Source organism: Patiria miniata, unplaced genomic scaffold (assembly GCF_015706575.1).
Source record: "Patiria miniata isolate m_02_andy unplaced genomic scaffold, ASM1570657v1 HiC_scaffold_20, whole genome shotgun sequence".
NCBI lineage: Eukaryota > Metazoa > Echinodermata > Asteroidea > Valvatida > Asterinidae > Patiria > Patiria miniata.
This window is the reverse complement of record NW_024037059.1, coordinates 5216369-5277316: the sequence shown is the minus strand read 5'-3', so window position 1 is coordinate 5277316 and position 60948 is coordinate 5216369. Positions and strand designations below refer to the sequence as shown.

General features: G+C 39.6%; 3 protein-coding genes across 5 annotated transcripts; 2 read left to right on the top strand and 1 right to left on the bottom strand.

Annotated features, from left to right (window-relative positions):
- The first annotated feature begins 261 nt into the window (after positions 1–261).
- Positions 262–36076, top strand: LOC119728672 (GRB2-associated-binding protein 1-like). Of its 2 annotated transcripts, XM_038200990.1 has the most exons (9): positions 262–427; positions 1779–1851; positions 2810–2859; positions 23605–23893; positions 25836–26930; positions 28053–28502; positions 29436–29577; positions 29997–30192; positions 31598–36076. In XM_038200990.1, exons 1-9 carry the CDS (start codon positions 347–349, stop codon positions 31874–31876), a joined length of 2655 nt encoding a protein of 884 aa, XP_038056918.1. In that variant the 5' UTR covers positions 262–346; the 3' UTR covers positions 31877–36076. The 2 variants fall into 2 exon arrangements, with proteins under 2 accessions (XP_038056918.1, XP_038056919.1); XM_038200991.1 differs by lacking the exons at positions 262–427; positions 1779–1851; positions 2810–2859 and adding an exon at positions 8112–8378.
- Positions 34739–38739, bottom strand: LOC119728673 (glutaredoxin-like). Its single transcript, XM_038200992.1, has 3 exons — positions 38494–38739; positions 37486–37642; positions 34739–36736 (listed from the first exon to the last, which is right to left on the bottom strand). Exons 1-3 carry the CDS (start codon positions 38511–38513, stop codon positions 36575–36577), a joined length of 339 nt encoding a protein of 112 aa, XP_038056920.1. The 5' UTR covers positions 38514–38739; the 3' UTR covers positions 34739–36574.
- A 98-nt stretch (positions 38740–38837) lies between these two features.
- LOC119728335 (4-hydroxybenzoate polyprenyltransferase, mitochondrial-like) lies at positions 38838–54027 on the top strand. 2 transcript variants are annotated; one of them, XM_038200533.1, is made up of 8 exons: positions 38838–38923; positions 40993–41548; positions 50429–50595; positions 50798–50919; positions 51641–51726; positions 52204–52337; positions 52643–52831; positions 53479–54027. In XM_038200533.1, the coding sequence occupies exons 2-8, from the start codon at positions 41032–41034 to the stop codon at positions 53662–53664; spliced, it is 1401 nt and encodes a 466-aa protein (XP_038056461.1). In that variant the 5' UTR covers positions 38838–38923; positions 40993–41031; the 3' UTR covers positions 53665–54027. The 2 variants fall into 2 exon arrangements, with proteins under 2 accessions (XP_038056461.1, XP_038056462.1); XM_038200534.1 differs by lacking the exon at positions 38838–38923 and adding an exon at positions 38930–39026.
- Positions 54028–60948: the final 6921 nt, after the last annotated feature.

Here is a 60948-nt window from a genome sequence, read left to right as displayed (position 1 = left end):
TGCAGTTTCGGATTCAGTTTCATCTATAGCAATCCAAGGATAAATACTTGTGTATAAACTTCATAAAATCCTGACTATTAGTTTACAACGTCCTCATGGCTCAACCACAGAGCTTGCCAGGGTCAGCTGGCCAGTTTGAAATACAGCCAGCAAGATCACATTTCATATTAGGGCAAAACAGTCTTGAATCTGCCTGCAGTAATATATTAACCTCCTGCCATGCACAAAATAAAAAAAGCCTGGTCTGGTGCCCTACCTCGTGTCGTTTGCCTTTCTGTACAGCTAGCATGATCAGTGCATCAGCGATGGCGTGCTCTGTGGGTTTGATCTGGGAGACGCTGACTGGATGGGAACTGTGCAGGGCCAAGGCGTAGGGAGGGTGAGGCGTGGTTCTGGTGGGACTCCTGATACCTTCGATCCCAAAATAGTAAGTATTACGCATTACAGATGCAACTTGGGAAAAGTTTGCCAGTACATCAAGTGACAATCTTTAAGTGACAATGCTCAAAGAATACTTCCCCAAATCAGGCATGCAAGTTTTAAGTAACAAAAAAGAGGAAATCCCAATCTTTTCAAGATTTTGTACAGTGTTTTTCAATTTTTAATGGCATAAGTGTGAAGAGAAAACAAGGAAATCAGCTAATCAGAGAAAACCTTGCATGCCTGCGAAACATTTGAGTCAACATCTCAACATTACTCCAGCAGTTAGACATTGCGCTGCTGAAAAAAAAGTATCAAATGTAAAAACAGTTTTTGATACATTTAAATCTGTAACTTTACACAAACATACAGTATTTATTTTCTATTCCAGTTTCAGAAATATGCGTATTCAAAATACAGGTTATTATTTTAATAAAAACTTTACTAGGAATTTCAAGATACGGCTCAGGTTTCTCTTTTATTACAGCGAACTTAGACTGATACCTTTTAATGGCTTCCAAAACGGGGCCCCTATTAATTCCAAAGAAAGTCTCTACATTTTATTGCGTAGAGTATTTTTTGTTTAATACAGCAGTTTAAATTGTGAAACATACCACTCATAGTGACTCCAGTGTTCCAGTGGTTGAAAGCCATGCACACGACCACATACAGGCCCGGCTCAAAGAACGCACTGCAGCCCACAAATGCCCTGAGCTGACGCTTGCAGTAGGTCATGACCTTTGACATGCCAGAGGTCGTCATGCCGCAGGCGCGCAGGACCACTATAGTCAGGTCCAGGGGATTCCGACAGGATTTCTCCAATCTCCTGAAGAAATCACAAACATATTAACCAAACTTTGATTATCGATGAGAACTTAGTGTAACTAAACACTGCAAAAAAAGAAAGAAAGTCCCTACTCATTGAAGGGGTCATAATTTTGAATCTGATCGTCTTATGATGACGTCATTTATAAAGACATTTGGGGAATTTTATTAGCTACATTTTGATACCCCGTTTGCTACCAAAGACTGTAAATCGTCCAAGATTGACAATCGTTTCGAAAAAATGATGCAGTTTGAAAAGTTGCAAATTTAAAAGATTACGCGAGGAGAAATTGCTAAGCGTAAACCACACATGTCCGTAATTGGCCCCAATCGATTGCACAGTGGCCGAACAAAGTGGGGGTCATTTGAATAGCCCGCGTGCACACCACAAATTTCTAGATGGCCATCACTTAAACCAGTTCTTTATCTCAAATCCTCATTATCAGCTTACAGTCATTTTGGCAGACACGAAAATGAACAAAATTGGAAAATGAAAGTTCTTTTTTTTCCCTTCTTACCTCCAAGTCTGATAGAGTGTGAAGTCGATCTCTGTTGGCTTGTCTACTGTCAACATTGTCACCTTCATGGGACCCCCAGCAAAGTTAGGTAAGACCCCTTGAACTCTGACCTCAGCCCAGTTGGAGTGCAGCTTGCAAATATCCACACAGTCAAAGAACCTAAAAGAAAGCGAACACAGTTAATATTCATTTGCGTTCTTATATACATAAATGTAGTCTAAAACTACCTGTATAGCCCTTCTTTCAATCAAAACATGCAAAAGGCCCATGCCGAGCATAATGTTCAAACAATGTTGCAGACTGAAATAGTTGTGGGAATTTTGAAACTATTACCTTAACCAGCAATCAATATGACTCAAATATCTGCTTTATGACACTGTAGATACACAGATGTTTTCCAGACTGCAACTATTCCCCCTGCTAACAGTCAATATATGAAACAACTGCCCTGTACCAGCAGTCAATATATTCCATGACTGGCATATCTGCTTAATTGGTGCTCCGCATACACAGATGACTTCCACACTGCAACTATTGCCCCAATGAGCAGTCAATATATTTAATATATCACCTCATCATGTCTTTAAGTGACATCCAGAACACGCCTTCCCCGGCACCGTGAGCCATGAGGGCTTCCCTCAAATCTGGGGTCCACTCTTGAGACTCGTCAGACCAATTGCCACGCCATGAATAGCGCCCCCAGGGGTTGCGAAGACGTATCAATCTGCAAAAAAATGAATGTGCACCTGTGAATTTATGTAATATAAACCATTGTATATAAGAATCTGCTGGAAATTTACACAAGATTCTTCCAAGGGGGTGCGATTAGACACAAAAAAGTGCTCAGACAAAATAATCCAGCACAATCAATTTAGAGTTTTCAGACGTGTTGTTAGGATGTACCACTTTGACCAGTCATAAAAATATTGCCACCGCACCTGTTGCCGCATATATCCTGTACGTCCAGCACAGAGTAGGAGTGTCTTGGTCTCAGACCAACCTTTTCATACAGTTCAGTGTCCACTTTCATATTACCTCCTCCACAGGATGCGCCCATCAAGAATCTGCATCACAAGGAGACAAGACATTTTCTAAGGTCAGTTTGATAAATATACTGTGTAAATTTGGTTATTTTTTTAGCTATTAGATAACATTTTGACTGTTTTTACCAGAAGTGACAATGGACATGAACTGGTGAGTATTAAAGTGGCACAAAACATTAATATTAATTCTTCCTAAAACTGTTCGTTCTGGAATTGCCAAAAAGAATGGAGTATTTTACTAGCGTGCTTTAAATTATGCGCGCTATAAATTATGCTAAAATACACTGTTAAAATTAACAATTGGTTGAGAAAGGAACACAATCATCAAAATATTTGTTTTGCTTTTCATTTTTTTGTTGAACACTGTAGCATCAAACTCCTTTTTATGAGACTTACCCAGCTTCCTTGGAGCTGAGGAGTTTAGCCCAGACCAGATCCTTGTCAATGACTTCCCCACGTGTGGCACTGCTTGCTGTTAAACAAGTTACAAAAAAGGTACTTTACACACAAAATCAGAGAGACGCAGAAACAACAAAAGTCAAATTAGAATTATAGATATAAAAAAACGGGGAAACATACTGGAACTCTCCTTAGTGCACACCGATAATTTGACATAAAGCCGGCCTCAATGCGACCTGGGATTTGCTTGTGCTGCAACGGACCCGTCAGCATCAAACACAAAAGTCATGCTTGGGTCAGAAAATTGAGAAATCGTGTGACTATCACTTTCGATATTAACTATTGCAACTACATTGCCCCTATGTCAGAGGTCAACAGGACAACAATGCACTGGTCGTTTTCAGACTCTATATTGAAGAGGGTGAGGCAGTGTTCAGGCCTATTAGCACAACACCGAGCGTGATTTCCTTACCATGCATTTGTAGGCTTTCGCAGGGTGCACCTGTCAGGGTAGCTAGGCCTTCCAAACACCTGCCAGCTATCAGGGCCTCGTAGCACCCACTCATCTTGCCCAGGGCTTTCTCAATCAATGGAACCCATAGCTGCTTCCTCTTGGCCTTTAGGTAAAAGAAAAATAAACAATATAGAAGAAATTGATCAAGTGTACATAATAATTAATTTGCTCCACTCGGGTTGTTGATAGAAACAACTCAAATACAAAGGCTTAGTCCCATTCCTCATTATATGTGTACCAAATTTATCTCTTCGTTAAAAGAGCAACAAAAGCAATACAATAATATGCAATTCGTGCACAGTGTTCTTGGCAGACTTTCAATTGTCATAGCTTGGTTTGTGGACAGCAGTTACATATGCTCTGTTATGTATCAGTGTTGAGCCGAAATTTTAATCCAAAAATTTTTGTTTACAAAAAAAGAGAAAAATTTGTGTACAAAAAAGAGAAAATGACATCAAAGGAAATGCTATGCCAACTCAACTTGATTGTAGGGAACATTTGTGCAGCAAGAGACTGAATTTACCTTTGAGAAGACAAGTCTTCCCCTCTCATCACACGGAAACAGGTCGTCAATGAGAACTGTCTCCCACTGGCCATCCCTGCACAGTCGGACCTGATAAGCACCCTCGTTGTTGACATTCTTGGTGATCATGATGTGCTCTAGGATTTCCGGACGTTCCACGATCACAGCTAGTGAACTCAGAAACCTACAGTGAGAAGATAAATATAATTTTTACAATACAACTTTGCTATAAGAACTTAGCAGAAATGTTGTCATATGGGGCTGAAACATGACATGAAAAGGCTTCGTCAATATTTCTGGCAAGGCAAGATCGGGAGACAGAATTGACTTGCTAGGTGACCTCAAGCCCAGCCTTACAATACAATGTCACAAATTTTGTACGCAGAGTCAGAGAGTACCGACAACTGCTTTGAATAAACGGTGAGAACAATAATCTTGTATTGTAGTCTTTGAACCCCAAACCCCAAGGCATTTTTTTGCCAGAAACCCTGCTCAAAGTCAATGCAGCAATTACAACAGTAGCAAATGAGAAGCCCGCTCAGTATAACAAGATCTAAAAGTTTGCGGCTGCCAGCCACCACTGGATCCAATGGTGACATTGGGAACTAGTTTCCATTGTTTCATAATTGGCAGTTTAAGCTGCTGTTGTTGGCTACCCAATGCAAGACTGTTACACCTGCTACACCTGTTGTGTCTGGCAGGTTTAGGGTTAACCTACCAGCAATTTCCCAAGACCCCCTGGGAGATGTCCGATGGCAGGGGGGTGCGGAAGACCTCCCACTTGACTGAGGTCAGGCCCTCTGAGCTGGAGAGGGCTATCTGCTCGGGTCGCAACCACTTTGCTACCTTGGTGTGGACTCCGGGGCCATCTGGCTTGAAGGAGAGCGATCTCGGAGCAGGAGGGAAGGAATCATCTACAAATTGCATTGAGTTCTGGATAGAAAAAGCGAAAGAAACCATGATACATATATGAATTTATTTGAGTCGCTGGCAAACAAGCAAAACAATTAAGTTTTCTTGGATACCACAAAATGGACACAGGACTGAACATAACCCAACCTACATGTATATCAAGCTGATTTATCATTATTAAAATGTAAAGAATTTTTTTTTCAAAGTTCCCAAGGCATCAGTAATGAAACCTCCTTTTACATGAAGAATGGAATTCTGAAGCTGTCTAGTCGCCTTCTGTACGACCACAAGGACTTGCATGAGGGAGGGTTACAACTACTTACATGTTTGCAGAACAAGCTGATTCTCTGGAACTGCTCCCTTGCATTTTCCTCATCCTCCTTCCGTCTAGTGTCAGACATCTGGCTCTTCTGCCGTTTCATTCTGCCAGTTGTTGCCTCCAGTTGTCCCTTCTCAACCTCTGTCCTCTCCAGTCCGCAGACGCTACAGTGGTCCAACTGCAGACTGTTCTCTAGGGTGCACTTGGGACAGAGCCAGTGTTCTACCTGCTTGGCAGCCACGGTGCCAGACTTTAGCCTCCAGGTCCCGCAAATGGAACACGACTTGAGGACCTTTGGGTTTGCAAAGGTGCACTGCGGACAGGACCACTCGTTCTCGGAGGGGACAAACTGACTCGGGGTTTTGTCGGCCCGGGCTGGAACCTCCTTGGGCTCCTTGCACGCTTTGCACTTGTCGTTGGATTCATCGTTCACAAGTGTGCACTTGGCGCAAGTCCAGCGTTTGCGTCTCAGTGCAACACGTTGCGATCGCTCCTTCGGTAAATTGGTTGGGGGCTGATCTGTGTCTGTTGCTTGTGATTGACCCAAGCTTAGGCGAATGACTTTGTCAGTAGTTTGGGGAAAAGACTTACCAGTACCTTGGTCACTGGGACTTCCCTGACATACAATACTGCATGTTTCACATATTAAATTTACTGATGTGCTCATGTTACCACAAATTTTACAAACTGTTTGATTCTCAGGGCTCTGCCTTCCAGCTTCAGCAGTTAAATCAACAACTTCCTCATCCATGGGTTGGGAGGAATCTGTTTCTCCTGTTTTGTTAACTTTAGAGTCTGTTTCATCAGACATGCTGTGTTGGGTTTCCTGACTACCTGGGATCCTCGATGTCCCTGACCCATCTACAGGTGGGTCTCTAGGAAATTGGAAATAGTCAGGATCAACATTCCAGTTTTTGCCTGTAGATCTAGCATCCTGTTTCCCTATGGGTGTAAACTCGCACATTTGGCAAGAGCTAGACTTGGCAGGATTCACAAAGGTACAACGCTGACAGGACCACCCACCCACTGGACTAGACTCTGGACCATTCTCTGCGGCTGATGAACTGCCTGGTTGCTTGGCAACTGCATCTGAGGTTGATGGCTCAGGCGACAACGGCTTGATGCCTGCCATCAGGGAGGATATGAACTGTCCAACACTTTGCTTTGCTGAATCGATAAACGAGTTCCTGTTCGTAACTCCCGGCGGTTTAGGAGGGTCGCAAACTTCGGCCTCTTCGGTCGCAACTGCCTCCGAGGAGGATGCTCCTTGGGAAGTCTCGTCTCGTTCCTTCAAAGGCTCCGGATATGTGAATGCACTGTCAACCTCCATTGCATCCACGGTTGGAGAAGAAGTAACGCGGCGGGTTCCGCACACGGCACAAACAGGTGCCTCTGGTGGGTTGAGGAGTGTACAGCGTTTGCATGGCCATGGGGGTGCTTTGCATTGGGTTTGCGGCAGTGCTGCTTCGGCTGCTTGTGGCGGAAGCAAGAAGGGTGAGTTCATTTCGATGATGTCTGGACTGGAGCCTAGTGAAGATGTTGAGTCGCTGTCAATGATGATCTCATTGGGCTGGGCTTGGGATGGTTTGTCGGTGGATGCCATCTTCACTCTTCAGAGATATTCGTCTATCAATAGCTATCATAGAGGAATAAAAAAATATGGATGTCCTTGTTAATGAAGATGTGATTTCAAGAATGAGGTTCCATATCACAAAATCCTACTAGTACAGTCCAGGTAAAGAAGTATAATTTTCACATCAAGAAATATTACAATTCAACCTTCAGGAAAGACAGATCAGATATATTATTTTTTAATTTGGATGATGTTTGAAAACAGGTTGAAAATTTGCCACTTTTTAAATTATAACAATGTTCTTTCAAATCAGGATACCACATATGAAAAGTGCTGATGCCGTTCTCACACGCTGTAGTAAGGCAGAATTTGACTAAAATAAAAAAAAATCATTTTAATCCTTTTTTTCCTTCGAATACCGGTACATCAAAACATACACAAAAAAGTGAGACAGTCACACTCACAGCCATGAGCATGACAGCAGCACGTTCTGTCATGGAAATAAAACAAACACTTTCCAATGAAAATCAACAATTATTAATCACACAGATCAAAGAACAGATCACGACAATATGATCGCTCAAAAATTACAATTATCATAAACTATGAATTGAGGTTACGAAAAAGTTCCAGGAAACCAATCCTACGTGCCTTTCGTGGAATAATGATGCGGGCATTATTATTTCCCGATATCAACAAACGCCACCAACGTTCAAAAAACGAAAGGCATTAAAGGGGCTAACTTGATGAATGAATTTTGGTTGCCCTTAATTTAAAGGCTAAGAATTATTTTCGGTGTTCATTCAATATTTTTCCGTAAATTTTCGGAAACATGACAGAGGAAGTTAAAATACATGTTTGTATAGCAAAATAAAAGACAGTGGATGATATTATTAAATCAGAAGGAATATCGGATAATGATTAGACCAGTTTCGTCATGGTTCATCGAAGCCATCGTAGAGAATTCCAACTACGCGTTTGTAATTCACCAATGTTTTGTAAATTGTCCGTGCATTTCGTGTATCTGATGTTGACACAATTTTGACGGTAACCAGTTAACATATATGCAGCGTCATTCTGAGTCATCGACCCGCCAAGTACCAGCATAATGGCATACATGCTTCAAGTCATGCAAGTCTAGTCAGTCAGTGAAAATAAACGATTTCCGTGTTGGGATGATACTAAAATTTCGCATGTTTCGCTTGTCTTGCCCGGTGTAAATCCTGAACAAACTGATTTCAGCCTACTTTCATCATGGTGCCCGTCAAGGAGGAGGTCATATATTCGGGCTTCCTTGTGAAATCACCGCCAGAACACAAGATTAACCGTGCGGTGAGTAGCCGGTTTTTCCCCCAATCGTACTCGATGTCACCAGGGTCACTCAACATCCTTATCCTATATTGACGTTGTCGTTGAAACTGTATGGCGTGATTTCACTAATCATATTATTATCCTACCTGTATTTTTTTCGGTCGTGGTGTCAGTCATGTCAGTGTCATTTACATGTCAGTGTCGATAAAATATTACGCTTACATTATATGTGCCATGTTTGTGTATTTTATCCTTGTTTGAAATGTTTGACATGATTTTATTTTTAGGCTGTCATCGTGCATATATGCAATAGATCTTATTGATGCCTAACATTGCCATAGAGGGCATTGCTCTATTCCAGCAAAACAAACATGACAAAGGCATTCTTTGTTTTGCTGGGATGTGCATGAGTGAACCTCTGTCTTAGATGACCACAACGCATATTAAAGGTTTATAGACCCGTAAACATGGCGATATACAGCGCTACTCCTCATAGACAGAGAACCCGCAAAATTGTTTGCTTCTACGAAACACGGAAACACCAACTAAGTACAAAAACGTCCATCAAAGCACACACATTTCCCACAGAACCGCTGCACAGTTTGCCCCTAAACTCCGTACTATACCTCTTGACATACTCACGTAAGTTGCGCCTAACAAACATTGCTGGATTCTGTCGGTTTTTAGGCCAAAATTATGAAAAATATGCCCTTTCTACCGTAATGGTACTTGCACTTGTACGCATGCACATACTTTAATTTTTGCTTGTACCGTACCCCCCGCGGCGTGTTCCGAGCGAACCAAAAATCATCGATCGATCACCCACCACTTCAAATCAGGTATCATATGTTGTGTACATTTTCCTCTTGTCTTCATTGCTCTGGACAATATAGTTTTTGAGGGTTTTATAGTGAGATATTCAGTAATTGAATTGATCAAACAAATTTGTATTTTAATCCAAATACTCATGTCTTGGGCAATATGACTACTGTAAATTCTTACCATACGGGGTGGTACACCCATCTCTAGGAAAAAAAGTTTTTTTTTTTTATTGTGTATTGCAGACCTTACTATTCTGCATATAGACCCCTATAGGTTCACTGACTCAATGATATGGAACTGTTCCAGTGGCATTAAACTGCCAATATCACAGCTCAGTCAAAATGCATACTAACTGTTAAATTTTTGCAAAGGAAAAAAATGCTTTCTGAAAAAAAATATCAATCTTGTTCCCCCCAGGGGAAAAAATGAAGAGAAAAAAACCTGGGTTAAAGTATAAAAATTTAAATGAATGAGAATTTAACATTATGGTATTCTCAATGTGATTATTATAAGTGAGGATTTTTTTTGAACTTCAGCAGTGGCAAGTGTTGCAAATGTACTTAAATGTGCACTATCTGCATTTTGCAAAATGTATACTGTTTTTACAATGGACAATGTAACATGCACTTTATGTATTGTGCACTGGAATCCAGATACGCACTTGTCAGTCAAGAATGTTCGTTTCCATTACATGCCATCCAGTCTGGTAAACCTTCTGTGTTTTGAATTTCAGTGTTTTGAATTTCAGTGTTTAGAACAAGTCTGTTGTTTTTGTTAAATTAAAAATTAACCAAATGCATAATATATATATATGTGAGTACCATTTTACTGCACAGCAGTTTGTAAATTAATGTGAAGCTAAGTTTTAAAGGAGAGAGAAAGTGACAAGAAAAAAATCAAATGGAATATGAAGCTCAATTTGAACAGCATGAAGAAATTGTTAAGATTCCCCAAATTATTTTTGTCTATTATGACTTGGAAAAAGTATACGAGCGAAAACCGATGACTCTGTGTTTTTTCTTTGATCATTAATCATGAACATGGACTTCATGTCCATCAGAAAGACTCCCAGTAAAAAGTCAAATTTGACTTTTAATTGCCATATACATGTATGATAATACACAGCTACATGAGCATTTTTTCTTGATTTTTTTTCTCCTAAAGCAACATCCGTTTTTCATCAAATGTTTCATTTTGCAAATGCTGGCATTCATGTGTGACATTAACATTGTGGTCATAACGTGACTTTGCAGTGTCCTTGTACTAGATATTTCAGTTTGCATCCCGTATCAAGCACAAATTTTAATGGATTATCAATATGTAGTACTGCACCTACATGTACATGTACATGCACGTGAACCCTTAATGTTATAAAGCTGCTGTTACTTGTCCTGCGAACAGTCCGGCTTCGTATTATAGTACATGCTCGGGAGGTCGAACATGCGGATGTGTGCACATGTACATGTACCTATGTACAGTATACGTGTATATCATGCCCAGGTACTCTACTTGCACATGAAGTACCTGTACATATGTGGAGGCTTGTGTGCGTCAGCAGTGAATAATCAATCTCCCTTATTTATTCCATGTGCAATTTTACTGGGAAAAACACGTCGGCTTGCCAGTGTGTCACCAGGATAAGCAAGGGGATGAAGCAAATTTGGCACTTTTCCCAAATCAATCATTAAAAATAAATTTCAAATTAATTCGTACACTGCACTATAAAATTATTTCAAGTTTTTTTTTATTAAACTAATGTTGTGTACACTGTACAAAGTATGCTCAAATGAAGTAGGTTGAAAAACAGGAAATAACTTGAACTCAATGTTTTCCATACATATGCACAGTATAGGAAGTTGCTCAATGTATGCTCAAATGAACAACTCTTTACATAAAGTAGGTTGAAAAACAGGAAATTTCATTGTTTTCAATACCCACATGCATTCATGTGGAAGTTTTCTTTGCAGCAGTACTACTTAAACTTTAGCAGACTTATTCAGAAGCTAGTTTTGTAATAAGACCTCTTTTGAAAAAGCCAAATTGTTCAAATGCTTGACTTATGTCAATGCCAATGGCAGAAGTGGAAGTTTTTCAACTTTCATATTTATTTACTGTGGACGGCCACAATTTTTTCCAAAGTAATGCCAATACACAGAAGACAAATAGAAGCGTTGAACTTTATCACCAAATACCAGTTTTGTGTAAACTAGACCAAGTTCAAACGGTCTTCAGATAATGCACTACCCGATATAACAAGCTTTCTAGTGGTTTTTGAAAATCTGTACCTAACAAACTAGCCCACAATGGTTTTTGTTGTCACAATATCAACCCCATTGTGTTGTAGTTTCATTGTCTTTTCAGCAAGGCAACCTTACTTCTAGACACATTTTGGGAAACACCCGGGTATTTTTCCGGAGATAAACGGGTCTGTGGAAAGAGCGCGGTGGTACAGCATTTCCTGGTCACTGAAGGTCACACAAAAACATGTTCAAACAGAGACAATTGGAAGGTTTTTTTTGAGGGGGGAGGGTATGTACAAAATGTACAAAGCCTTATAAATTAAAAACAACAACAACAGATAAACAGATTAAAAGATTTGTTAATTAACGTTAATCAATTCTGTTAGTAATGGGTAATTCCACAATTTATTTTCTTAAGTTCGTTTGATGTTAAGAAACTTAATGTTAACTTTTTTGTGTCTTCGTACTTGTCATTACTGGTACATAATCGATTTTTTTTGACAGTCCTATGTGGGAATAATGTGCAGCTTGCAAACGTTTACTTATGTTGTGTCTATGAAATTGGAAACCCCAAGTATCCTGTATGCATTTAGTTTGATTGGATATCATTTTATGTAGGGTAAATGACATTTTAGGACTCAATAGGGATATAAATTAATCATTCATGGAACAGGTGCGCAAAAAGGTAATTTGTGCATTACTGTACCAAAGTCCAAAAAGTGTACAAGGTATGGTAAACATGTACGTCGTCAAACCATGTGTAAAATCATTCATTTTCTATTAATTTTCATAGGTTTATCATGTGTGCATGCACAAGAACATGTACCGGTACATTTTCCGGTACTTATCCCCGTCCATTGATCACAACAGTATATCACAGACATTTATTGTCAAATGGAGGTGATTTTTTTCCCAAAAAGTGTAGTCACTGGGCCCAAACATTCCGAGTGAGTCTGTTCAGTTGGAGTACAATTGGCAGACAATTGTCATTGTTGCAGGAAGTTTGGAGAGGTAAGCCACACAAATTCCTGACCATTTTTGGAAGATTGGTGCAGACTACACAATGTACGGTACTACGCTTATTCATAAGACTAAAATAGATTTCCCTCAAATAGAATAATAGAAATTTGGTAGATGTATTTAATATATCATTTAAGAAAAACACACACTACATGTTTGAATGTGCGCAAGATCATTTTGGCCTTCATGATCATACACATGCATGCATTTACTGCACACTGTGACACAAGCGGCTAAAATGCTTAAAGATGTACCCCCATGCTATTTTTGAGTTTCACCTAAAAAAAAGAGACATGTTTTTTTTTCAATTGCTATCTTCCCAGAAATATAGGGCCTAAGCTATTCATTTTTGGATGAGACATCGAACAAAAAAAAATCCACCGACGATTAGTTACTGAATTATTTCTTCCCAAAAATAATTAATAATTGGCTGCCAGACAATAATTTTCCTCTCGTAGGGTGGGTTCATTTTTGCACAAAATGAAATTCCCTTTGCAGTTGGTTGCAAACGCCCAAAAATGGAGTCAAATACCAGTAGATACCGATATATCTTTAAAACAAATCATAGAAATTGAAAATTTGTTTTGGAAAATTTTATTTTTTGAAGAGCACTGGGTATACATCTCTAACTGAAAAAAAAAGTCTTGATCCTTTCAAGCTATGTACCACCCTACCCTACCCCAACCCACCCACTCCCACTGGTTGGTATTGCATTTTTGCCAGTCTACCCACACCACTGCTAGATCATGATGAGTCTCACTTTAATTTCCTGTCTGACTTTTGACAAGGATTTAAGCTGCTTGTTGTCTGGGTTTATGAAACCAAAAACCAGTCTGGAATGGCCTTCACTGATTCAATAGAGGGCGCTAGACATCAACTCAGTTGGAGTGCCTGTCTAGTTTTTTTTTAGCTGCAGATGTGTTTGGGAAATTCCAGCGTGACATGGCTTTTTAAGATCTCAGTGAATAAACCTAGAAATATATGTTATTATGTTTCAAATCTTACATCCATCATTTAGTAATCATGGTCGAGGAGATTACAGACTAGGACATTTGGATCATTTCTCTCTATCAATACATATTTTATATAGATAAATTTGAGAGATGAACAAAGCAGATGAATGCATTTATAAGTTGATGGGACTCGTGGTAACCTAATCCCCATTTTCCATTATTTTCCTGCATTAAAAATACATTACATGGGCTGTTTAATAGTGGAATTCCCAACCTGCACATCAATTCCAAGAAAATAAATGCCACTGCGAACATTTTATTTGTAAACAGTGTTAACAATATATTGCCCTAATCACCCAAAGTGGCTGTGTATGCATAGCATGCACATGCTGACAGGTGTCAATTGAGTGGGAAAAAAATGTTATGAATGCCAAACAACACATCAATCAATGTTTATGACTTGCCTCAGGCGAGTTGTCCTACCCGCACTATTGTTTGTGAAGCTAAAGGTCCATACTGGCAACTCAATAATACATACGTGTACATGTACTGGTATGACGTACTTGAACAACTTTAGTCTTCCTGGTCACAATTCAGCTGCAAAAATGTGTACCGGTACATTTATAGCTTACTCTAGACATGAAGGGAATTAAGATGCTACCGGTAGCTCTTCCATGGATGTGATTCATAATCTTGTTTCATTATTGACCGATTGAACGGTCCATGAGGTAAAAAAAATTTCTGAGGAACGTGTTTTGTGCAACTTTCTATACTAACTATTTGACATCCCTTTTTGGTTAATTTTATTGAAATGTGCACTTGTTTAAACATTTACAAATTTTCCATGTTTTTTTTTTTTTTTTACAACTGAGGGCGCTGTTGCTGTTAAATCATTCCAGGAAGACACTGTTAAGTTAAGGGGTTTTCTGTTCAAATTGTGAACCCACAAATTTGCTCATTTAAAACATGTGTGAGAAAAGTTTGCTCATTGTCTTTACCGCCAGGTACTGACACAACAAGGAATCACAATCCTGACAATAGAAAAGAAAAATTAATTTTCAAAAAAAAAAAAATGCCAACTTTTGGTGCTGAAATAGCTGTAACATTGAGGTTTCTGCCTGAAATGACATCACACTTTTGCTCATGAATATGGAAATTTGGATTAGCATAAAACCAAAAAGGCACCAAAATGCCCTTAAAAATGGCAAAACAGAAATTTAAATATTGGGTAAATGGGACACAAGGTGCATTTCCAAGGATTGTATTTAAAAAAAATACAGAAACGCGCCACTTCACATGTATCCCATCAAAAATCAATTGATATTCGCATACAAAATACATGCAATTCTAAATGGACCTCAGATTCATGAAACAAAATTGGATGGCTTATTGGTTCTCTGCATGAACTGTACATGTAGATAGTGCAATGTTTTCAATTGAATGTGCTCCACAACATGAGTCTTCTGAGACGTATGTTGTCACCACATTGTATTGAAGTGATGACGGAGAAGCCTGGTATGAATGAGTCATGCAAATTGGCTCATTGTGACATTTCTATTCGGAACTTTTAGTGATGTACAAATGTACGTGCTCTAATCCAGGAATGAGATTTTTCATACATTTGTCTGAATTCAGACTTTTTGAATCTGAGAGAAAGACATTATCACTAAGTTCATGTATAGAAAAAAAAATGCATCTGTCAGACCTTTCATCCATATTTCAACTGGCAATCTCATCCCTGTCTAATCATGCAGTAAAGAAAATCCCCATTGCTCTGACTCTGATATTGATGACCATGTAAAATAGACTACATGTACACGTACCGTAGTTGGCCTCTTGTCAGTAAAATACAAGAACTGGCCAAAATTAATTTGACAGATGTTGATGTCTGCATGTTTGAAGGGGGAAAAAATATATAAACAGGTTTACACAGAACGCACATGCACAGGATAGATAGTATCCACACGAGAGCCAGTCCTTGGCAGCGTATTAGTTTTGGTTTCCATCACTGTGGTTTTTTCCCAGGGTCTTTTGGGAAAACCCCTTGATTGCATTCGGTGTAATCATAACAGCAGAAACTGGGGGTGCATGTATTTATAGCCGCCCTGCTAATTGCAGATAAGCTGGTTCTATTTTGTTGCCCGCACACCCCACACGCGCATGTCATTCAGTGAGGTGAAGATCATCGTCTACACGTTTCTGGACTGGGGAAATCAAGAATGCAGTATAACTGTGTCACGTGAGTTGGTTTGAGGCTCATTTGTATAGAGTACATTCTCCGTCGTACACGGAACTTTCCTGGGCAAAATACAACCCATATCAGTGTGTTTCTGCAGGATTGTGGATAGAAGAGCAATCGCTTCCTTGGCGCTTACTTGGTATGTGGAAATCTTTTGAACAAAATCTTTTCCCCTGAATCTTTTTACTCAGTAATTTCTAGTTTTCCAATTTTGGTACGCTTACCAAGACAAAATGTTTTTTTTTTTCTTTCATCTTTTAGTATTTTTACATGTACCGGTACATTGTGCATGTAAGGCTAGATTTACAAACATTGTTTTGCAATGACCATTTTAGGTTTGTAGATTTTATTCAGTTCAGAACATGTAATGCTATTAATTATCTCAGTTCTTAGCACAGAATTTCACTCTTTGGGCATTAAAAATATTTTGCCGTCAAATTTCAAAATTAAGTTGCCGAACATGATGTAACCATGTTCATGTCTGTGTCACCCAGTGTACATTGTACTCTGGAGAGCACTTGCTGTACAGTAGCAGTACCTTTCACATGATTGTAAAGCTAAACTCCAAGTATTGTTCCTTAGACTTAGAGCTTGACCATGGATGAGATCAGTTCCTGTTGTGTAGTTTGCCCTGGCTACTGTACTATCCTGAACGGACTCAGTGCACGTCATGCAGTATCCGTGTCTACCATTTACATGTCCCAACCCAAATTGCATTTTCTGTTCATGTGATGTACAATGTACATAATACACGTAGTGTGTTTTGAAGATGTATCAATGTGTGCATGTTCCGTTTCGTACTTAATGTGGATGCAGGCTTGAGCTTTAGAAAGGACACAAATTTGTTCATGTCCTGTATAAATGTTTGAATCATCCAACACCAAAAACCTGACCCTGACCATAGCATGACCTTGCACTTGCCATCCCATATCCCTAGGGATTCCACACACACAAGGATCTCCAATGGTTATCCATTTAGGAAACATATCCAAAACCAGCAAGACACCCCTGTCAACCAGAGTGCACTTCCATAATTGGAAAGGAAACCAAATTTCAGACTTATTACACAATTTTATTGGCACATACTTGTGGTATATAAAGGAATGTGGAAACAATTACTCAAATCAGCCCTGTTGTGATACAGAAAGTATTTTTGTTTTCGAGTTCCTGCCTGCCATGGCAGTGAGTACTAGTACCGGTAAGTAGTTAAAATCATGTAAATAGCACAACATGTACAGTAAAGTTATGAATACAAGTGTGTATCGATCTCACATCAATTGAGTGAAACTTGCTTTTACCACACAAAAAAAACTACACGTACCGGTATTTTATGAGCTAAATTCTAAGCTTACACACAAACTATGTACATGTATGAATTTCAAGAATTTCTCAATTTTAGAATTTACTTCCTCAAAATGCGACTTATTTTTAGCACTACCAGGGTACCCGAGTTCTAATGTTATGATACAACTTCTTTATTTTGAAACTTCCCTTTTGCAATCATGAATTTGAATGCGCTTGAACATGTATCATTTTTCTAACCTTGGTACTCTTCTCTTTTTTTTACTTCAAAGCTTCAAGAATCATCCTCAAAATCCATCGTGCTGTCAATAAAAAAATGCGTTATCTGAAATCCTTCCAATACAAGCAAAAATTGGTGTCAAACAAAACAAAAACAATTATTCATAAATACCTCAGACAGTTTAGCCATTCCTATTGGTCGAGAGCCCGTCACGTGGCCGGTATTAAACGGATGATAAAGACATGGCTAGCTGGTCTTAAACACTTTTCCAGTGTCACAATAAAATGTGGACTCCTAAAAATCCAGTGCCTCTTATCGTTTAATTGGTTGAACGTTCACAATCCTCACGTAGGCATGCGCAACACTACCAGGGAGTTAGAATTTTATAGTTCTAAATTCAAAACGCAACGCGCCAGGTGCGTTCTGCGCGACATCGCATAGAACATGATACGCGCGCGTCAATCTCCATAAAAGGGTTGTTTTCATCTTACTCGCCAGCTGAACACTCCATTATTTTGCAGGAGGGATGATTCAAAAAGCATAAAGTGAATTTGTTGAACAAAATCGGGATGTTTTGCACGAATTATATGATTTTTTTTTACCGAAAAGGTATTTATGAATGGGAATAAATATGTACTCCGTCGGTATTTATCACTCTGTTTAATACCACTTAGAGTCTGGGTGCTGATAATTACCCTCGCCTCCGGCTCGGGTAATTATCAGCACCCAGACTCTAAGTGGTATTAAACAGAGTGATAAAAACCTCCGGAGCACACATTTATTCCCTTATTAAAACATGTGAACATACATGTAATTTTGGCAAAATGAAACATCTATGAAAAAAATTGAGGGAAAATAAACAACATGTACTTACCTACTTTGATGTCAGAGTATACCCAGCATTGTAAAGCTGCAATTAAAAGCAAAATTAATCAGAATATTATTAAATGCTGACCACTACAAATACAAATACGAAGTCATGTGAGGAAAAAAAATAACGTACTACTCCATCCCTTTCTCTCCCCTTAGAAATTGGACAAGGAACCAAATGAGGAAATGTTGCGCATGAATAATTGCAACAACATTTGTCAAGGAAATCACAACATTTGGCAAAGATCTGTTGTTTCTTTTCTTTTTCGTTTGGTTTTTCTTGTCTATTTATAAAAAAAAAAACACCACCAAGATTGAGCTAATTATGCAACGGGTCGAATCCCCAGGTGCGTCCCACGTTTCACATTTGCAAGGACCATTTGTCAGTCTGGGGGCAATCAAGAAGCTACCGTGGATCCCTTGAGACTGTCTCTAGTATCCCGGTGTTTTTTCTCTCGCTTCATCCAGCAGTGATTTGCACATCAGTCATTTGCAGCCAACGCCAATCCCGGTTCTTTAATTCACTCGCTTTGCGTCAGGCCTGGCGGCAGAGTGGGCAAACAGTTTATTTATAGGCCTGTACAGCTTCGGAACACTTTTGTAATTTCAAAAACGATAGCTGGTTGATCTTCATTTGCCACTGTGTCTGTCGCATGTAAACATGTTCCAGAAATGTGGTTTATTTCGAGCGATGAAAGTGCATGTTCTGGTACATGAAAGGTACATTAAAAGCATTTGTTATACAAGAGATTTTCAGAATTGTTTTTTCAGAAGTTGGCTGATTGAGAACTTCAAGGGAACCACTGCACATGGAGACCTCATCATGTCTTCAGAAATAGATTTTGTTTCTTGCCCAGATTAAAAACATGTTGCAGTGTGTGCATACATGTACATGTCCCTGTTGCATTCATTCAGGGTACATAAATATATACAACATTTACAAACATCAAAAAACAAAACTACCAAATTATTATGAAATGCCTTACTTGACTTTAAGTGAATAATAGTCTCAAGCATCCTGTGAAATCGTGGCATCTGTTGTGCTGTCATTTTCAAGAAAAGTGGAATGTTTGTATCAATTTCCAACAATGATCGGCCGACCATTGTAGGAAAAAACACCTTTTTTTCAAATACTGCCCACAATTTACCAAACTCAGTTGGTTCACATTTTGTTTGCAATTGGTTACACAGTGGTGAACAGGTGCAAGCCAGCTGGTCTGGTTCCCTGATCTGACAATTCCCCGACGTCTAAAAAATGCCCATTTTGTCTGAAGTAGGGTCAGGGAACCAGACTACAAGAACAGCATACCGGGGAGGGGGGGGGGGGGGTGTACCTGTCTTGGTTTTCAGCATCTATGAATATAAAACTTTAAACAGGTCAGGGTATAATAACAAAAAAGAAAATTAACAAAAGGAAAATTACAGTGATTTTAGCTTCGTTCTATCATGCAATGAATCCAGCACGTGAATGCCCTTACCGTGTACCAGCATTTTCAATGTTGCTCCTAAAACTGACACACATAAATGATCTATTTTGGGAAAGCCTGCTTTTAAAATATCACTTTTATTCCTTGAATGTAGTTTAAAGGTTTCGCAAATTTTACTCTGTAGACGTTTAGAGGAAATCCTTTAGTTAAACATGATCCTTTTTTTTTTTCTTCTTCCTCCCCCCTTCCCAAATTCATGAAAGCAAGTAGTTTATCCCAGGAGCATTTTCTTGAAATGTAAAAAATCTGATGTAAATAACATCCTTGTCTCCTGGAAAAGTTTTAGTATTTATTTCATTTATTTGATATATTTCCTGTACCCACAGATCATGGTCAAAGGAAACCCAGACCATATTTTATGACTTCAGAGTAAATAAACAGAAAAATATGCCTTGTAGCATTGTACGTAATGTACCTGGAAAGTTGCATGAGTTTTGCAAACTCTGCAAAGGTGTGTTTATAATCAAGTAGAAATTTGCAATGCAAGTAATTGCACATTTCTTTTAAGAAATAGACGAAATGAAAAGTGAAAGGAAACTCAGAGCAAATGTTTTGATAAGGAAAAGCTTGTGTATTCACTTGTAAACATGAAACCAGTGTTTTCTCCATGGACGGGCTGTTTGCTGGGAATGCTCGGCATTCCGAGCATCGGATAACATACATGTGTGCAGAAACTGCACATTGAACTTTGAGGTACGTGTACTATGTCTTGGAGTCACTTAAAATATGTTTTATCCAACAAACAAAAGTGGAATTTTAACCAACCCTTCTTCTTGTAGAGATGTAATGATTCATCAATGGTTACTGTTGATAGTCATGATACTCAAATGTGTGGCCCAGATCATGCGATAGATTTAGAAAATCTTTAATCTAACTCACTAGGGGATGTGCAAAATCTTATTAAAATTGGAGGATTCAGGACTGTTAGGGTTAAAGCAGTTCTCAGCTTAGGTAAAACTTGGACATAATGTTTCAGGCACAAGAAGTCCAAATGATGAGCAAAACATTTACCATATGAACTGAAGGTCCACGTAGGTTCCTGATTGTGATTAATGCAAATGGATCATGATGATATGATCACTAATCATGCATAAGCTAGGACTTCTTCAGAGGCAAATGACAAAGAAACATTTGTTATTTGCCTCTGAAGAAGGCCTTGCTATTAAGGCTGAAATATCAGGCCATTGATATTTTGATCGAAATATCTTGCTTTGTTTTACCTTTAGTGTCCCACTCTTAAACCCCAAATTTGCTGTCAATTGTACCCCATATTATATCATTGCTGCCAAATATTGTGATAGTAATTTCTGTACATGCCACATCATAGAAACAAGCGATGTCTTTTCAAAGGATAAGACCAACATTTTTTTTTCCTTGTCAAATTTGTTTTCTGGAGGGCAAAATCCTGCAGGTTGATTCTCTCCACAGTACACACGTATGTCAAGTTCATGCAGATCGCTAAGTTATTATACATACATACATCTACATGTACCATTTGTTATTGTCACCACTGTGGTGTTGTCAAGGTACGCACACGTGTGTATACATATACCGGTACGGACTTGTACCAGTCCATTCTGATTCAATGAAGGTTGACAGGTATCTCAGTTGTAACGTGATAAACTTGAATACGTACTGACCCCCTTCATAGGCAATTCAAATCTGGAAACCTGTTTAATAGTGTTTTCCCTCTCTAACAACTCAGGTTCTACATGTACATGTACATGTACGTACGTGTACGTAAGTTATGAAATCAGGCCCCGCAAAAGAAGATATTGTCAAAAGGGCCACTTTGCAGCATGTAGGGCCTACATGTATGTTACAAGTTAGTTGAAGCACAATATGGGAACTTTTTGTACAATGTTTAATCTCTGAGACTGAGAGAGTCTGTTGCCATTGCCAACGTTTGAGCATTATAATCAGCTGATGTGACCTAATGTTTAAAGTACAAGTCAAAATTTGACAAAGTGTATTTTTTTGTAACTCAGAGAATGTTAAATCATTTTTAGAAGAAGTCTTCTGCTTGGTTTGCAAGCTTTATCTTAGCCTAGTAACTCCCCAGATGGCCAACATTGATTCTGTAGCTAATCTTAACAGCGGGCCTTTCTATGAATTCACCCGTAAACATTCCACCCGTGCTGGGAATGTTGACAATGGCCCAAGTTCAGAGAACAGTTTTAATCAATATTTCAGCAGATGAATCTCTCCGTTATACCAGTAAATTTTATTTTGCAGATATGTTTGTTCAGCCTGGATGTGTACATGTACAACGTGTACGTGTATGTTCTGTCGTTTCAGCTGGTGTGTCGGGCAAAAGTCTGAAACGTGCGCGGCAGGATTTTGTGCATATTGATTCCCTATCATATTTTAGTTGACAAGAGGGCATTTGCCGTCCTGTCAACAACTAGATCGTTTCCTTGATGTCACACCATACTCGATTCCAGGTGCACATGAAGTCATGCACCTGTACGTGTACAGAAATTGCTACGTGACTCTCTTGACTTGTAGATTCAATTGCATTTTTTCCTTTACATTATATCAGGGGTGTGAAATCTCAGCTTTAAAGCTGATTTTGGCGTTTTTTGTTTTGGATTTGAGCCTTTTTCACTCACTTGCTGTGTACGAAAGTATAGGAGGTTTCCAAAGTTCAGCTTTTTTTACACCTTTTTCAGTTGTTTTCAGCCATTTTTATCAGTGGTCACTCACACTCCTGTTATTTTTTTTTTAGATTATCACCTTAAAAAAATGGGAATTACACGTATGTGAACAATGTTCGAATCATGAACTATCACAGCTTGTGTTACGCAGTGACAAATGCACATTCTGACAAGGTCTGTCAAAGTTCATTTCCAGAATGTTTTTTTTTAACTTTGGAATTTTTATGCAACTTACAACTTGTGGAATGTGGTTCGTGCTCTTTATTGCTTTGTCTGCATTCTGCAGTCTGCATAAATAATTTTATGTTACATACTTAATTCTACATGCTGTATGAGTCCAAATTCTGTTTTGTATAATTTCTTGGTTAAAAAAGGGAAACCTCAAAAGACCCCAATAGTACGCCATCTCTGTAGGAAAATTACAACTGCGCATCGGGTTCGTGTGTGCGCAGTGTGCAAAATGTTCTAAACACGCGCGCATGTTGCTTAAAATTTCTTCGAAATGTGGTGTAGCCGATGCACGTCACGAAAGTTTGACGCCCGAAATGCTGATGCACTTGATAATCTGTAGGCAGTGACGTCATTTGAGAGAGATTTATTAAAAAAAAAAACACCTATCATTGAATCACTGATCCATTTTGTTTTTGTTTTTAGACGTGTAATGGCATTTCCGAACATGGTATACATTTTACCACCTAAACTTGGATCCCAAAGAGGAGTAACACAAAACACAAAGCTTGCTCTGTGATGCGCCACATGCTATTTAAAACCTCCTTAAAATAATTATTCCCAGAATTGCTTGAACTTGGAATTCGTTGTTGGAATTCGGAGTTGGTCATTTGACAAAATTGTCAGGCACTGGAGAAACCACAAGTTGCTACTAAAGAGAATTGATTCCTCCGAAAACGGGAGCCACAATTCTAATTCCAAAGTTTTGAATGTAATCATGCTGTCTATCACAATTTCATCTTCATTTTTTATTTTTTTTATAAAGTTGAACAAAGAAACTTGACTGGAGCGGGGCTTGAACCTGCGACCTCTGGATTGCCGCTCCGGCACTATGTTGACAGTTACCTTTTTTGTCAGTGTCTTTGTTTATATGTTGACAGGTTAACCAAACGTAGGGAGAGTCGGGTTGGCGTAGTGGTTACTTTCCTCGCCTTCCACCGCTGTGGTCCAAGTTCGATTCCTGCCCTGGTCCACATGTGGACTGAGTTTTCAGTTCCTTACTTGATTCCGTGGATTTTCCCCAGAATATTCTTCTGGCTTTTCTCTTACCTTCTAAAACTGCAATTTCTTCTCATTGTCTGCTCTCTACCGGTTTCTTCAGGCTGGCGAGCTACAGTGCCAAGGGTGCTTTTGAGAAACCCTTGGTTTCATTACAAGAAATATGTATAATACAGTTGTAATAATAATAATGATACTGGTTTTCCACAGAGATGGCTGCGGCGATGGTTCGTCCTGAGGCGCACTGCCGGTGCCGTTTACCTCCAGTACTACAAAGACGAGAGCTCCAATCGACCCAAGGGCACCATCAACCTCAACGACTGTGAGCAGGTGGACCAGGGACTGACCTTTGAGGCCAAACGCCACCTGGCCAAGGCCTTCGTCTTTGGCATCGTTACCCCCAAGCGCAAGTACTTCCTGGTCAGCAACAAGGAGGAGGACATGATCCGCTGGGTGAGGGAGATCTGTCTGGCCTGTGGCTTCCAGCTGGAGAACCAAGGTATGTGTGTGCACCGACGTACCAATGTTGTCCTAGTTCCATCACTAGTCCCCATCACCAGTGCCAAGAAGATGTAACTTTCCGTTTGCAAATCTGGTCACAAGCAACAGTGGATGAATAACCACAAATGTGCGCCTTTGTCACGGTTTATTTGAATAGCTTGTGACTTGGTTTTGAACTGAATGACTTGTGACGGACATTAGGGGACTTGTGAGGACTTGTCATTTTTCAGCTAACACAGCCTCTGTCTATTTTACGGAGAATGTTAGTGGCAAGCACAGAAATGTGCATGCTAATTTCAGGGGCAACATTTACTTAAAGGTAGTGTACATCATTTGTAATGTGTGTATTATGTTCGTTTGAAGCAAGAAAAGTGCTCAAAATCTAAAGAAGGGTGCTGAACAACTAACCTGATGAAGTTTTAGCTCAGTGAATGCTGTATATTCCGAGAAAACAATATTCTAGGATCTCGATTTCAAATCAAAAGTTGCTGAGTGATGTTTTGAATTTTGCCCGAATTCAGTGTTCGGGACACGTTCTTATTCAGCCAATTGAAGCTGTAACCGCTGAATTATAGCATCGCCGAATTAAAAAACAAACTTCTAACTGAAATTTCCAAAAATGTGTCTTAAGACACATCGTTGAAAATGGCCTTCATTCATTGTTTCTTTCAAAAAGACAGCTTGCCAGAAAGATTACTATCTTTAAACCAAGTATGCATTTCAACAAAAAAGTGAGTTACTTTTTGGGTAGCTGCAAATGATGGATTGCAGCTTTAAACTAGTGATTTGAACAAGGTCGAAAGGACAGGAACTAACCAGGCTTGTAAAAAAAAGGTCAATCATTCAATGGCTTTGGTCAGTGAGAGGTTATGACAATGCCCGTGACCAATTTCATGAATGACCAATTTCAAGAAAATCTTTCTTAGCATTGCCAGGTGCTGAGATATAATTAAACGAGAACCGGGCATTGCACGTCGCATCAAATTAAGCTGACAACCAGTTTTGCTCAGCAAGTTAAATGTATTTTTTGTGCCAAGTTAATTTCTGTGATGAGCAGCTGTGTGCACAATAACCTCTGATTATAACAACACCTGGCAAATCCCCGTTATTTTTTTTATATAAAACAATGCTACACCAGTCTTAAATTTGCATGTTTGTAGCAGCTTTTGCTCACAAAGTTTTTGCCCATCCTGGATGTTTCGCAACACCCATTTTTGTAGTAATCGTATTTCAAATACTGTTGTTAATTAATGCAGATATTTCAAAAACGTCAGTTGAGTATCTGATTACAACATTTTTTAAATCACGCACATGCAGCCTAGCAGAGTTGAGGTTTTGATTTGCACATGATATGCACATGTTGTGTTGATCAAACAACCTGTGTGTTTGTGCTCAAATCGGCAAGAGAACCCGTAAAACATATGAGGTATTTGTTTGTCTGATGCAGTGTAGCCTGATCCGTTTGTTTTGCTGCTCGAGTCAGGAAGCCCCGTGCCTTCCTGTGTGGAAGTAATAAATGGCAGCAAACTTTTTCAGAGGATGTCAACAACACAAATGTCTCATTTCTAGAGCATTCTCAGACCCAAGTCTTGTATTCCTCTACCAGAGGAAAGCTGTAAAAGTTGTTTAAATTGCACCGAGAACCGGAATTTTGGTTCATTCTGTGCAGCTGTTTTGCTTGTAATGGTGGCTGTTAGGATACTGGGATAAAAGGGGATACTGCATTGTACATACATATATACTGAGGCTCTGACCAACTGAGGTACAGTGTTAACATGTATCGTTTTATTAGAAGGAACAGTCTATGATAGGAGCACTCCTTATCCAAGTCCTTGCAGAGCTCCTTCATCTTGAAGTATGTGGAATATTATATTCATGCTTAAGTAAACAATGCCCTTAACTCTGGTTTCATTTTTCTTCTTCTGTTTTTTTTTCCCTAGAAGAAGACGAAATAGCTGAACCGGCTGTAGCCACGCAGCCTATCAGCGTAGCCCAATCCCCGCTGAATGCATACTCTCCACGGCCGTTTCCAGCCTCCGTGCCTGCCGATCATGCTGAATCTTACATTCCACTGGACGAGTGTAAGAGCGGACAGACCAAGGAGTTCCTGTCGCAGAGCGTGCCCGTCAACGGGGGTTGGGATGGTACCGGTAATCAGGAGGTGTTCTCCATGGACTCTATGAGGCGGTCGCGCACTGGTAGCTCAAGCAGCAACTCCAGCATGCCCAATGAAAGCCCCCCTTTGCCGCCCCAATCCGAGACGGAAGTGGCTGGAATGGAGAACTACGACATCCCTCCAGCTTTGCAGAGACTCAGCATTGCCAACATGCAACCCACATATGATGTACCGCCCGCACTGCTCAGGCGAGACCCATCGTTGCAAACCCAGGACGACATCTACAAACCTGTGCCAGTGCCACGTCCGGCAGACTTAAACTCCAGCATCCACTCCCCTTTTACGCAAGATAATCAGAATCAGCTAAATGGGGGAGCACATGACTTGTATGCCGTGCCGCCCAGGCACGATGGGGGAGGGATTTACGATTACCCCCCGGCACATCCTCTGGTAAAAAATCAGAACAAAGAGACGACCTCCTCCACCGACAAACTTGCCCAGGACTTCAAGCAAATCTCTGTCCGCAACTCAAGGGGTACGGACGACTCACTGGATATTTACAACGTCCCCCAGTCGAGTCTTAAGAATGCCGCAGACCTTTTCACTTCCCCCGAGGATGCAGCGGAGAAGAGTGCCACTCCTCCGCCAAGACCTCCCAAATTGACTCCCACTTCTGCCACCTCTATCGAAACCCAGGCCGTGCAAACTCCTCCAAGGCCGCCCAAGCCACAACACTTGAGGCCTTCCACCCCACCATCAAGCTTTGATGACACATACGCCGTGCCTCCTGTCCATGCCATGCCTGTCTCCTCCCAGGAGTTGGATGTTTCAATTTACTCAGTTCCCCCCTCGCATATCAGATCCCCACCAAATGGGCACCAGTGGCTGGACAGCAAGGTCCCAACACCAGGCGGACCAGGTAATGTAGCCTTTTACTAAATGATAGGAAATCGTTTGGAGTAATTGGGTATCAAGATGGGAAAAAGAAAAGAAAAGAAAAGAAGAAGCGAACTGCACACCAGGAAAACTCCAAAGAAATTATGAATAGGAAGTTTTCATAAACGTGATTCTGCACTAGTGGACCACACTGGGATATAATCATAGAGTTATATTAAATTACTAGTGCGCTAACTCCTCATTCTGCGCGCGGAGACGCTTAGAAGCCGTCTTGGGCGCAGACATTTTGAATTCATGTGCGTGTTTGTAGACCATAATGAAATTAGATGGATTGAATTTTGAAAGTGTGCTCTACATGCAGCGCGCAAGTAGACCATACGCAAACAACTTAAGCGCGTCATTGACGGTTCAAAAACGTGACGGCAAAAAGCATCTGCAGCGAATACGTGCACACGTTGCGCGCGCTGTTTGCGTAGAGCAAAATGACACGCTCATTTGCTGATCGTGCGTTTCGGTTTTGGGCGTATTGGCTTCGATAACGCACGGGTATGGAATACAAACGCAGATATGCAAATAGCCGTACAAAAGCCGTACAAAATTTCTAGGTCTCCATAGGTTTGTGCACAAACATGGATGCGCTCAGCAGGCATTACTTTGTACACAAAGTTAGCACTCTAGTAATTTGTTATAGCTCTATGGATATAATTAAACAGTATATCCCATAGTGGAGTTTTGTTTGCAGTATGCGACAGATACTGAACATTTCTGAAGTCGTACTGTTTTTCAAGGCTTAGTCAGCGATGTAATGCGAATAAAAGAAAACATTCAAAACAAGAAAGGAAGGGAATAACTAAATTGATTGGCGACCATCCTTTCTGTGTCTGTATTCCCAAGCAACGGCACATTTTTATATTACTTCAATTTTCACAGGGAACTGTAACTGTCACTCCAACTGTTGTATTTTGAAAGATCTGGGATAGTTAAGTGCGGTCCATGTACTCGCTGCATATTAGTACTCCCCACAGGGGACCACTCTTAAGGCACGGAGAGATGTACAAGCTAATGCACAATTTTTGTCATTATTTAATTTACTAATGTGCATCAGTAATAACTTTACTATTAAAGCCTTTCTTTCATGTATCAGGCCATCGGTACATCAACACCAGCAAGAGTGCCAATAGACAATCCCTCCCTCCCAAATCGGCCGGCTACTTCCACCAGAGGGTCGTCCCCCCTCCCCCGCAGCCTCAGAGGTCCTTTGACTCTGACCTTCGCTACGGCCCGTCCCCAACCCTGGATCATCTTGAGAGCTATCTACCGATGGACGGCAGCAGTGGTGAATCCAACGTGTTCCAGTATCCCGGCAACTCCACGTACATGGCTATGGAGGGCACCAACGGAGGTCCGAGACTGGATGGACGTTCCTTCTCCGAAAGCCAACAGGAGACGTACGCCTTGATGAACTCGGGAGTCCCGCTCCAGAGGGGGTCTGCGCCGGGTTTCGGTTACCGGCACACGTTTTCCGGTGGCGAGAGACCGCCCCCTATTGACCGAAGTTTGAAGCCGGACAGGAAAACAAGCGAGGGAGGAATCCGTAAGTTGGGAATCTGGGAAAATTTGAATTCAGAGTTGTAGTCAAACTCCATCAGAGGTCTGTGACTAGTCAAATCTCAAGCTCATCATTAGTCAAATCTGACGTTGGGTCACAAGTGACAGGGGATAGACAATGACAGAATTCTCTTAATTAATGTTGTCACAGTTTGTTTAAACAGCTTTTTTCTTGAATGACGGACTCTTGACGTGTGAGTACTTGACTTCAAATCTGCTTGAAATATGAGTTCTGTAACTTGTCTACAGAGATGGTTGAGAGCAACAACCCTGGTCGTTGTTAGTTCTTTGACGTCAAGTTTATTGTGCCCAAGATGTACACTTTGGTTTGGTTGGATCCATCTGTTGAAAAGAGAGGCTAGAAAAATGTCAACTTAAAAAAACATGCTTGATACAAGCGCCTAGGGTTCTTGTAACTATTTGAACCACAAAACATCCTAAATACTGTAAGACTTGAAGATGTGCATATCACAGAGTCAATAAAGAAAGAGTTTTGCAATGCAGTGACGTCAGGGTTCCCAGCCACTCTGGTACTCAGGGAAAAACCTGAAAATGAGTTTACAGTTTCCAGTCAGGGAAAACTCTGGGAATTTGGCCCAAAAAACAAAAATCAGGGAAAAGTTGGGTAGTGGGGAAAGAATGGCTAAAAGAGGAGAGGGAAGGCCATTGCTTGTCAACAAGATGCCTTTGTATTATCAGTATCTTAGTTGCTTTGCTACAACCACCTCTTGACTTCCCAGTCATGAAATTTTGGACATTTCTCAGGGAAATATCAGGGAAGATTCACTGGATTCTTCAAACGGAACATTCTGTGAAGCCTGTGACTAAACTTCACTTCAAGCCGGAGTGGCCAGAATTTGTGTAATGTCCAACAGAAAATTGTTATCAGCATGCAATTGTGTTTGTTCTCCTGATTTAGGATCTACCAGTACCGAACGATTTGGAATGGAAGGAAGTTTCTATGCAACCAGCGATAGTCTTCCTCCAAGGCCAGTGTCTGACATGAGGCCGGTCCAATCAGATAGGACTAGGAGCTACAGCCGACGCCCGGGACAGTATGAGTGAGTTCCTGTCATAGTTTTATTATACAAATTATTTTGACATTTCAGCAATTCCATGGAATTATACACCTCAATGAAAAAGCTTCTAAAAAATTCAAATGAAACATGTATATCATTCTGAAGCTTATTATATGTATTTTATTGCAATTTAGTTTATTTCTAACAATGTTCAACAGCTCAGCTGTTGCTTACATGTATAACTAAAAAAATAAATTAATAAGTACACCACACCAAAAAAATCAAAAGTTGAACTGAAAACCTAATCTACCTGTGGACTTGGGCGGGATGTGAACCTCGTCCATAGAGGCGGAAGGTGAGGGAAGAACCACTATGCAAGCCTGAATTCCATCACTTTGAATTTCAGATTTTTTGAATTTGTGACCAAGTCATCATTCCACTGTCTCTTTCTCTCTCTTTAGGAATGCAAGGATCGACACTGACGCAGATCCGTACCGCGTAAGAAGCAACACTGGGGACAGCACCACCTCATCCTCGGACGATGACCTGTACGGTCCCGGGGAGCACGAACTCTACGCCCCCCGTGCGGTGCCAACGGTTCCAGAGGAGGACACGTACATCTATAAGGATGTGCCAGGTACCAGCGGGCTCTCAGAGGTATGTTGAAACTTGAGCAACATCTAGACCACGTAGATTTTCCAGACATTGAAACTGTAAAGTTACTCTTGGCATTTGTAGCTGTTCGTTATTAAATGTCAGATGCTGTTTCCATCTGGAGCATCAGAAAATTAGGGGTTTCATCTAGGTTGCAAATTCCAATTGGAATTTTGTCCTTTTCTGATGACAAGCATGAAACTTTTGCTTTGATCAGCTGATTTCCTCTTTTTTTCTCTTCTCTTGTATGCCATTAATATTTGGAAAGCACCACAGAGTGTCTTGCAACATTTGTAATTTCCTCTCTTTGTTGTGAATTCCAGTGGCATGCCCGGGAATAAAATGTATGTCCCTAGATTTCCTCACTTGAACTTGAACGATAACGTTGTGGGATAGTTCACAAGTTCTATTGTGCAAAACTCTTCATGATTGCCTCACAAAAGTTTCAGGTAGATTTGATGGCCTTTTTGGCTAGGTTTGCTTTCAAAACATAAATATTGGACAAGGAAGTAACAACTAGGACGTGTTTTTGTAAAGATAGAACGAAAGTTGATTTCGGTCCCAGGAAACCAACAAGCACAAAGACAAGTCCCTGAGTATGTGCTTTGCAGTGTTCCAGTTGAGTACTTTTGAGTGCAGCATTTAGTGCCAAACACTTGTCTGGTTAGGTGGGAACAAAACCAGAAATTGTTGGCAATGGGCAGTAAATGCTTTAGTGTTGGTGGTGTTTTCCGGCTTTGCTCCATCAAACTAGCTTAATATTTGGCAATACACTTGCTACTTGAAAAGTACTCGACTGCAACACTGGTGGGGTCTCAGCCCTGAAGATACATCACATGACAGTTGGTAATAGTTGGCAAGAATCCAGTTGCTTGTTACATATTTAGCGATTGTTGACCGGTTCAGCCAATGTGACATAGAGGGTGTCATAAACACATGTCCCACATCACAGCAGTCAACAGTTGTTTCATATCATCCCATCAAGTCAATAAGGTTGTGAAATATTCTGCCAAAAAAATGACTGAATTCAATTGATGGAAGTAAAATGTTCTAATTACCCTGAGGTTTCCTACCAAACATGACATAATCTGTTTTGCACCCTTTAAGTTTACAGCTACTGGGCTGCCCATGTATCTTGCCTTTGTGACGCAAAGGATGAGCTAGACAGTATTTAATGGGTGTCAATTATGTCATATTTATTTCACAAATGTGACACAACTCCGCTTGAGATCGTTAAATTACAGCATCCAAGACACAATTTAACGCCGCGTCATAGCTGTAGAGCTATCATCTAGGTCTGAGAAAATTACAGATATGTGGGAACAATCTGACAATAGACGTAGCTGCAGCTCTATGTAGACACCGTTTTCAATCACCCTCTTCATTTATTGTGTGTGTCTCTCAACAGCGCCCCTTAACAGAAGGGCTGTCCAACACCCCCTTCCCTGCCCCGCCGCCCTGCCAGCAAAGTGACGAGATCGAGTACCTGGAGCTTTCCCACGACCACGAGGAGGAAGCCCGTCAGCCTCCCCCGAGGCCCCCTAAGTCTAGCTCCCCGACGGTGGAATACTTTGACCTGGACCCAGACAAGACCCAGGCTCTCAGGTTTGTGACCGAGAGACGGGAAGAAGAGAAGGATGGGGGGATGTCAGGCCGCAGCACGCTGACTAGGAACCGAGATGTATAGGATTCAACAATGAGAACTTGTTATTACAGGCACCTACTGTACTTTAAATAACCCTTACCCCTTAGGCCCTTTTGGCTAGGGACCATCCTCAATTCTGCAAAATCCTCCAATTGCAACCATGTAAAAATTAGATACAGCCTCAATCCTCCAAAATCATCCGTTAATTCTTAAATTTGTTCATTGGAGGGGTGACCACTGCCTCATTCCTTCAAGATTCTCTGACTCGCTTATTGTAGCAGAAAATCCTGTGCTTACGGTAAGAGCATTTCACGGGTTAGCGAGGAATTTTGGCTTGTGCGCATGTGTACATCCCGTAACTAAGGATTCTGTGATTACTGGCTTAGCGCAGAATTTTTTTCTTCTAGCGCGGTTAGCATAGAGTGGTGATCGTAAGCACAGAATTCTGTGGTTAGCAGAGCCATGGAATGGGGCCCAGATGTGAATCAAGTCCGTTATCCAAAAAACCCTGACGTTGTCTTTCCATCAGTATCGTCTCGGTGCTTTTTGCCAAAGTAGGTCTACATATCAATGATAGACCTTATGCGTAGCAGCCATCTTAGAGGGCATCTTTTGTTATTTTAATTCAGTAGGAATGAGTGCACGAAAGGTTCACTCATGCATAACCCAGCAAAATAAAGACATTACCCTCTAAGGTGGCTGCTGCGGATAAGGTCTATAGGCCCAATTTCAAAATGGACACAAAAATGGACTGGGAAAAGTGCTTGGAAAGGCTTGTGGATAGGTGGCTTCACATTTTCCCACATGAGAAATTTCTTTTAAAATTCATGGATTTTTGGCATCCCAAATTAATATGATTTGGAATCCTTACTAATGATCCGCAGAAATGCCATTCTAAAGATGTAAAGTATTTCCAAATTGCTGAGGAACAACATTTGAAATTTCACATTATTTTATGACGACTTTTTTCCCGACAATTTTAAAGGAGTTTTACCCTGTAGAATAATTCTAAAAAGCCCTTTGTTTGCTTGAAATGTATATATATATTATTATACGAGAAACAAGACAATATGTTTGCATGTATCTATTAAAAAAAAGGTGGAAATATTTTTATGATATAAAATGGACTGTTTTTAAGTTTGATTTCAAATTATGTGACGGTAGCTGTTTAATCGGCTTGGGTACTGTGATTTATCAAATGTACACAGAGATGCGAATGGGCTAGGGGCTTTATGTTTTACATAGAATTTTATTACGTACTCACTTTAAGTAATCATATGACATAATCAAGTTTTACAATGCTGTAAAAACTAGCAATTGTGTGATGTTTGATTTCCGCAAACACTGACCAATTTGTGAATTTGAAATAACTGCAAACTGTAGCACTGTTGCTCCAAAGGCTACGAGTAATCAAAGAACTCATTTTAAGATCGTAGTGTCATAGAGCTTCATGGAATCTGACTCATCTAACGTCTGAATGTGCCAAAATTGTGTTTTTTTCTTTTTAAATGCTACAAAATTCTTATCACAACCTTTGACAGTGTTTGAACCAAAAATAAAATAGAAACACAATGCCATGTGTCAGTTGTAGCATGAGAAATCTCCTGACATTGGATTTGACATGCAAGTTGTAAGTAACAGTAACAAAACTTTGTTATATTTTTTATAACCCTCAATATAACCCGGAATATTTATGGTGTAAATACTCCAGAGGCGGCCAAATTTTTGTGACTTACTTATAATAATGCCATGATATGAATTTCTAACTTTTGATGAATGAGGTCCATACTCAGGATGTTGCTTTTAAAAAAAATCACAGCTTTTTTAAACTATAACTTCCCGGAATCCATCCACAATTGAAGTGGCCAACACTATGGGGACAGCAGAAAGTCCTAATAACTCAATCGTAATTTTTCTAACAATAGAAAACTGCCCCACAATGCGGTGCTGGCCAGGGCACATGTACATACGCAGTGTTACCCTTTGAACACAACTCAGTTATGCTTTGTATGTTTTAAACATGTTCTATTTTTTTAATGAGATGCAACCAGCAATTGAAAATGTGAAGTTATCTTAAGTCGTACATTAACACAACACAAACCAAACCTTAGCATTTGTATCCTTTTTTTAATGCAAGAAAACCTTAATTTTCCAATAAAGTTTTGATTCGCAGGGCATTAACCAAGGACTTTTAAGATTACATTCGATATTTGTACTTGATAAGAAATGTGATTTCCTTTTTATCTCTTACTAACGCTGCAGATCTGTAGCATATGAACCACTTTTAGTAATTCTCGAAACGAGTATTCTGCCAAATTTGAATAGTTTCTTTTTGTATTAGATCTATGCACACACTACAAAGCTCCCATTCCTATGCATTGTAAAATTCCACGCGTTCTTTCCAGACAATCAGGGTGGTTTCTTTACTTTTTCTAATTTTGCTCCTGCATAGTGTTGTTTGTGTCTTTGTAATGCCCCAACTTGACCATGGTCCCACTTTTGGTAGTCTGAGTATCTCACCCATTCTTCAACGGAGCCCTCTCAGTATCCAACGTCTTATATATATCTAAGCATGCACATGATGTCATTTCGATCAGAAATGTGGACTAAACTGTTGATTGGTCAATTTGGCTGACATGTTTTTATAATACAACAACAGGTTACGGAAGACCCGATACAAGGTGCCCGCTGAATGGTCAGAATCTCAAGGTCAAGACGCAGTCTTGTTTTGCGTAATTAATCGCCGAATCTGATCGCATATCATAGACCTCTATTCCATAGACTATTCTTTGGCTAGGACAGTCCCAACTTTAATACGGGTTCCAGTTGGAAAACTTTTGTTAAGATGCACCCAGCTTAATTTGGGACCGATGGTCAAGTTTAGGCGTAACATCTTGTTTAGACTTTGAATATGTATTTACTGTAAAAGAATATGAACCAGTCAACAGTATATGTGTTTTACAAACTTGGCTAATTGACTTGTCTTTCTAAATGACTATTTTCATTCTATGCTGCAAATGTTTTTAATTTTGAAAAAGTCAGAAGGTTTTATGCACGGAACAGTACTGGCCTTCTATGCTTAAAACCACATTAAACTGCCCAGAATGAAATCTGATTAAATGTTCGCTTCAAAATTGTGCATGCCATTCTGTGAATACACACACAGAATCTTTATTAGGGCAATAATCAGTTGTAAATACTTTCCAAAATTAATACATGTAGCTGCTTCGCTATGCATCTCTTATTTTTTTATCCCTGTGATTTGAATATTTTATAATCAGTACACTGTACAGTACTAAATTTTATTATTATTTTTTTCCTGAGTAAATATGAAATTTATTGTATCTAAAACTCCCAAATTATTTTTTACTCCAATGTTTAACTTTCTGCGTATATTTTTTTTGCATGTAAATACATTTACTCGGTACTTGGTTCAGACTGCGTATGACTGATTTGTAGAATACCAATAAATTGTACATTTAATGGAAGACTTGTCGAAATATATATACTACAAAATGTTATGAATTAAGTTGGCGGTCAAAATTTGTATTGCAACAATAAAAAAACGGAGTAAATTTAAATTTTAATATTCAATAATCCAAGCAAGCGAACCAAAAGGCTAAAAAGGAACTGCCACCGGACTGAAAAAGCGAATGTAATTTAAAAGTTACTCAGTAAAAACCAGTAGTTCCCTGAGTTGTCTAGACGTTATCAGATTGTATTACCATTAACATATACCGGTGTAAAATTATATGGGATTAGCTCTTGTTTTCACAAGTGTGTTTTTGACACTTCGCCGTTTCGAAGCCGTACACCCAAGAAATTCTCGGACATTCAACTTGAACATGCTTTGCTCACTTTGATTTTTTATTATATTGTTACACAGTGGCTGTGTTTTTCCTACTGCCCTTGCCTTAATGTATAAGATATCTTTTTTCCAAAGTAAACAGTAAATGCTGTGTGTAGTACTAAGACAAATCTCTAGCGTAATCTTTTTATCAATACTTGTAGAAATCTGAACTTTTTATGGTGCATTTTTAAATGGGTGGTTTTTATTACTTAAAGCTTTGCAAGTAGCTTTAACTCTGTGAACATGAGATACTGGGTCAGTTACTTCTTTCCACATGAAGCAAAATTGGCTCTCGGGGGGCCTTTTGCTGTATACTTTATGTGTTGGTTAGCTCACAATGACTTTTGCAAGAAGTACTTCATTAAAACAATTTGGCCGTTGAATTTGTGAAACCTTGTTCTTTTTTGCTGTGTTTATTACCGATCGTTTAGAGTTGTATGTAGAATTTTTATGAAAGGCAGTGGGTTGATATTTGACCCTGTTTTCACCAAACAAAGATTACATTCTATGTACATTTAAAACCTGAAAATGATTTTTGTAAATGAATTTAGCGCCCCTACCCCACACCTGCTGCCATTACCCACAATATATAATCATAGATAATCATAATAACTTCAAACATCAATATTATATTGCCCCTGAAATTTTTTGTCCATTAACCTTTAGTCACTGTAGCACCCAAAAACCGCCCTGCCTGTTACTCCTTGAAGTGCCCGAAACCACCAGAGAACTCTATGGTATTATAGAATACAATTAATACAATGAAATACACGTGCTGCAAGTACAGGTGCTGCAATAAACTGGCATTTCATTTGCATTTCACAGGAGTCCATTGGCAAATTTATATCGTTCACACTTATGCTCAGTACAGTCCTCTCCTTTCCTGCTGGTCACGCCTCGCCGTTTCCATTGATGATTCCCTTTTCTCTCAACAACTTCTCCAGTTCTCCTGATTCCTGTTTGAGTTGGACGTCCGTTCCCCCTCCAATGTGCTCTTTATCGATGAAGACACTGGGCACTGTTGAGATACCCGTAATGTCATATAGAACCTTCTGTAGGTCATAACACAAATACCGAGAAGTATTAAGATTAGATTCAAGTGCAATTTTGAACGAATAAGCAAAACAATTGTATCAGTGGTTTTTCTTGCCAATTTGAAGATTATGGTCTATAAAAATAAGATCACATGATCTTTTAACATGTACAGCCTGCAACATCACTTAGAACATACCACAGATCCATTGCGTGTTAGTAAAATGAATGTGTGAACGTACCCACCATTTTTACGAAATTTTGACGATCTTAAAAGTGACTACAGGGGAATGTGAACCTACAACCTTCAGAACACTGCTCCAACACTTTTCAGACTTGGTTATTGAGCCTTAATCTGCTAGTCCCTGTACTGCCCCAACCCCCCCCCCCCCCAACACTCTTGGTTTCATCAAGGAAAAAATACAATGTAATACATTGCAGTGCAGTTAATCCTGCCTATTTACAGATTTGGTTTGGTTCAGTTTGGATCAAGAGGGGATTTAGCTGCCAAGGGAGGGGAGGGGGGGGGGGTGCTAGCATTTGGCATGTTTTTTTTCTGTGATGATTTTCTTATTTGTTTGCGGCCGGGGAGGGGGGGGGGGGGGGGGGGGAGGGAACATCCCCAGATCTGCCACCGTGTCCTTTTCCTCGTTTCCTTTTTAGTTTATTGACATTTGCCAAATTTGACATCAAAAGATTTAAACGGCACCCCTTCCCAAAAGACACGCCCCTAAACTGGGACCGTATCGGGTCATCCCGGCCATTGTACCTGTATATCTGGAGCATCTGGTCTGAGCTCAATCTCCAGCACCTTCAAGTCCCTGACTCCTGCCTCCCTCAGCGTGTCCTTGGCCAACAGACAGAATGGGCAGGTTGATTTAGAGAAGACCATGACTCGGTGGGCATCAATCAGGCCCTTCACTAGGCTACAAACAAAAAAACAGATGAGATCATGGATAGAATGATGTCTTCTTACACCATAGAATATACTAAACGATGGTCAGTCATTCGGTAATATTTACCCAAACCAAATAGCACCCTCCTATTTTAGTGTGTCTGGCATATCTGAAATAAAATTATCCCAAATAGGCTCAAGTAAAAAGGTAAAAAAAATGAAAAAAAATGTGTTTAGCGTCCTGCCTTTTTGAAAAGAAGGAAGCGGGAGGACCCCCCCCCCTACTCCTAGATGCTCCGCGGAGTACCCCCCCCCCCCCTCCAAAATGGCCCCCCGACCAGGCTATTTTTCAAGATGGCCGCCAGTTTCTTTTTTTAAATGGCTACTATTGGACTCAGGAAATGACAAGACACCAAGTTCATTAGGAATAAAATAGGATTCAACAACAACAAAATGTTAAAGTTAGGAGTTCCTGACTGTTTCAATTCGAGTAGCCTAATTTCAGGCACAAAAATCACCCTTTCATGCCTTTTGGCCTTTGCAACAACAAATAGCCTATAAATAACATCAAACGTAAAAACGAGACTTGTGGGTTTTCAAGATACTTTTTTTTATATCAAGACTGAGTTCTGTCCGGCTTTCAGGGAAATTAAATAGCTGAGTGTTGATTGGTGGAAAGTTTATAAAAATTGTGACACAACAAAAGTCACCCTGATTTGTGATTTGTTTTACATTTTTTTCTTCAGGTATAATCCAGTTCTGGGTTACCACTACCGGCACGTGCTATAACAAATAATAACCTAAATAAATCCGATACATTTTCACCCTAATATTTGTAGTAACAATGAACGTTTCATTTCCATTTTGAGCACTTCCACTTACTTCCGCACGGGCGCAGACATCTTGTTTGTTTTTCTATCTAGGTCACAAGGTCAACTTCGTGGCCTATTTACCAGCTGTCATTCTGTTCACTGCCGAAATCCTATATTGACCCTCTGAGGTAGGACAAAATGGAAATTTCCTTAATTTTCTCGAATACTTTTAATTTTATTACATCAAAATAGATCAAACGCCGCGGAAAACAGGTTATCGGTTTATTTATGTCTCGAATCGCAGCCTGCAGAAAGACTAAAATGACAGTTTTCATGGAGACTGGTTTCCGGGCTAGCTATCAGTATCAGTGTTATTCTTTTGGGTCGAAAACCAGTCCAACTCGCACGTGGGAAAATTTGTACGCGAGTAACTCGACCTAGAGAGGGCGCCATTTTTGAATGGGCATTTCGACGTCGTTCACAAATTTCCTCAGAGTTTGGTAAGAATTTGCCCTCCTATAATGTCGTTTTAGGAAAAACATTCATACCTGGACATCACTTGACACCCTGTGCACAAGCTTTATGAGAATGGTCTGAAAAATTGTACGTATTTTTTTAATAAATGCTTCAATATTTTCCCTGCTAAATTTGACTTTGCAAAAAATGTTGCAACCTGACGCCACTTTTTTTCTTCATAATAATCATCTCAATGAACATGATAAAAGTCATTCATTGCAAAAATGATAAGACATGAATCATGGTAATCCTTACTTTTAGGACCCCTTTCCTATACAAGGTTAAAAGACTCACCAAAACAGCTGACTAAATGAAACTCAAAAGTGACATTCTGATATTTATTGACACATTTGAACATTTGGCAATGACAACTCTTGTCTTCAGCAGGTTTAATTTTGTAGAAAGAGGGCAGGGTTTAAATTTATGAGGGGATAAAGACGACGATGAAAAACAGAAAATAAAATTAAAAAGCAAGATGGCAAACTGCAAAAAAAGGTAGGAAAGTCACATTTTCTTCGAAAGTGCTTTCAAAATTATAACTAACATGAGTTTGTCTGAAGAAAAAAGACTTCTTTAGCCTGCAAAAGTCACTTTGGCTGAACAGTCATCTGCAAAAGTCAGTTTTGAACAGAACTCGTACACAATAGAGGTGTCCTAAAAGTAAGGATTACCTGAATCTGGGACTGAGAAACATTTCGAATTTTGTTAAGAAATAGGCCTACTTAGAAAATTGTTTTGACTCTCCATACAATTTACAAATGCCATATAAATCTCAGCATCATCATCATCACTCATTAATTGTCATCAGCATCATCATCCAGTTTGACTTCACGCCAGTGCCGTGCAAGCGTATACTCTGTACACATCACGGAAGTGGCGTCATGTCAGGTTGCAACATTTTTTTCCGTAACAGCTTCTGGCTTGTAAACTGGGCGTGTGTCCCTTGGACATGTTGGAATGGCCATTTGCACACCCTTCGTTCACTTGGCCTATCATGATCATGTACTGTACTTACTAGCCCCACTAGTGTGGCCGTCGGTATGCTGCGCTGAACCCAAGGCCACACACCGTGGTCCGCGCACTACTGAGGACGTTTTCATAAAATTTGCAGGGAATTTCTTACATATGGTTGTATTCTACGATGTCCCAACTATCACTTCTGGGATGCTTGGGTGTAATGATGTTCAATTTTCCGAGATATTCTTGAATCTTTCTGGAGCCCATATGCACTCGTGAAACGTCTGGTGATGGCAGCAATTTTGAATGTGACAAGAGATGACCTCAAGCTGTGACGTCGCGTTTATGCAAATTGCTTGTCGAGCGAGGGCGCGAGTTGCAAATGCGACGGCTGTTTCCTGTGTCGCGCGTGTCGTCCAAGCCGTCGACATCGATGCCCGCGCAGTGCATCATGCATGCGCAGGGTATTATTTTCATTTTTAATTGGAACAGGAAACAGCCGTCACATTTGCAACTCGCGCCCTCGCTCGACAAGAATTTGCATAAACGCGACGTCACAGCTTGAGGTCATCTCTCTTGTCACATTCAAAATGGCTGCCATCACCAGACGTTTCACGGGTGCATATGGGCTCCAGAAAGATTCAAAAATATCTCGGAAAATTGAACATCATTACACCTAAGCATCCCAGAAGTGATAGATGGGACATCATAGAATACAACCATATGTAAGAAACTGCCTGTAAAATTTATGAAAACTTCGTCCTCAGTAGTGCGCGGTACCACGGTGTGTGGCCAGAGGTTCAGCGCAGCATACCGACGGCCACACTAGTGGGGCTATGTACTTACATGAGACTAAAATTCATGACCACCCGACTAACTACAATGCATGCTGGATATTCAATATGGCCGAGTGAGAGGGTGGCTCTATCCCATCCAGAGACGCTTCTCTTATTAACTTGAATAAAATAGGCTTATGTGAAATATCCCATTCAATCAGACTGAAATACCACAAATTAACACAAAAGTTAACAACGTAGACACTAAGTAACACTGTTTTTATTCTGATCATTTTAAATTTTACTTCTTTTCATAACAGATCTAGTATCATCAATTGAGCGCAAACAAAATTACCACAATGTTGGTCACATTCAACAGGCTGTGTAGACGCTGGAGTCCACGGTCTATAAGCTGCTTCTCTACACCTTCCAACGTTACCCCAAGCCAACACATGACTGTTCAAAGCTGCGACAACCATTGCAAGCATCAAGTATTCAACCACAGAAGTTCTCAAAGACTTATGTCATCAGATGTGTTTGATGCTCAACGTGCTGTGAGTAGTCACGGAAGCGTCATTCTTAACTGTGGTGCAATTCAGCAATGTCAACATGCTGACCAGCCTTCACTCTTTCGTAGAACGCATAAACCCCGCCCTGTGCTGTGTATTCACAAGCACATGTATTCGCAGCTTCACAGACAACACAATCAACTCTGTATAAATCAGATTGGAGCTGGTCTAGGACGGCACGATTTACAATGTAATAGATGGACTAGATGTGATTCAAGACCTATGAGCGTATTGAGTTCCATGGTGGATGCAGCACCCAGCAAAGTCCAGCCTTACCTCAGACTGATGAGAGTAGACAAGCCTATAGGTGAGAAAACCTTCATAATTATGTACAGCTCTAAAAAGGCAGAACCTTAGCTTTGACTTCAGGAGATTTCATGCTCTATGAAACCTTAAAATATGAAGCCAAAGTTCAAGAGTATTTGGCTTTTCCGCATAGTTGCGGAAAAGCCTTTCTATTTGTGCTGGTTTTTCTTTCTTCTTCTTCTTCTTCTTCTTCTTCTTCTTCTTTTGTCGCCTAAATCCCATAGACATTGTACACGTCTTTTCTCTGTGCCACTTTTGGCATTAATCTTTGTCGTACATCATTGAAACTCAGCATGTCCCGAAGAGTGACGTCATCATGACGTCATCATGCAGGGATTATCCTTAACGGTCGCCCGCTCGCCAAATGCGAGTGAAAACAGCGGCGGGCGAGTCAAAACCCTCCTCTCAGTAGTCCGACGGGTGAGTCAAAAACTGTTAAAAAAAATAAAAATAACGAAGTTTTTCCTACAGTATTTTTCAATCAATCAAAATAAAAAGTTAAGGGTGATACAACACATGAATACTTTTGCCACGCCGACCGAAATAAAAACATCGGTACATAGTTCGAATTCGTATCACTCCATGTATATTCGCAGTGCGCTGTGCATTGAAATCCCAACGACGAACATGAGGCGAATCAACGTGTATTTGCCATTACACATTGTGCACACATGCAGCGCACGTGATTTACTTCGTCTGCAGTCCACACGGTACGGACGTACGTACGTTAACATCATATTCGTATCATACAACGTGGTGAGGAGAAAACTTTCATGACAGTCTGCCAAAACTTGTGCCCGAACGGATTCTTGGGATGATTTCTTGAACACTATCAAACGAATGTACCGAAAAGATGAGGACAATATGAGATTCGAGGGGCCTATTTTGAATGTAAAGACTAGTGAATGTAAAGTGGACCGTGCTCCGGAAAACATTATGGATTGACATGACCAGCGTAAGTTCGTGGGTCGCCCGCCCGCAGCGCTTCTTGGCTAGGCACGCTGATTGCACCATTCTTCGCTAGAAATGCATGGCGCGCGAGAGATGTTTTTTTGAAACTACTGGCCTTCTCACTCATTTTCAAACAAGTTAAAACAGTTCAGTTACTAACTTGGTAAACTCCCATTAATACCACGACTGCGTGCAATGTTTTCTTGTTCCTCAAGATTACGCTTTTTTAGTTTGTGTTTTATCAAAACATGTCGGAAATAGAACACCTAAAGCCTTAAGTTCGGAACGAAGCACACTGCATAAATTTTGATTATAATTTCTCCCCCTATTTGATTCCTGTTAATTAAAGCCTTGCTCTATGTTAAAGCATGGACGATTAAAGAAACATTGACATCACTTAAAAAGGAACTACATGCAATATTATGTACATGATTAAGATAATTGCCGATTGTATTCATATTGCATAATTTATTATCAAAAAAGTTATCAAAAATGCTTATGGTGATTTGATTGAAAGTTACTATTAAAACATGTGGGCTAGTGAAAAAGGTTGCGGGCCAGTGAAAACTCTGGTTTACTGGCCCGGCCGGCCAGTAAAGGAAAAAGTTAAGGAAAACCCCTGCATCATGGGTCACGTGACGTCACGTTAAAGATTAACCCTAACCCACCTCACTCCTCCAAAATCCTCCTGGTGGTTTTGGAGGATTCTAGAGGATTGAGGATGAATGGTGATTGAATCAAATGAGGATTCTGGAGGATTGAGGATGAATGGTGATTGAAGCACATGAGGATTTTGGAGGATTGAGGATGAATGGTGAATGAAGCACAAGAGGATTTTGGAGGATTGAGGATGAATGCATTTTGAGGCAGGACTGTCTGATGATTTTGAAGGATTTGGCGTTGGTTATCCTTCACTTAAACACGAGTGCAAAGTTTTGGGATGAGGAGGATTTTGGAGGATTGAGGATGAATGCATTTTGAGGCAGGACTGTCTGACAATTTTGAAAAATTTAGGCGGAGTTGAAAATTTTTGGAGGATTTTGGAGGATTGAGGATGGTTGTAAGCAACAAGGGCCTAGGGGGTTAGGGTTAATAGATTAAATTTTTGAAAATCAGTATAAAATCAGCCGTGAGAGGCCCGAACTTGACGTTTGCGGGAATTAATAGAATAACCCAGGATGTTCATTTTATTTCATGTGAGCAAAATCACGTGACCCTTTCTTCAGGTCCAAACCGGAAGTAACTCAAAGTACCTTATAATTTAAAATTGGAAAGCGATGTGAACTTGCTTGCAACGGTGTTAATCTGTGGCCAGATCATACAAAAAATTACCGATGACGTCATAACATGTTAGAGCGCCCTCTAGCGGCAGGTTAAAAACAGTTGTAAATGAATTTTCAGTCGATGTCTGTGGCAAAAATTGCAGTTATCACTTCAAAATTGGTGTATATGATGACCTCAATGCAGACAACACCTATGCGCGAAAAAAAAATGATGACGTCATCAGACCGGTATGAAAAGATCTTTAAACATTAAAAAAATTGCAGCAAAATCAACCTCCAGAGTTATAAACCAGATGTTTGCTTCAAATAGCACAGTTAGCATAGCTCTCGAGCCTTCCGGTAATGAAGACGTCGTGGTGACGTCATCAAGTATCAGATAACACGCAACCACAGATTTCTAGATTTAATCTTTGGAAACCAATATAAAATCAACTTTGAGAGATCTGATTTTGCTTTTACGGGATTGGATAGAATAATCCAGGGTCTTCATTTTTTTTATTTACATGCAAAAGCATGTGACCCTTCCTTCCGGATGTGACCCTTGCATGTGACCCTTGTTTTCAACGATGTAAGTGTGTGGCAAGGGTGGGTTTTTCAAAAATCTGACCAGTAACGTCATGCATCATTCGAGCGCACTCTGTTGGGAGTCGATGATGATCACGGGTCTTGTGACGTAGTCTTAAAGTTGCATATTTTAAAATATATATCTAAAGAACCATAGGTCTGATACTATTGAAACGTTGTACACGCATAGTCAGGGACGTGTTATTGATAAAAAAAAAATCATAATGTGGAAAAGCCCTATGTTCTGTTGCAAACACACATAGATCTCTAGTTTCATTTTGTTTTTATATCAAAGGCTACAAAATGATTCTTGAAGCAGAAGTTAGCGAAGAAGCCAAGGTTTGGGGAAATGTCTCCTTCGACGAAAGACTGCTCACTTGTACCCAGAATTGCAGAACCCAATCCTAGGGTGCTGTTGATAATTCACCTCTTAGAATGGAGGACATGCTAGATATTGTGGGGAGCTTATGACCCTGATCCACACATGCCTATGTACATTTCATGCACAGAGTGTTGATCTAAAGTGTCATAAAAATCAATCAACTGAGAGTTTAACCTATTAGCACATGTACTACATTGTATTACATTGTGTTTATTCACTGAAAAATAATTGTAACTAGAGCTTCGCGTTTGTTGTTACAAACGCAGAGTGGTCGGGTAGACAACTATTTTATGAAACATTGTCCAGTTAAGTTATGAATATTTTTTTATGTAAGAACATGTACAAAGGATAACGAAAATTATTATTAATCATTTTGTTTAAAAATGTTTCTTTTGGGTAGTGATCAATGTCAGTATGTATTTATTGTTTTTTAAACGTAAAAAAAGTGAATATGGGTAGTGAATACTGATGTTATTCGGAGAGGATGCATGTTCATTGATTTGCATGTATTCATGTGTCCGACCATAACTGGAGCCATTTTAAATGGTAAGCTGTTTTCAGCATGAACTCCCAATACCATTTGCCTGAAAAAAAACCGAAATAATACTTACTATCCGAAGGTAAATTTATAAACAGAAACAAACATTTATATTCGCCAAATCGCCGCTCAGAGTTCGTACGAGGATGCCTTTCCGGGCCGCGCCACAAACAGCGTAAGTGCACACATTCTACTTTCCGAATCACAGTGTGCATGCAGTGTACAAGCTTAACCCCGGTTATGACACATTAACTGCGCATGCGCGCTTTTCTGTCTTGCCTTTTTTCAAGACGAAGACGCGCGCAGCGATCTATTTTAGTCGTACACGCGTGACAACAGCACTTCTCCTCAGACTTTCTCAGAGTCTACGTACTAATAACTGGACATGTGTACATGTAGGCCTACATGTACGCCCGCGAAAAGCAAATGAAAAGCCAGGCTACGTTCAGCGGGCGTGCGCGCCCTATGCCGTGGCCGAACGGCGACGCGCTATGCTTTCATTGAAGTTTTGAGCGACGGACTACTATAAGGGTATTTTTGTCGGCGGCGGGTCACGTGTGTGAACAATTAGACAAGCCACGAACCTGGCACAATTGACGCCAATGTTTAAGCTATCATTCAATGGACAATTCACGATTATATCTCCCAGGATTGATTTATTTTGAAGAATAGAAGGTCTTTTCGGTCTGATGACGTCATCAACTTCAAACTTCACACATGTGTTGTTTGCATGAAGGTCATTATATATACCAGTTTTCAGGCGATTACAAAACACTTCGCCACAGACATCTATTCAAAATGCATTTTGGACATTCTTAAACCTGCCGCTAGAGGGCGGTCGAGAATTACATGACGTCACCGGTACAAGTTTTGAAGAATATTGTCTGGCCAGAGACTAACACCGTTGAAAGCAAGTTCATATCTATTACCAATTTTAAATAATAAGCCAATAATAAGCCACTTCCGGTTTCGACCGGAAGCAAGGGTCATGTGATTTTACGTACACGTTAAAAAATAAAGACCTGAATTTACTCTATCACTTGCCGCAAACAGCAAGACGACAGATCTCATTATTGATTTTATATAGATTTTTAAAGATAAAAAAATATCAAAGTTTAATTGCTTGTCACGTGACACCTGATGACGTCATCATGCCATCATTGTTCTGGCACAATCTTAGCATTCCGTCTTTGCTTGGTGTTACTTTGATGAAGATGCCCCATTGAAAAGTGGCCAAAAAGGTCCCTTGAAAAAGAAGGGCACAAAGTGGAAAAACTGCGTACAAAGTCAATGGGCTTAAATAAATATTCAAAATTTCATAATAAATCACATGATAACGTCATCATTGCGTCCATCTTCGCCAACGACCTTTGCTATATGTTCTTTGACTATCTTAAGTTTCAATGTCATAATGAGTGTGCTTTATGGCTAAAATGCTGACGAGAAAAATCGTGCACAAAGTCTATGGGATTTGTTATAGAAGACCAAGCGTCTTGAGCACAAGACTACGCGCCACGTGTTTGGCCCCGTTCCAACAAGCATGACGATGATGAAATAATGGATCTGCACTGAATGCATGTACATGTACATGTACATGTACATGCAGTGTACTCACGCACACCCAGCTCTACGCTTTCATTTAATTTTTGAGCGACGGACTACCGTTAGGGTATTTTTGTCGGCGGCGGGTCACGTGTGTGAACAATTTGACAAGCCACGCGCCTGGCACAATTGACGCCAATGTTTAATCCATCATTTAATGGACAATTTAAGATTATATCTCTCACGATTTATTTTTTAGCGATTTTTGAAGAATAAAAAGTCTTTTCGTTGCAACTTCCGGTCTGATGACGTCATCGGCTTCAAACTTGACACATGTGTTATTTGCATGAAGGTCATCATATATGCCAATTTTCAAAAGATTACAGCAAACTTCGCCACAGACATCTATTCAAAATGCATTTTGGACATTTTTCAACCTGCCGCTAGAGGGCGCTCTAATATTCCATGACGTCATCGGTTACAGTTTCGAAAAGTACTTTCTTGCCGAAGGCTACATGTAACATCGTTGAAAGCACGTTCATATCTTTTACCATTTTTAAATTACAAGGCACTTCCGGGTTCGACCAGAAGTAAGGGTCGTATGATTTGACACCCACGAAGTAAATTGAAGACCCAGTATTATTCTATTGACTGCCGTTAAAAACAAGTTCCGGTCTCTCACGGTTGATTTTATATCGATTTGTAATGATTAAAAAATAGAAACACTAAATTGCTTGTAATTTGATACCTGATGACGTCATCATGACGTCAGGACAATATGCACTACTCGGGATCAGGGTCGATATGTGTTCGAAGTTACAAGTTTATATCTTGAACGGTTTAGGAGTAAACCCGCGGAGAAGTATTGTCCAGAAAAAAAAGAAAGAAAGAAAGAAAGAAAGACTAGAGCTGTATGTCTGTTTGCAAACAGAACACAGGGCTTTTTCGCATTTTACAAATAGTTCACTTTTCAGAGTGCTTCATGCAGTTAAAGGTTGTTCAAAACGCTTAGAATAATTCCTAAAGTATAATTTTATCAAATGATGTCACTTGCCCTGCAATGACGTCATCCTTAAGATCCTTCTCAATGCACATTTTGTCATTGTGATTTTGGTTTGAACCAAGTTTAATGTCAATCCGATGAAAGAAAGTGTGCAATTTGTGGAAGCAGAATAAAATTATAAATATCTAAAAATTGTAAAAACCAAACGATGACGTCATCGTGACGTCACTTTAAACTTTGTATACTAGTACCATTATTTACCTACCCACTAAGTTTCATGACAGTCAGACCTTTCCTTATATGTATTTTGAAAAATCGCATTTTTATGATGTCATAATGATGTCAGATATTTTTTTCAAAATTTTGTGCAAATACCTTTTACCTACATGTAACAGACCAAATACACAAAGAATTTTGAATTTTGCATGTTACGTTCATGAGATATGGCCAAAAGGTCAAAAACTTCAAATATTCATGTTTAATCTCCGGATGACGTCATCATGGCGTCACCTAATTTTGTTTTACCTAAAACACATCCCGGTCTAGCCACATACCAAGTTTCAACCCAATCAGACTTACAGTTCTGTAGATATAGGACTTCATAATATGCACGTAAATTTTCAAAAATCAATAAAAAAAATTAGGTGATGACTTCATCATGACGTCATAGTCTTGGCATAATTTTTGTATGAGGGTCTTCCTTGGCTGTAACATTGATGACGATTCCAGATCGCCAAGTTATAGAAATGGTGGCTTGAAAACGAGTACAAAGTCAATGGGCTAACACGTGTACAAAGTTAACGGGCTAAAAAAAATCCCACTGCAGAAAAATTGCACCTTTAAATCTGTAATTTGCCTTTGAACTGAAACATTTTTATGAAATATTACTTGATATTCTGACCCTTAGGAATATGTTCAATCGAATGATAGCGCGAAAAAAATACGATTTCTCTTTCCTTCTCATAGTAATTCTCGGCTGAAGTTCATAACTACTCAGTAAGATATCAGTGTTGTATAGGAAAAGACTTGTGGAAAATCCCACTGCAGAAAAAACTGCACCTTTAAATACGTAACATAGGGCTTTTCGGCATTATGATTTTTTATTATACGTCCCTGACTATGTGCATGCATGAACATAAAATCTGTCAAAGTGAGCCGGAAATCGGCTAAAACGGTCACTGTGATGTGGACAGGATTTGACCTCGGCAACACGTGCTCTGCAGGCTGACTGACATAGGATGTATGCGTCATGTACGTGTATGTACATATAGACGTTCTGTGCATGTTTTAGAGCAGAGGTATTGTCAACCTGAAGTTTTAAGCGTGCTCAGGGCATGACCGAGTTCGCTTATTGCCTCGAAGCTTTGAAATGTTTTAGACCTACATGTACCCTTAAATCGACAATTAAAGTAAAAACTAACATAAAAACTGCCATGGTTGATTTTTCAGGAATTTTCAAATGAAAAAGGGTATTTTTATTATAACTTCCGGTCTGATGACATCATTCGCCTAAAACTTCGCACACGTCTTAAGTGGGTCAAGGTCATCATATACACCAATATTTAGGCGATTCCGACAAACTTCGCCACAGACATCTATTCAAAATACATTTTTGCAAATTTTCAACCTGTCGCTAGAGGGCGCTCGAAGATTGCATGACGTCATTGGTAGATGATTTGAAGAATACTTTAGCCAAGAGACTAACACCGTTGAAAGCAAGTTCATATCTATTACCATTTTCAAATAATAAGACACTTCCGGTTTTGGCCTTTTTCGACCGGAAGCCAGGGTCACATGATTGCACGCACACTGAATGAAATAAAGACTTCAACCTACTCTATCACTTGCCGGCAACAGAATGCTGCGGACGCGTACGGTTGATTTCTTATGCATTTTTAGATATTAAAAGTGTCACAATTTAATTGCCTATAAATATATACCGGATGACGTCATCATGACTTCATCATCACACAATGTTGTTTGAATTAGGGTCTTTGCTTGGACAAAGAGTGGTGTAAATGAATTACTGGCAAAGAGTCGAAAATCCCCTTTGAAAATCGACAATTTTGTAATAAATTAGTCGATGACGTCACCATGACGTCAATCTTCGGGACACATCTGTGCTATAGGGACTATGCTTATGCCAACTTTGAATGATGTCTGACAAAGATTAATACCCAAAGTGCTGCAGAGAAAAATCGTGTACAAAGTCTATGGGATTTTTGGCGCCAAAAAGAAAAGAAAAAAATCAGAACAAAAAGAAAGGCTTTTTCGCAAATTTTGCGAAAAAAGCCAATTAATCGGAACAATTCTAGACAGTGGTCGGGTTGTGCCCGACCACTCAACTATAGAGTGCTTGGGCGGTTTTGGGTGCGACAGTGAGTAATAGGCAGGGGCAGGACGGATTAAGGTGCTACAGTGACTGAAGGGTTAAAGAGAGTACCTCGATGGTAGAGGTTGTTAGTACAGGTTGGTGGGATTAAGCAAAGTTAACTTACACCTAAGCTAAGCTTGTTTTGAACGTCTACAGATACCTAAAGCCTTGTTCAAAGCCAGCAGTCATTCAGTTATACAAACTGCAGAATCCTGATGTTCTGTGCATTTCTTTTTCATTCCAGGAACGTGGTTGTGCTACTGGCCGAGTGCTTGGGGCATCGCTCTAGCAGCAGACCCAGGTCACTTCCCCAGCCTGTACATGCTGGGTCTGTGTGGTCTGGGAGCTGTGGTGGTCAGAGGAGCTGGCTGTACCATCAACGATATGTGGGACAGGGACTTTGACAAATCTGTGAGTATATGTACAGCATTGGAAAGGATTTCTTTGTTTTCAAATGTATGGCCTCTGACTAGCACCCCTTGAAGAAAGCATTGACAAATTGATTAATTGCTAACACATGGCAGGGATAGTTAGAGTAAAAGTTAACCTAGTCAGTTTCAGTTGTAGCTTGTTCTTGATAGAAACTGTGTCCTTTTTTTTCTGTTGATCAAAGGTTGAGCGGACTCGATCAAGACCCATAGCATCAGGAGACATCAGTCGCAGTCAGGCATTGGTGTTCCTGGCAGCCCAGCTTAGCGTAGCGCTGGGAATATTACTCACTCTGAACACATACTGGTGAGTCCACTAGGAACATATCCTTGGCCTGTCACGGTCATTTTGTGTATCCTTAACCCTAACCCTGTGAGATGCAACATGATGTATCAGGTGTAGAAGTCTGTGGGACCTTGCCACGTTGAGCCATCAACACCAGTGCATAAATGGCTAATTCTGAAACAATGAGAGCTAGTCCCATTGAACAATGCCACAGTTGCATCCCGCTGCATTCGGTGACCACGGACTCTAAAGCAGTTTAGCCTTGAGACTTTTGGCCTGATGGATCTTGCTGCACTGGGCAGGCTTGTCATTTTGACAAGTGTTGCATGTTGCTGCGTTTATTAGTAGGGTCTCTGAACAAAATACCATAGGGAGTAAGGGGTAAAGCTGTTATTGACATCTGCAGATAGGGTCAAAACTTTGGTCTTGCACTTGTAGGTCATTTTCCAAGTCCCCTAGAATACTGAGATAAAACATGGTAGGACTCCAGCCTTATTTGAAGGAATTAGTTTTATTTGCTAAAAGATGCCAGTAGTGTCCTTGTCGATGAAAGGTTAAAGACCTAAGGCGATATTCCTTTGAAAATACTTGGAACACTTGCCACAGGTTCAAAATGCCCTTTTGTCCAAATACTCGGATTCCCTACTGGAAATTTAAACACCAACTACTCAGGCTACATCACTGCAAAGCCACGATCAATTCATTTGTTCATGATGTGTCTTTGTTTTTTTTCTGTCTACAGTATAGTTCTGGGATGCGTTGCCGTGGCACCCATCATCGTCTACCCACTCATGAAGAGGTTCACCTACTGGCCGCAAGTCTTCCTTGGTAAGAACTTGTCAAGTTTTAAAAGACCTTCAATGTGCCGATCTCCCATTGCATATCGCCATCCCCTGTACATAATATACTGCCCCTCTAATCCTTATATAGTTGGTGCTCCAAGGGACTATTATCGTGACGTTTCTTCCTTGTACATTATTACTGTGGAATTTCTTGCCAGAATCTCACTTTTCCCTTCAAAATGTAGTTTATTTAAAATTGTGGTTTATTTGAAAATTCTTAAAAAGTTTCACATTTCAAGTCAAACGTTCACAGAGCCCTTCTTTTATTGCATGATTCCTTATTTTCAATTGGCCGTACGGTTTTGACAAATTAAAAAAAACCCAAAAAAAACAGTCATGGTCTATACATTTCTGAAATTTATCCAGGGAACGCGCTTTCCAAATCTGAAAAAGAGACACTACATTAGAATCAATAAATGAGTCAATATTTATGGATAGTTGTTCAATTGTCTTTTTCTCTTAGGTCTGACGTTCAACTTCGGTGCCTTGATTGGCTATGCAGCTATCCGTGGGTCATGTGACTGGAGCATTGTTCTGCCTTTGTATGCATCATGTATCGCTTGGACCATTGTCTACGATACCATATACGGGCATCAGGTTGGTACACGTACCTCTGTATTACACTTGATAAAATCTTGAATTTTGCAGTTTCATTTACTTGTTTTTTTGGGTGGGGGAGGTAAAACTGAGACCCACAACACCAATTAACGTATGCAAGTTAAAACTGAAAAAGAGATGGGACTATTTTGCGAACCACTTGAATTAAACATTGGAGGGCAAATCTTTAATTAATTTTGTGTGAACTCAAGTGTGACAAATGCAATGGTTCCCAAAGTAATTGGACATTGACAAGCAATATATACACTAGTCTCTTATTCACGTTTTTGTTTCTGACTTTCTAGGACAAGAGAGATGATCTGGCCCTTGGTCTAGGCTCCACCTCCATCCTGATGGGAGACAACACCAAGTATTGGTTGACAGGCTTTGGTGCAGCTATGGTGTCTGGTCTGATGCTCGTTGGTGCTATGGCTGAGCAGACTGTGGCATACTACCTCGCTGTGGCTCTAACTGCTGCTCATATTGGCAACCAGGTGAGGAGCATGGCTGGTTGGAGTTGTAGTCAGGTTATCACATGTCTGTCACATGTCAGTCACATGTCAGTCACAAGTCAATCCTAAGTTAATCCTAATTCAGTCAAAAGCCAATCACGAGTCGATCGCTTACCGATCAAATGTCAATCACATGTCAATCACAAGTCAATCATGAGTCAATCACAAGTCGATCATGGGTCAATCACATTTTAATCATATGTCAACACGTCAGTCACGAGTCATATCAAGTCAATATTAAGTCAATCACAAGTCAATCATGAGTCAATCACAAGTCGATCATGGGTCAATCACATTTTAATCATATGTCAACACGTCAGTCACGAGTCAATATCAAGTCAATATTAAGTCAATCACACGTCAATCACATTTCAATCACAAGTAAATCACAAGTAAATCACAAGTCAATCACAAGTCAATCACATGTCAATCACAAGTCAATCACAAGTCAATTTGTCTCAAGTCAAGTGACAAGCTACTCTGATGAACTCTGACTAAGGTAGCCCTTTGTCAGCATTCATGCCCTGTTACTTCTGACCGTATATGTCATTTGACAATTTCTAATTGTAAATCTTTGAAGCGCAGAATATCTGAGTTCATAATTTGTTTGATGTCTTATTTTGTTGCAGGTGTGGACGGTGGACATCCATAATCCTCAAGACTGCTGGAACAAGTTCCAGTCCAACCGGAGACTTGGCGCCATCATCTTTGCTGGAATCGTCGCTGGAACTCTCGCCAAAGTGTCCAACAGTAAAAAGCAGCAACATGAACAAGGATTGGACAGGGACAATGAGAACCAAGCTGTTGAAAGCTGATTGCAGAGAATCATTGAGAATGACTCAGACTTCAGGGAACTTCACTGTGCCTGAATATGCAAGGAACAAACTTTGCTGTTTCCTCTGTGGACTTTTGTCAGATTAGGACCGTCGTTCCATTTTTCTTCTCTGATGAATTGAACTTTAAAAACGGAGGAAGGACTTGTCTGATGACTGTGGATCAGTCAAATGACAACTTGAGGGGAAAAACAACTTCAATGTGCCTGAATGTGCAAGGAACAATCTATGCTGTTTTCCCCTGTGGACTTTCATCAGCGTTGGACAATCTTTCCAGTATTCTTCACTGATGAACTGAACTTTTAAAAAATGGAGGAAGCAGTTGTTAAGCAACTGAGGATCTGTCACAAAAGAAATTAAGAGGAAAAAAAGAAAAGAAACAGTGACGGGGAACAGTTGCTTGGCTTGGCGACAAATTCACAGAAATAATCTTATTGTTGCATATTTTCGGCCAAGAATTAAAAATTTTGAACTATTATTCACAAGTCTTTCCGGATTCATGGCAAAAACGTCAACCTTTCAGAGTTTCTGATAAAAATACAGAATGAATGGGTCTGGACATTTTCAAGGCCAAAGCAAGACCCTGCCAGAAAGAAATCCTCAGCTTTAAAAGACAAAACTAGAAGCACAGTGTCTACAAAAAAATGTACATAGAATCTGTCACAATTTGGAGTTGATATCACCAATTTTGAGGCGGCATAGAATCACCAACGGGGTCAAATTGATCCTAATGCTACTTATTATTCATCAACTGGAACGCACAGTCAAATATGTTTTTGAAAAATTCAATAATGTTCCCCGTCCTGTTTTTCCGAATCAGCCCTCCTCAGTACTCACTCAATTCAGAGCCAAAAGCCAAAACCAAAATTAATGAAAATGAAATCTACTCCTCCTTAAAATGATTGGTTTTAACTATCACTTACTTTCTGAATATAATAGTCCAGCTTTTTCAGAACCAGGCCAATTCAAAACCAAAAATCAAAAAGCAAAATCAATGAAAAGTAAATCTACTCTTTGTAGAAATGATTGTTTAAAGCCTTTTCAATCATGAGATTTTCTGTTTGACATAATTGAAAAAAAATAGTGAAGCATTTGCGGACATTTTTTTAATTCATGAAGAGTGAGATGGAGACTATTATGAGGGCTGGTTCCCTTTTTGAAATTTTTAACTTATATCTTTATATTTAAAACTTTTTAAAACGTTTGCCTGAATGGTAAAACAACCAGTGCAAGATTGGTGAAGAATTCTTTAGTTCTCTTTTGAAAAGTAGATTCTTTTAAAAGAAAACCATTGCAGCAGTTTTACATGCGCATGGAGAATTGCAAAAGCTTGAACAGCGTCTAAACTTCGTTCACAAATGTTGCATGAAAAGAACATCTCCATATATACAAAAGCTATTACTATTTGGTCAACGATGTTCCGAAAAGGTCCTAATTTTCCCACCCTGTCCAGACCAAGGAACACTTTCGGCTTCTTCCAAAACCCAAATTTGTAAATTATTTGTTTCAGGATGAGTTGATGCAGTTTCGAACACATGATAAAATTTTTAAATTTCAAAGTTAAAGACACCATTTTTATCAGATTTAATGTGTTTTTTTATCAACAATTCTGTTTTCATTCACCGATCTTGCACCTGGTATTTTAGTGTATAACAGCACTGATGATACTGATACAACTTATTCACAATTGCAGCCGCAAAAACAACAGTATGTTAAAAAAAACCAAGCAAATCTTCAAAACTTGCAAAAGTTAAAGCGTCCGCGCGCAATCAAGCTCTTTCTGAGCTTGTTTTTTTCATTCAAATTGATCGTTCGATAGCATTTTCAGATTTTCTCGAAGCATGCTAATTATGTTTTGTACTTCCTTGAATATTCACAAATACCAAGAAAAAGTTATGTTTGTTGTTGTGTTTTTTTTAAAAGCAATTTTTACTTTTGGAACAAAACTGTATAGAGCAAAAATCGTGCATTCTAACGGTACGTCAGTGCTGATTATACTTTTCACATCTATTATGTTATTCATGTGGTAATAACCCATTTATTGCGTTTTACCATCAGGCACTCTAAATGAAAACCAATAAAGCCCAGCCACATGCAGGCCCTCCTGGTGCGTGCACGTGTGTCCCCTGCCCGCAGACGCTGACAGGTTGGTGGTTGCCCGCTATCTGCATCGGCTTGTGAATTGACTGTTGGTGATGTATGCAGCTCCCCCGAAAATCTTGCACCCTGGGTGATTGTGGATACCTCGGAAGACTGCAACATGGTAAGGATCCTTTAAACTTTGGCAATTGGTTAGTTTGTCTACAAAGCAGATGTACATGTCCACTGCTCCAGGAATGGCAACTCAAGAGAACACTTCTGTGTCTAACTCCGCCATTGCTCACTTGAAACATGTCAAGAGTTCTCAGCCATCATTGCCGGTGATCCGAAAAAATAATGAAATATTCAGCATCAGTTACTTGTTGTGGGCTTTCTAGGATATTTGACAGTGTCGTATGATGTTTGAACAATTGTTTGGCCACAATTGTCTTGGTAATTTCCACAGTATAACTCTGAAATTCTAGTTTTGCATTTGCTCATTTCACCTCAAAGGGAGGTGTTTTCACCAAATGAAGTCATTTCATAAGATGGTGCAAGCTTCTTCAAAAATTACAATCGCATCTGAATTGTATATTCATGGTTTTGGTAGCATGCACACATTCTAAATTTGTCGTATTTGGAACTTTTTCACAGTCGGAATTTACAGTTAGTAAACTGCAAACAATTAAATTTGAAGTTCACAAAAGTTGACACCAAAAAAAATATCGAATTAACAAAATCGCATCCTGGTTTTTGAGAGAACAAACAATTCTAAATATGACTGAATTTCTATAATGAAAAAAATAAGAAAGTCTAAAGATACTTCTGGACATTTCTGTGAAACAAAATTCAAATTTTTAAGTGTCATCATCTTTATGCGTACATGTAGGGTTTTTTGCATCAAAATCAAAAGATATTTGTAAAAAAGTAAACCAAAAACTGGTAGCCAAACTCTTCAAAACTGTAGTAGAGAAATGCCTGGTGTGCAGAGAGGGAGAACCATGCTGTTAGATTGCTGGGTGGATGATGTATCCAGGCCATTCACTCACGTCATAGAGGGGCAAAAAACACTCGCTCTGAATTTGTCCAAAGAAGGGAGAAACAAACATGTCTGGGAGAAACTACCTTAAATATGATGGAAAGTATACTGTGCAAAACTGGAGTCAAGTCTGCCAGAGATTCACTTAATAAGGGAGATTTTCATTTCACATTCCCAAGGGAAATATGGTTACAAACAACCAGACGTTTGTTTCTACGTTGTGAAATTCTTTGAAATTACATGTAAGTATCCTTGCTAGCAAGGATGAAAAACTCACTTGACGGACTCCACAATTCAAAAAAATAAGAATTGGCGCTTGCAGAATGAGCTAAATTCCATCCAGAAATTGTGTAGATATTTCTCCCATTCATCAACTCCCCAAAAGAAAAAACCTTAGCGGCAAATTAAACATGGGACAAATCGAAAATGGGTGTGAGCCCCTCGATCAATTGGAGTGAATGGCCTGGGAGATTGGGTACCAATCTGCCTCTCAGTATCCTAAACAGAAACTGTGACATCAGACACGGGGAGCCAGTCCTGTCAACAACTTCCATGGTAAGTTTAATTGAAGTTTGTAGAATGAATTCATGCACTGGTACATCCTCATGTGTTGCTTGTTAAACCCAAATGTGTATCTCATGGCTTAGGAGTATGGTGTAGTCTGCATTAAACAAGGCAGTAATGTACAGATGGTCTTCAGTCTATGGCAATGCATAGTGGCGTAGCTAATGGTCACGGGGGAGGGAGGGGGCCAGACTATCAGTTACCGGTTGATGTGTTAGTTGATCAACCACAATAGGAGACAGGCAGTCAGTGGTCCACTAAATCCACACGTCAGTCAACCAATCCTGCCAAAGCTGCATGAGCATGTGGAAATGTTAAAAATAACAGTTGTTCACACAACTCTAAAATGATGAAAGGATAAAGATGAAAAGTCACTTGAGTTTGCTATACGTTGCAGAAAAAACAATCACTTGATCTGCATGTATTCCTTGACCAAAAAAACACTTGTCAATGAGTCGTTTTGAAATACAATAAACTCTGCATGTTAATATGAGGCACAGACATTTTGAGATTTCTTGAAAATTTTGGAAAGTTTTAAATATCAATTTGACTTTTTAAGATAAAAGTCCATTATGGATTCTAAGAGTTGGCCAGAAATGCCTTGTGTCAATTTTTGAAATGAATGCTTCTTGCAGAAATTTCCTCAGTGGATGTCAATTTTTCATCCAGTATGCATGTCACAATTTAGAGGAGCTGATTTTTTTTGGAAAAATCGAAAACACAAAAATCAAGTGATCTAGTTCAGTTGACTCATGCATCAAATTCAAGAGAGCTCAGGGCAGCCTTTAATTCAGGCCAAAATAATGAAAATTTAAAAATTGTTTCAGTGTTAGGTCCCTCCCTCCCCCATAAATATGAAGCTACGCCACTACCAAATATCACCAAGGTTTTTCCTGAAATCAAACGGCAAAAAAATCAAACAAACTTGCTAAACGTTAAGCAGCATTGTTTTAACATGAAACTTGATCAAGGCATAGTAATTCTAATGTTTGCCGCAGTCTGTGATGAGCTTAAATCACTGATGTCTGCCTGAGCAGACTCCAAAATCCAAAATAGTATTGAATTTAAAATTACAAAAATATTGCAATCTGGACTTTACTAAGTGCGGATAGTGCTGATGCGATTTACAGCCAAACGGTCAAACAGCTACCGATAATAACAGTTTTGATACGAAATGCCTCTGCTCAAAACAACATACACGACTCATGTCGTAGCCTGCATTGTAATCGATATGATCTGAGCTAAACTCGGCTCAGCAGGCACAGGTTTCATTAGTACCCACATGATGTGGACGGAGAACGGACTGAGGCAAGTCTAGCACAACACAATGCTGTGCTTTAGAATACATGTACATGTACATCCATGTCATGGTAGACTGTTCATATTCTGTTCCAAATGACTGTACATGTGATCTACCCAGAGCAAAAGCTTGCATCACTTATGGCTGTACCATTCAGCTTTCAACCATCAGCACAAGATTACAATGAGACCACAGTGCCAATGCTTTATCCCGCATGTAAAACTTCAAAGTGAGCGATTGAATACAAAGAATCTGCCAATCTTTAGTGATAAGTCAAACTTGAATCTATGCAAAAATCCTAGCAGAGGAAATTTCCAGTCCTGATTTAAGTGAGCTCAATTTGTTTCTCTGAATTTCTGTTTGAAAGAACATGAACCATTCAATGTCTTGATCAAGTCACAAAACCAAATCATGTGATGTAGGAACCAAAATGTCCCAAAAGTTCTTCATTTCTTCATGTACATTTTTCATCGTGACTGGAAAAAGTCAGAAGAAAAAGAAAAGCGAGAAAATCCCAAAGGCATATTTTCAAGAGTTAATTGCACCAGCAAACCAAATCTATGTCAAAAATGTTTATTTCAAATTTGTAACAAAATTCTCAGCAATAAGTCCGAAATTTATTTTCGCTGGATACATTTGTTTTAAACATCATAAGCAAATTGTAAGGACGTTGCTGCCTACTAGCAATACTTGCATTCATGTAAGCACCATGGACCAAATCCCAGTGCTGATAGTGTTCTAGCATTAGAAGAAATGGAGAACTTTTGGGACATTGTTGGTATTGCCATAGACTGAAGACTATCACAGCTCCATGTCACATGTTTTTCCATGTCGAAACTGTCCTTACGACAGTGTAGGACCTTGTTGAAAAGAATTTAATTTTCACGAAGACAAAGGACTCAACGACGGCATGTGCGGAAAATGCGCATCTGTGTAAATGCAAAAAATGAACTGTAGTTTAAACAAACTGTTTATATTCTCTTCGGACTTGAAATTGAAGGTTTGTTGAGTGGAGATACCATCTTTTAACTATGTCTAGCTCAAGTATCGAATAATAAGATGCTAATCGATAGGATTTCTTTATGTTCAAAGTTGGAAGATTTCCATTTGATAGTTTCTACATTGAAAGCATTTCAGGAGTATTACATAAAGTAGGTTTGATAACCGTTTTGCTTAGTTAAGTCAGATTATTCCCTTAAAATAAATTGAACCATGTAGGGAAAATTCTAAGATGTGGGGAGTTGCATAGGTTTCATGATGATGCTGTTCTTAACTAGGGTGACAAGGAACAAGTCTTGCAGTCAGATTTTCAGCATTTTTAATTCTTCCAGCTAGACTTTTTTGGGGGAAACATTTGCGACTGAAGTTTATTTACAGCAAGAGTTTTATCTCACAATTTTTGAAGAGATCATGTTTTTTTCCAACGAGTCATCTGCCAAGTTGTTGATGGTACTTGTAAGATGTTCAAGAATGACAGATGATTAAAATTTAATTACTCGTAATGAAACTTGTAACAAGGAACACTTTTTTCCTGCTAATTTAACACAGGTTTCATAATTATTACATGCGTCTCTCTGGGATATGTAACTGCTAGCACTACATTCAGATAAACAACATGTGCATGTAGGGCCTTGATATTTTCTGTAAACTGTAGATAAAGACAACCAAAAATTGTCTGTTTCGGTTTTGCAATATTCACAATCCTCTATGTGTACAGAGTCATTAGTATATTTTTGAAGTTGGCATCCATCGTATGATAGTATTCTGATAAATTTCAAGTAGAAAACTCGTAGGGATATTAAACATGCAGGCTAGAAATTTTAACACTCATTTAAAATATATAAATTACAGTCGGACTAAGATTTATGCAGGAAATAGTTCTTAGATGGTACGTTATCTCCGTCAACCCTTTGTGAAAGAAAACGATAGATGAAATGTCGGAATATTTCGCATTTGGCCGTACTTTGCTGTCACGATCGTGGCTAATGTCAAAGACCAAGAAATTAAAAGTAGAGTGTTGCTTAGGCAGGTCCTGGGAAAATCCAAAATTACTGATATTAACGCAGACAACTGAACAATAGACGCTGTTGTGTTTAATGCCTTACTTAATTCGGGCTCCTTGCATGATTGTACTATGTGGTAGAAACCAAAAGAAAACATAGGCTGGTTCCTTGCTTGTCATTGTCCTCTTTGAACAGAGGACTGGTAGGAACCAGTCCAGAAGTTTGAACATGTACTTTACTGGTTGGTTATCACCCATTGCAATATAGGTCTCGTTCAAATG

Excerpts from the sequence above, each read along its gene's own strand:
- LOC119728672 (XM_038200990.1), top strand. The coding sequence starts at position 347 with ATGGGAACTGTGCAGGGCCAAGGCGTAGGGAGGGTGAGGCGTGGTTCT. Across the intron at positions 2,860-23,604 it reads GAGACAAGACATTTTCTAAG|AGATGGCTGCGGCGATGGTT; the intron begins GTCAGTTTGATA and ends GGTTTTCCACAG. Across the intron at positions 26,931-28,052 it reads CCCAACACCAGGCGGACCAG|GCCATCGGTACATCAACACC; the intron begins GTAATGTAGCCT and ends TTCATGTATCAG.
- LOC119728673 (XM_038200992.1), bottom strand. The coding sequence starts at position 38,513 with ATGTCTGCGCCCGTGCGGAA. Across the intron at positions 37,643-38,493 it reads ATGTCTGCGCCCGTGCGGAA|CCTAGTGAAGGGCCTGATTG; the intron begins GTAAGTGGAAGT and ends TTTTGTTTGTAG. Across the intron at positions 36,737-37,485 it reads CAGATGCTCCAGATATACAG|AAGGTTCTATATGACATTAC; the intron begins GTACAATGGCCG and ends TATGACCTACAG.
- LOC119728335 (XM_038200533.1), top strand. The coding sequence starts at position 41,032 with ATGTTGGTCACATTCAACAGGCTGTGTAGACGCTGGAGTCCACGGTCT. Across the intron at positions 50,920-51,640 it reads CTCACTCTGAACACATACTG|TATAGTTCTGGGATGCGTTG; the intron begins GTGAGTCCACTA and ends TTCTGTCTACAG. Across the intron at positions 52,338-52,642 it reads ATACCATATACGGGCATCAG|GACAAGAGAGATGATCTGGC; the intron begins GTTGGTACACGT and ends CTGACTTTCTAG.